A 72,089-nucleotide genomic window follows, 5' to 3' on the forward strand; every position below is an offset into this window, starting at 1 on the left:
CCTCTCCAGCCTGCAAAGCACCCCAGGTGCTGCTACTGGGGTGGGGTCTGTTCGTCCTCCCAGTGTGCATCCAAACCATTAAAACACTGGTGGTGAGGGCAAGAAGCATGCTCCCTGTGAAGACAGCAAATCCATGATATTTATATCTGTACCGCTAAAGGAAAAGCCAGGAGTAGGCTTATCCACTGAAATGCAAAAAAGTTTGTAATACAGAAATTGGAATGTAAAACTTTAACAAGAACAGTAATGAACAGGAGGATGGAGGGTGGCTCACAGGGAAACACAGAAAGCAACCTCAGCCTGTCTGCTGCACCATTTACCAAGGACTTCACAATTTCTCCAATCTATCATTTAAGCAAGTAAGGTGAAAAGTTAAGAAATACTTCATTTTTCCAAGTCAACAATATTTGTATTTCATGTTATGAATAGCCACCCAGTGGCTGAAGGCCCATGTTTAGTTTTCTTCTGAATCAGCCACGGCGTATGTTTTAATTTCTGTAGTTTCAAAGTACTCACAACAACCTATGAAGCTCAGAAAATCCTAGGAAGCCTCACCTGAAGAAATGCTCCTTTGTTGGCTTTTGCTGGTTGACTTTCAAATACCATCATGTTTTTCATAATCAATCTCTCATTACACAAGTATTTTTTAACCTCAGCACAGGCAGTTCCAAGATTTATCTTAAGGACAGACATATTACAATTCTACTTTTTATTTATTCAAATGACACTAGGTCTTTAATAATAAACCACGCTAATGACCTCTGAAGAAAAATAGTGGTTTCAGAAATTACAGTAAGCATAAAGAATTTTTAACAAGGCCTCATTTATGAAAAAAGCATATTTAAAGTTATTCAGACAGCAAAATATTATTTCTGTCACATAAAAGGCATCTTGAAATAACATATTTTTGGAAGATGCAAACATGGTGACATTTCACATGTTAAAAACTGGCATGCAACCTTAGATGAGGAATCAGCTTAATTTAGGAGCACTCGTGTCATTTATTACCTCAAAATAATGCTGTTTTAAAACTAATAGCACCAGTTCACATCTGCAGAAACAGGTATAGTATTAGTCGAGACTAGGCGGCAGAAGAGAAGTTCAGACACCTCCCAAGCATTCATGCATTCAGTGTTGGCAACCTTTAGATCAGTATGAGCAAACTCTCAGCCTTGTCTGAGGTATTTTTGTTTTGTATTTTATTGTTGCAAATCTTACAGACATCAGCGCTCTGTTAAATAAAGGAATGTAGCACAGTAAATACATCACAACAAAATAGCTGGCCAGAAAACCCCCACCCTGCCCCACCCAAAACAAAAAAGCCCACTCCTCTCCCTCCTGCCCTCCCCCCCCAAATCAAACCACTGCAGAAGTCAGAGACCTGTGGCAAAAAACATCAGAGGAATTACATTCAGTAGATGTGCAGTATCAACATTCCAGGCTCACATATATTTTTATATATATTTATATTTATATAGAGAGATCATTAAATGTTTACAAAGAACAATATTGTTACAAATACAATACTATACTTTTCCCAACGCTTTACAATAATTTCTATTCACCCTCTTTACAGAACAATAGTACAACTTCATAGTCTAGGTACTGCGCTAAATATGTACAAGAGATCTCAACCACACTGCTGTCTTCAGAAACACATTTCATTTAGAAAACAAGGAAAGCAAGCAAACTTGGAAATCCCCACTGATTTTCAAATTCAAACAAGATTCAAAACAAATGTGTGAAATTTGCCAATAAAAAAAAAGGGGGGGGGGGGGAATGTTTCATCCTTAATGTAAACACTGAAGAGTTAGACTGTATGAAGCAGCAAGGATGAAAAAGAATTTGGGTCTATCACTGAAGAAGGAATGTAAACCAGCAGTTTGTTCCTTTGAATCTCTTAAAAATTCACATATGTAATCTAACAAACTGCTGCAACAGTCTAGAGAATGGTCAGCTTTCCCTTCTGAGCTCCTTTTTCTTGAAACTCTTGCCCTTTACAAAGTAAAATGGGATTGTTAACAAGACTTTTATCAGAAGTGTGCACACACTATGGACCTCCCAGTTCAGAAATCTTATGCACACACTTTAATTGGAAAACCCAAGATGTTTTGCTAGACTGATCCTGCAAGCATTCACTTGCTTAATGTTAAGCACTGATTTACCATGAACTATTCAAGCACTCAAGTGCCAATAATTTCACAGAATCTTGGCTACAAGATTTTCAAAGAATCAGTTGTTTCATCTCTAAATACATTTGCATGTTCAGGTCTTCACCATTTCCCAGTGAAGTGAGTTAAAGACCCCACCACATGAGCTGAACAGAACCACAGAAAGAAGTGAAGCTGAGGGTGTAAACATAGCAGGAACCAGAACCAGAAGCATGGTAACTGTGTCTTCAAGAGTTCACTAAGTTTCCTCAGGCAACTTATGGGAAGGCTGCGCTGTATATAATCTTCTAAATTGTACATGGTTATATATCATATTTACATATATTACTATATATATGGAAAGTTCTGGAAAAAAGTTCAAATGATCATAAACCAGATGTCTACAGTTAAACAATAGACTCACAATTCATTCACTATCTAGTTGCATCAGTCAGGTAGCAGAGGTAAATACTAACCTGGAATACTAACACTGCCCTCTTGTGCAATCTGCTATTCTGGAGATTGGGATTAAATTATATAACAACAAGAACTGCAGTAAAATCAAGTCATCATACATTAATCTCAACACTAAAACATATACACTTACTACAATAGTTTATGCACCACTTCATTATCCCCTTAAATATTTACTGCCCACTGAAATACAAGGTTTATTCTCTACCTCTGATCAGCCCACGGATATCCATGATTTCTGAAAGCCAAAAATGGAACTCTGGCGAGAGTGCTCAATGGCTCTCAGCAGTGTCTGCACCCAGACTGTGTATGCGTGTACACACACACATCCACTTCCATGAATCTCCGTGGTAATATCTAGGTATCATTAACGGACTGCAAACAATGCTAAAGTTGCACAGTCTGCTTCACAATAACTGAGAACCAAGTGACTCGTGAGCATATTTGTAAAGCAGAAGTGGTGTGTGGCTGTGTGCGGTCTGCTCCTGTTTTCATCTCACTGAGCCTTTCTATCACAGTTAAAACACAGCCGAAACTGTTTCTTTAAAGGAAATCAACATATTAGTCTGGACTAAATGCATGGTTCGATTTCAGCATAAACACCAGTATACAGTCCTGGTAAAAAAGTAACTACAGAGAATGGAAAATTTTTCTCTCACTAGGAAGAAAAGCCACTGCTGCTTTCCCCCCCAACCCTTCTAAATAAAAAAACAAAAATCAACCCATCCCCTTTTCCCCTTTTGTCTCTAGCATGCAAGTTAGAGGCCAATCAAATCCTAGATTTCGTATATCTCTACAGTTTATCATCTTCATACAAGTGCATATAGTACACACATATCTCCTTTAAGTGCCATACATATGGAAAAAATCACAAGTTAAATTATATAACAAAATAAATAAGTTTATTCCCACCTCATCCCTTCCACTGTTATCTATATCATGAATTAAAGAGAAAGTCAATAAAATTAGACAGGTCTTTGGACAAAAATACATGTTAAAACTGGCTCAGAGAACAAAATTACTTATAATAGTCTGCAGATCTCTTATATTCAAACTTCATAAATAGCAAGCACAATCTTAAAAATGTCTATATACACCGGCACACGTCTGTGTGCACGAAATTCGGAATTAAGAGCCTAGAAAAAGTGTAGCTATTCAGGATATCCCCTCACTATTTCTCCTGTAGATATTTAAAGATCCTCCCACCCCCCTCCTTTAACCTCTAAAATAGGCAAGGGACTATAAAAGACATGTTGCATTTAAAAACAAAGCAGAAGAAAGCAAAGAGTTAGAAACTAGAGCAGGGGAGGCAACTGTAAAAAATGCCTCCCAAATTACTTTGTGGAAGTAATGCAAGTGTAACATGTTTCAGCAAGTCACAGGGTACCTTTTGGGGTCCTACTATCATGAAGAACTAATGACAGAGGGGAATTAAAAGGTGCGTATTTGGACAGTCCATTTTACAACAGCAGCATTTACTGAGTCTTCATAAGCAGGTAATTCTTCCTGAGGGCAAAACTATCCTTTTGGTATTCTATTTTCCCTACAGACATAAACCTTTAATACTGAGCTCAGCGCCTGTGGGAAAATAGGGCAAGAAAAGCAAAGTCACATGCAGGATATCCAAGAGAACATTTTGCACCCTATACTTTTATCTGTTTGGTAAAGACATCTTCCATTCAGCAGCATTAAATTTAGTCAAGTTTACTATAATTTGTCAAATTATAGTTACAAAAATAAAACTGATTATGTAGCATGAAGCAGAGTTAATCTTCTTTGTGAATCCTGCTGTGAACAATGCTGCTGTTATTTTCCTGTTTTGCATGGGGAACTGCATGAAGTTTCACTTGTAAGAAGATGCAACCAAAATAGTCCCATAGATATATTTTGCCCCTTCCCAAAATACAGGAAAATGGTGGGGAGAAGAGGAAAAAGGGAGGGAGAAGAGAGACACTGTGTTTGTGTCGGGGGGGGGGGTGGGGGGGTGGGGGAGAGAAATGTCTCTGCAGACACAGAAATGCAGCACTAGAAAGACAAGCACTAATGAGGAAAAACATCCTCCATGCACATTGTGATGGTGAGGTGTCGGCTTTAGATGTAAACTGGTTGCTCTTGCGCAGTCAACAGTCTGTACATGGCAGCTGGCATAGTCTTCATATGAATCTAGAGGAAATACAACAAGTTAATCAATGTTCCTAACATGCACGCTACAACACAGGATTAGTGGAGAAAGTAGCTAAGGTCATACAGGACAGAAGGGAAAGGTAAAACTTGAGCGTCTTCATGCCCTTGTTGAAGTACTGCTTTATTATTATGGAACAGTATGTTTAGTATCAATGAACCATCTAAAATTGTGAACACTTCCTATTTTCCGATTAGTGTTCTTCTAAAACATAGGACAACTTCGGATAAATAATAAAAGAAATGGTGTGTTGGCTTGCTCTCACTTTGACTTTCCAGATTTGAATAGCAACAGACTAATAGAGGTAGAATCACAGAATTATCAAACAGTTTGAGCTGGAAGGGATCTATGAAGATCATCTAGTCTAACCCTCCTGTTGCGGGCAGAGACATCTTTCACTAGATCAAGTTGCTCAAAGCCCCGTCCAACCTGACTTTGAACAAGTCCAGGGATGGGACATCCACAACTTCTCTGGCAATCCTGTTCCAGTGTCTCACCACTCTCATCATAAAAAAATTTCTTACTTATGCACAATCTAAATCTACCCTCTTTCAGTTTAATACCATTGTCCCTTGTCCTGTCACTGCAGGCCCTGGTAAAAAGTCTCTTTCCATCTTTCTTAAGAACCCCCTTTATATATTGGAAAGCTGCAATAAGGTCTCCCCAGCGCTGTCTCTTCTTCAGGCTGAACAACCCCAACTCTCTCAGCCTTTCTTTGTAGGAGAAGTGTTCCAGCCCTCTGATCATTTTTGTGGCCCTCCTCTGGACCTGCTCCTATAGGTCCACATCCTTCTTATGTTAAGAACTCCAGAGCTGCAGTACTCCAGGTGGGGTCTCACCAGAGTGGAGTAGAGGGGAAGAATCTCCTCCCTCAACCTGCTGCCACACTTCTTTTGATGCAGCCCAGGATACAGTTAGCTTGCTGTGCTGCAAGCACATGTTGCTGGCTCCTGTCCAGCTTTTCATCCATCAGTACACCCAAGTCCTTCTCCACAGGGCTGCTCTCAATGCATTCATCCCCCAGCCTGTACTGATACTGGGGATTGCCCAGACCCAGGTGCAGGATCCTGCACTTGGCCTTGTTGATCACATGGGTCACATGGGCTCTCCTTTCAAGCCTGTCAAGGTCCCTCTAGTGGCATCCCTTTTGTCAAGCTTATCAACTACACCACTGAGCTTGGTGTCATCTGCAAACTTGCTGAAGGTGCACTCAATCTCACTATCTATGTTATTGATGAAGATATTAAAATGTACTGGTCCCAATATGGTCCCTTGAGGGACACAACTTGTTACTGGTTTCATTTGTTACTGGTAATGGCGATGAACTATGTCATACTGCCTAGACACATTGCCTCCTCTTACCTCACCAACAGCGTTTGAGAGAATGTGAACAATTTTCTCATGGGGTGTTGCTACAACACTCTGTCCATTGATTTCAATGATCCGATGGCCCACACGCACACCTCCTCGCTCTGCTATGCCTCCTCTCATAAGGCTACAGATCTGTAAGAGAAAGGACAAATTTATCAGGGCCTGGCTAAGGAACAGAGGCCTTACATTACTCATTTTTGCCTATAAGCTGTAAATCAGCATTTAAACACAGAGGCTTGCAACAAATTCTAAAATGTAATCCATCACTGAATCAAAGTTAAATTTGTTAGTGACAAATAACTTCTGGATATTCTCTTCCAAGAGCAGAACAAACTGTCAGCAAAGGCTGTTTATGTTGTACATCTCATGTCCTGCTGCTTGGAAATTTAAGAGCGAAAGAAGGACCACAGTTTAACAATGTCCAGGATGCAGATGCCTTACAACAGAACAGGTTAAGAACAGTCTTTTACTTTTGAGATCATGCAATGGCTTGGTTAGAGACATGAATGACACAGACTGAAAACAGCCTCTGCTACACATTTTTGTTTCTCTGACCTAAAACAGCTTTTCAGTTCCTCTGGCTGACTCTGAAGTTGTCAAGTAAGTAAAGTCAAAGAAAAAAAAAATTACTCTGATTAACTCAAGCTTTTTTATCTTAGACTTAACACACGTACAAAGTCCTGCTTGCTGTAAGGGAGAAAATGGCAGCTTCCCCCTTCCCACATTGAAACTTAGCAAAAAATGGATAAAAAGTTTGAGGTCCATTAAAACTTAATCAGAGAGTGTGGAAGCTACTTACAATCCCATTCTGCACACTGAAGCCCAGCTGATATCTGAGGTCCGGTCTCCTGATCAAGACTGTGGTTACCGGAGGACACCTAACTATGTTCAGTTTAACTCGGGCCTGGTTTTTCAAACCCTGCAAAAAGAAATCACCATGAAAAATGCTGGCAAAGATAAGAGTGAATCATTTAACATAAGCACTGGGGGGAAGAGGGGGGAAGTGTTAAAATCTTGACGTGGGAACAGCCCTGAATGAGCAGCTCTTTGCATTGTAACAGAACCTGATCACCGAATGCCACACACGGATGCCACATATCAGAATATTTAGTGAAACAAGTGATAAAATACCAATTTTTTTCTTGCCAAGAAGCTGACACAGTTGTTTAAAGAAAACCAGCTTCCTGCCGGCAATTTCTTCATTTGATAGCACAAATCATGTATAAAAAGAATATTAAACAGGTCTGTGCAGCTCACCAAAAAAGCCAATGACTGTGGATGGGAAACAAAATTTTAAATAAGTAGCTAAGGTAGCTACAAATACATAGCTTCCCTAATAAGATATATTCAATTCTGTCAAGCAAACGGCAGGTCCTGCTCATATCATGCTTGTATAAGCAGTGCTCCTAATTTCCGTTCCTCCTACCTTCTAAACAAGTTATATCACATTTATCATTAATTCCTCGCTACCACAAGAAATTGAAGGAGGAAAATTTATTTTTACTGTCAGGGTGGTAAAACACTGGAGCAGATTACCCACAGAGGTTATACAGTGTCCAACGCTGGACTTATTTAAACCCCAGTGGGCACAGTGCTAAGCAACCTGCTCTACTTTGAACCAAGTTGGTGTAGACCAGCTCCAGCGGTGACTGCCAGCCTCAGAGACTCTGTGATTGTATGTCTTCATTAAAACTCAAATGTAAAAATGTAGCTAACTGCAATCTGACCCCTTGTACAACTTCAAGTATTCAGACCTCTTGGAGTTTAAGATATTTTTCTGAAATGCTTCATTCACACAAAGGATTAGCCATAAACAAATACATAAATAAAATCCACATAAAGAAAAGCTCTATAAAGAACACAGCAACTTCCATCTTACTTACTACAACACCTACCATTTCCATACCTACTTCTGAATTTTTTTATATGCAAAATTGAAATATGGGTCCCACCGCAACTGACAGGTGTCTGACGCTGACTTCAAAAGGTTAATTCTGAAAATACTTCCTACTATAGCTAAGGTAATACACTGAAGTCTCTACATCCAGTTTACTGCTGCTGATTCCATTGAGCTAAACTCTAGATTCAGCAGAGACTTGAATAACTAGACTGGCATCCTGCCAAGGTGAACTGCCTTAGAGTCTGTTTTCTTGTCGTGTTCCTTAAAGTGGATGCAATCACCACACGGGAAACAGGTGCCCTCACTTCCACCCAGTGCTGAGCTCAGCTTGGCTCAGTATTGAAAGTGGCTCTAGGAGAATGGGTGTGTGAGCACAAAATGACAAAGCACATGGCTGCGCGAACTGCCTCTACTCCAGTCTCAGCAGAAAGAAGGTCCGAACGCCATTTCTTCCATGGCTATGGGACACCTCCACTCCGGTGAGGAGTTAGCAGCACACCACACACACTCAAGGACTATTCATCTTCTATAGGCAGGTCAACAACACACGTAGTAGAAGACAACACCACATGTAGTAGAAGACAGGGACTAATCAACTGTGGGTATGATGTTTACTCAAAAGTCTGAGGGGCTTCTGCCTCAGCCTTCTAAAATCCAGGAGGGTAGGAGTCATGAATAGTACTGGAGATGGTCATTTCTATGAGGAATTTAGGTGTGTAACTTCAGCCATCTGAATTCACTCATGTTACATGCCCTCAATAGACTTGACATCATTGCACTTTTACTTCCCTGAAAAATGTGCAAGTTATTTATATGTATCCCTTGAAAAGAAAGTGATGTGGTCCCCAACAAATAATTTTCTAATTTTACAGAAAGCACATGTATTTCAAAAGTGTCTAATTTCCAGTATTATGCAGACTGGTAATATATGCCGATCAGAAACAAAACAATTGCATCATTTGACCAACTTATTTGCTTATCTAGTCCCTGAGTGTGCTTCTGATAGCCGCCAGCACCAGATGCTTGTGAAAAGGATACGTACAGCATAATACAATTAGGGAATAACCACCAAATATGGAAAGCTTCTCCTGAGCTCTGTCAGTTTGCAACTGGTTTATGGTCAATTAGCAGCAGAGATCACATCTATAATACTGAAATTATCTTATTTGAAGTGCTTGCAAGATATTCTTCTTATCTACATAATATTACCATCTCTTCATAGGAGTCCTTAAAGCATGCTAAAGAAATCTGAAATCCTGCGATATTTCTGCCACCTTTAAATACGTGCTTAGATCATTCAGTGGTATATATACTTGCTACCAGAAGTGCCATATGAACAGCTCCAGATGTATTGTTTATGAATACCTGCAAACATGCAGACTGTCTTCTCTTTAGAAAGACAAAATAAATGACTAGCAGTTCCTATGGCTACAGCAGTAAGTACCAGTGACGAAGAGAAAGGTCTGCAGAAGCTGGAAACAGCAAAGCTGGTTGTTTCTGTTTTGAGAAAGTACAGATGAGCATAATGAAACTCCGCCGGAAAAGGCTGAGAATTAGAGAAGCGTAACTCATCACAGTTTAGAAATGAAACTGATGTGGGATAGGAAACAAGTATGGCTACATGAAAAGCCTAAATTTCCAGAGAGTTTTGTTCCACTGAAGCTAGCACAAAGATATTTAATATGATTTTCTTCTCCTTCCTTCACAAATGTAAGACTGTTTTTGCCATGTTTTTAGTACGCTACACTTCCAGGCTATCATTTCTATTCACTGAATCTAAAGTGGCGGGTTCAGTGACTTAGGCATCTATTACTCATCAGATCGCAGCATTACCATTTTTGCAAACCAGAATGGGAAGCCTTTACAGCAAACATCTTATTTCAAGTATTAAGAAACTAACCCATGGGCAAAAAATAAAAATTTACTTAATAATTTTTTTTTTTACTTTGTAAGTTTACTTTGTAAATGCAAAATTTACTTTGTGATTTAAAAAAGTACAAAATACCAAAAAAAAATATTACATAATACACCTTGTTACCAGAAAGTTGCCTAAATAAATAAGTTAAGTTTAATAGTCATATTCCTAGAAATCCGAGAAGGATTTCTGTATAGTACACTACCAGCATTACATTATGTGTCTACACGGTATGATCTGCAGGAGCTCTGTGGGGCTATTTTGATAAATAAGAAAAGTCCATATAGCTTCACCTCAGACATTCCCTAATGATGCATCTTTCTAGCTCTTGAAACTCTGATATTTAAATACCTATTCCCTTGTATGCTACAGCTACCCCAAACACTGTACAGTTTCACTTGACCCACATGCTTTTTGCGGTCACATACTTTTCTGACAACTAGAAGAAAGGTCTTCTAATTAAAATACCACATTTAGCCAACTGAAGAGAAGCATCACACTTCCAAATAACTCGGGCAAAGTTTCTACAGAGGATAAGCATGTATTAAATTCAAAGTTTTAAAGTTTTAAAAATAGTTATCAACAACAACAAATAAACAAAAAAGCATCAGCTCTGTTTCAGCCAGATACTAGGAGGCATTTAAACAGTTGATATAGCCTAGGACAATATAGCCACCTGTGCCTCTTTTTGTGACATAAAATTTTAAGTGTCTTCAGATGCATATCTGGTAATATCTTCCTTCTCAACAAAACATTCTCTCGTGGAGTGGAGTTCTGTAGAGTCCTTGTCCATACAAGTAAATGGCACAGCTCACTTTCTAGGAGTCAGAAAATTTGTGTAGCATAATTCCCACTGAAGTTTAAAGATCATGAAATGGAAAGTGCTATACAAACACTTGGCAAGAATTTACTTAAGATTTCTATACTTTCTTCTCTCCTATTATGTAATCCTTTTAAAATGTATAACTTCCAGAAACGTTCTCCATACCTTTATAATGCTCTGACATGTTGAGAGTGGTAAACCAACCAAACTGGTCCCATTGATCGACATGATCTGATCCCCTATGTTCAGCTTTCCAGACTTCTCTGCTGGTCCGCCGTGCATCATGTTGGCTATGATAACTGTAGGCAAAATAGATCCCCATCCAGACTCCACAATCACTACACCTAGGATTTCTCCCTTTTGTTTTTCAATGTAAACCTGTATCATAAGAAAAAGTGTTTCAAACAAAAGCTGCTTCACACTTTTGGAACAGACAAACACCCCCCCACCCAAACATTCATATAACCAACAAACACATACCCTTCCTTATTTGCAACCTGCGTTTCTAATTCAACAGCAAAACAAAACAGGGTACACGTTTTACTACATTTCATTTGTATTGAAACATGAAATAATCAACACTACATAATATAGATTTTGCTTAGTGCGAAACACCCCTCATGACTTATTTCTGCATGTAAGCAGAGGAAACTGGAGTGGAAGAAACCCTGGTGCGATGTGCTTTGGTGGCCAAAGCTAAACAGGAAGCGATTGCAAGAGTTTATGACTGTGGACTGGAAAACCACTACCTGTGTGTTGCAGTGGTGCACTGGTTCATCTTTATTAACCAAGCGGCAAAGCCTTTCAGCAAATATGATCCTTTAAAATCAGCCACCTTCACAAACACCTGTGCCTCTACAAATTTTATATTTTTTGCTGTAACCTGTTAAATTATACATACAATTGACAATGTATGCACATACGATGTCAAACCTGTCTTTAAATTGGTAAAAAGAACACAAAGAGATGGTACATTATGTCAGTGCTGATAAATTTTGGGTTCACTGTCTGCCTTTGAAACAGAACTGATGACAGGGTGTCCTGCTTGGGAGGGTATATTCTAGGCTCACTGAGGTCATTTATAGGAAATATTAACGCTTTTCTGATTTCTGCCAGCATGGGCCTGCAACTGGTACAGAGCAGCTTAATGCTGTTACGGGGGAAAAAAAAAAAAAGAGAGACATACATCTTTGCAGTTTTCAGATTTGGAGAAGTGAATCAGGTCATCGTTGTACATGTCCTGGGTATTGAGCAAGTCACTATATTCCTTCTGGCTAAGGTCTTCTGGGTTGATTCCGTTTGCCCTCAGAAATTCCTGGTAGGCCACGCTAAATGCTTGACCTATGGACTGTGCAATCAGCTGTGCCTGTAGCAATTTGCAGAGAAGAAGAAGGAAAAAGTGAAACATTCTCATGGTCTTGTCCAGTAACACTTTCTCTGTTACAATCACACTGTAAAATGGATCATCTAGTCAAGTTGACCAATCTACAAGTCAAGTTACTGGAATCCAGTTTAAAAAAAAATATTTGTACATTAAAAATGAATTTAAAAGACCCACAAAATGTCAACATCTGGGCCATGAATCCAGCTAGGTAAGCAGGTATAAATGAGAAATATAAATAAAGCCATCCTTTCACAGGTAAGAACTGCCAATATAAATGTAAAGGTATACCACTGCAGTGACTGTAGCTTGCACCTACAATTCTTCCCACATGTGCAGCTACCAGGTGGCTCTCCCTTCTAGTAGAGGCAATGCCATTCTCTGACAAGCCAGCAGTGAAAATGAAAATGTCTGCTAGAAAACACACAACCACATTCAAGAGGATATTTCCTCCTTTTCTTACCCTTCTTAAAACCATCACGTCCATATCGGCTGTTCCTACCTCAGTCTCAGATGAAACAGGAAAAGGGCAGCAACTAGTGACTGGATCATAGAATGGTTTAGGTTGGAAAGGACCTTGAAGATCATCGAGTTCCAACCCCCCTGCCACAGACAGGGACACCTCCCACTAGACCAGGTTACACAAGACCACATCCAGCCTGGCCTTGAACACCTCCAGGGATGGGGCCTCAACAACCTCTCTGGGCAACCTGTTCCAGTGCCTCACCACCCTCAAAGTGAAAAATTTCTTCCTAATGTTTAATCTGAACCTGCCCTCTTCCAGTTTAAAGCCATTCCCCCTCGTCCTATCGCTACATGCCCTTGTAAAAAGTCCTTCCCCAGCTCTCCTGTAGGCCCCCTTTAGGTACCGGAAGGCCGCAATAAAATCTCCCTGGAGCCTTCTCTTCTCCAGGCTGAACAGCCCCAACTCTTTCAGCCTCTCCTCTCCTCTCCTGGATCTTCAATGGATCCAGCCATTGAAGTGACTGGAAATGGTCACGCACATCTCCTTCTCCACCCTGCTACCCCTTTCAACTTCTCTCCTCTATATTTCTTGTTTCCTTCCCTCCAACTCCTATGACTCTGCCAGTTCCCTGCCCCTTTCCTTCTCAGCCTGTCCTTTGTGTACACCCTCTTCCACATGCAGCTTCCTGTAGCCTTCTCTGCGCCTAAAGCCACCAAATACACCACTTGCTACACTGCAATGCTCCCACCATGAGCTGTTCCACAGCTGCAGCAGTGTGAGAGAAATCGGGCACGAGCCAGACACAGGGAAAGCCCTGTGTCATGCAAGGTGGGGGATGCAGCTGCAAACAGCAGACCAGAGGGGTGCCTCCCTTTGAGGGAATGATCATGGTTAGTATGAGACAGGTAACAGAAGAGCAGCACAGCACGCTGCACAGTACTTGCTGTGCATAACCAGAGCGATATGTGCAGTAAGCACTGTGCAACGCGCGGTAAGCACTGTGCAGTGCACAGGAGTTGGCCACGATGTGTATTGAGACAGTCCCTTGGAGCACAATGCTGTCTGTGGCAAAGGGAGGGAGGAGATGAGGAGAACTCCACAGCTGACAACATTGGCCCTGGGGAGTGCTAGTGATGAATGAATACTGCTGAGGCGTATTTTTATACAGCCTAGGAGATACATTTAAAGTCCAGTTTAGTCCCTAATATAAAGGAAACATTCCCAACCCTGAAGTAAAAAGTTGATCATATCTTAAAGTAGCTCAAGCTTTAAGCACTAAACCTTTTAATGAGAATTGCATGATTGCTGCTGCTGAAAAGGCCAACGTCTACACTGGCAGCATTTTGCCAATGCTCAGATCAACCCAGTTTTGACAGCAAGAAAAAGACAGAAAGAAAATGGGAAAACTACACCTCCATAGCTCAGAACCGAGGTGAGGAGACACGTGCAGACTTTACATTCATACACATGTATCTTCTCTCCAAGAAGAGATCAACCCCCATTTAGACACACAGCATTTGGACACATCACTAGGGTTCGGCTCATTTGAAGATCCAGCTCTAAATACAGTTGAAAATGTGGTGCTGTCCTCCTTAGATAAGGACTCTTCCAAGGAGAAACACATTCTGGCCAACACTTGCTTGAGGGCTTACAGTTTCTGAGTCAGTTACTGGGTAAATTCTACTAAATACCCAGCTGTCCCAGAAGAAGAAAAGGTGTCAATGAGTTTTACAGATGAATTTAGTAATATAAACAGGCTGTACTACTGCACTGGATGTACCGTATCTTTGAAGCTGCCACCTCCTTGCTGCTAACAGGTACTACAAAATTTCCTTTCTAACTCTTTCTTAGTCATTTGGGTATTCAAGATAACTTTTGCAAGCTACTTGTGAACTATACCATGGACTAAGGAGAGCTGATAAAATTTCCTGCAATTTCTCAACATATTTTCACATCACTGAGCAATGCTTTTACCGGATCTACAGGCTTGTACTTTCCAAGCCAATATCTAGTGGCATAGTGAGGCATCTGACACAAATATGGGCTGATTCAAACCAACCACTGAAAGTAATGTCAGTGATCCCCAAAAGGAAGCACAGATTCCAGCTAGCCAAAGTATTAATAGCAGCCTGGGAAACAGATCCAGGAAATCTGGACCATAGTCAGACCACACATGCTGAAGGAAAAGAGGCGCCAGCCTCTGGCATCTGACAGTTAGATTTTTGCTTTTTCAACTGGCCAGTAAGACAGCTGGCAGTGTCCAAACTTGTGACTAGAAATACAGGAACAGCAGCCTCAAAGTGGGCAGCATATCAAGTGATAGTAAGACAAAAAAATATTGGCTATTATCTTTATTTTCCCACCAGTTTCTTGAAAGGCTCTGCAATACCGGCTTACATGTTATTTTGGGGGTAAAAAAAGCCCACAATTCTTTATGTTCTCTGTCAAGATTTTGGTAGAGGATTACTTCTGTCAGTGCTCTTGTCCTTACTTTTTAACCTCAGCAGTGGGTCATATATGTACATTCATCTGCAACCAGATGAATATATCCCCACATGGCTTTAGAACAGCTTCATCATGATGTAAAATCAGCTGCTTATTGAAGAAAACCGTCCCATCTCGAAGTCCTTGCTGATACACTGTAGAGTGGACGGTATTTGAGGATTTTATAAGAAACTGATATTTTCACCTTATGTCTCTTAAGCAATGCTCTGCTATTTGGAGGTCTTAGAACTGAGATTTTTTACTTTTTCCAAATTATGAGGGCTAACTTGATTATAATCCTGGCAACTACATATCTAGCCACTTCAGTCTGTTATGTTTGATTTTACTTTTCAGTTTCTGAGCTTTAAAAGCACATAAAGTCAGCAAGTTATGCACACTGATTGTGAAGACAGGATGTCAAGTCCTACATAACTCAGTAACTTGCATCATAGACTAAAATTTACTCAGCTGCGTCTCTATTCAGCATACTTTGGGATTGCTGGAATTACCAACTTTCTTTGCTGGCTTTTTGATGTGATGTCAGCAACTACTCCCCAGCCTAAATTTCCTCCTCCTCAAAAAAAAGACAAAATCACCTTTCTTGTCTGTATCAGTGATCCTTGATGCAATACTTGGGATTAGAATTTCCCTAGGAAAACAAGCATCTCTGATAGACTTTCACTCTAACATGCAGAATCTGAGCTGGTATTTGTAAGATGTGGCAACTGGACCCTCTTTCATTGTTACTGGAAGCTTAAACATTGAAGGAGCTTTAAATGGGAAGCATTTCTATAAACATCAATTTTGTGAGTAAAATGTCAGGTCCAAACATGCAAATAGAAGGCAAGTTCCTCTGCTTAGATGAAATATCTGGTTGCAATTAATGAACAAGCAGGACCACTTGCTATAGACTTCAAGCCTGCCAAAACGTGCTTACATTTCCATCCCTAGAAAATTACAAGACAGAGTAATTCCTTACATCCTCCGACTCAAAGACATGGCAAATCATTTTGTACTGCCTCTTTCCATCTTGGGAAGGGTGAGATGCTTCCACATTATCCTGGGAGTTAGACCGTGGCATTCGCCTACGAGCCATCAAAACAACTATGTTTCCTATATCTGCAATGTAAGAAATGGTCCTCAGGGGATGATCCATCATGGTTTCCTGGAGAATACAAAAAACAACATGAGCAGCTGTTTCCACAAAGTTCTTATTGCACACGTAGTATTATGAAAACAACAAATGACAATATAAGACCTTTGTGAAGTGAAATCTGTAATATCTGTTATGCATGAAGGGAGACGCCAAAATAGAAAACAAGAGCTTCACTTTCCAAAAGTAAAGCAAAAAGCAAGTTTTGCAAATTAAAGTTGTGTGTTCTGTGGAAAAGCACATAAGGAACTCACTATCAGAACCTGAATATGCTCGGCATGTATATGCAAAGGGCTACGAACTTCAAATTATCACAACCAATCATTTTGGGCTACTCTGGGCACAATCAATACTTGATGCATCACAGCTTGTAGGAAATGAGTTGACTGCAATTAACCGCAAATTCTAATCATTTCTACAGTCAGACACACAAGAGTAACTGCATGTATGACATGGTTCTTGAGCATGGATTTCTTACTAGGAAATCCTGAAGGGAAATACAAAGTGCCAGCACTTTTTGAAGAACAAATTTTGGCAGGTAGGTCAAAGTCTATTTCAGTAGCTTTCTACTACAATACTGACAAAAGCATCTTTGTCTATACCTGTGTGTCTGCATTCAGTACTTTTATTCTCTGTGTAGAAATGAAGAGGTCCACTTCAGTCATGGGTTGCGATTCACCTTCTGGAGCCTGCAAATAAATGGATTAGAGTCAAATGAGCCCACTAGGTAATATACTTACCAATGATGTTAGCTCATGAACAGAGGCGCACTAAGACACAGTCACCAGAACAGCAATGCAAGATAGGGTATTAGACTGCAGAAGCTAAAGATAAACACAAAGATATGGAAACTATATACATATATGTGAAAGTGAATTGGATATTATTTGAAAAATTGTTAACCCCATAAGAGCTTCCCTGATATTTTTCCTGATTCAGTAAAATTATACCTGACTGCAACATAAACTATATGAAGAATTCATGAAAATCAAAATGATTCTCCCGTTTTCTCCACACTATGAATCCCACTTCCAAGTAGGTTTTTCACACAAGCCATAGAAAGGTCTAACATTACCTCTTGCCTGAGGAATTTCTATAGGGGCTAACAGTGACTGCCAAGACCAATGGAAAAACCTGTACCATGGGTGGGTACAGTTTAAGCAATTCATAATGCGGTTCTGGTAAGAAGACCTTCACAGTCAGACAACATACTATTCAAGCACTAACCCACTTTAGAAGTCATATTTTGTTAACAGAAAGCAAACACTTGTAATTTTTTTAAAAATTAGATTTGTTAAAAGATACTTAAAAACTCCATAAACAAAACCTATTACAAAGATGAGTCAATCTCAGCATATTACTGTGTGTATATACATAATTTTTTTCTTTTTTGCATCCAGCAATTTGACACATCTGTGAATTAAACAAAGCACTCTTACAGAAAGATAAAATAAAATAAAAAGATTTAATTTTAATCTATCATTTCACAGAGTTAAAACCTTTGCCATGTCAGCCCTGATTCTTTAGTAAGCATTTTGGGTACTGCCTGTAACCATTTGATAAATCCAATCTTTATTTCTAACATGAAATGGCTAATGACAAGCAACAAAAAAAGGCCAATCAGGCAACTGATTTTTGAGAAATGTCAACTTGTATGGTAGCTCAGAAATAAATCTCAAAAAAAATTTGCTGGATGCAGAAAATAAAAGCATAAAATAAAAAAGAAAGGCAAAGAACCCTCCCAGAAAACAAAAGAACAGGCATAACATCAAGCTGATGGAGTTTGTACTGCACCTTCTTCCTGCTTTTGGCTAATTTCTGGGCCATCTGCTTAGCATGGAACAAACAGAGACAGGAGAAGAGTTAGAAAAGAACTTACAGAGACTCCAAGTCAAGCAGGAATCTGCAGGCTAATGCCAGGGCTCACAGACCATTAGCTGTTCTAAATTAACCCCTGCTCAGATTATTTTCCTCCTTTTCTTTTTGGCTTAAAAAAAAAAAAATTAAAATTCCAACTTTAGCACAATTACTTTTAAAAATGAAAAGAAATTGCACCAAGAGTCAGGAAGAATACAAAAAGATTTAAATTTTTTTCTTCATTTAAAATGTTACTTCCAACAAATATGGGGGGGGTGTTAAGACATAAAAACAGACCTTCCCCTGATTTACAGCATTGTAAACCATAAGGTTACTTCTTTTGAAGCAACACCTGTGTAAAAGGTGAGAGAAGAATCATGACCATTATTATTCCAGCTTTTTTGGATGTAAAGACTTTAGATTCAAGTTTTCTAATGCTCTCAAACTCAAAAACGGTCTTCCCTAAAACTATGCTACTTTTTCCTGAAAAAACAAAATGACAGAAGGTAATTTTCACTTCCATTTTCTTCTCCTTCTGTGCAAATATCTTCCTACCAATGTTAGCATTACATATCTGGACAACAGATTTTCCTGTGACACCTGCACAAAGATACGTCCATACTATCATGTTTTTTCAAGAAGGCAGCGGAGCACGTACTTCAGTTCCACAAACACATGAAAACTGGTCTCTTGTCACCAAGTAGTTTAATTGTTTTTCACCCAGAGATATATCAATTAATTGCAACAAACTGATTCCTTATGTGCTACTACTGTGGCAACAATAATAACACAAATAAGCATCAGTCTTGCTTATTATCTTAATTCAAACCAAGGTGAACTGAACGTACAGACCTGCTTACTGAAGAAATGCAATACTCACCAGGCTGGCAGATATCCTTTTACTTCCAACAGCAACAGCCTCTTAACTAATTAAATTAACAGGTGTCCTTACTGTGGGAAGGAGGCTTACTATTACAGGCTTCATAAAGATTCATGGCTAACTACTTTTATGAAGAAAAAACAGGAGGCCTGAATCACAAGCTGCATCAAACATTTTATGCTGATGCTCACAACTTACATCTGTCAAGTTTCATCTAAACAAATCTGAAAGCAGCTGCTGAACCTTTAGACCATGCTGCTTATTTACAAATAGAAATACTCTCACACCAGCTTTTAATCACCTTTTTCAAACTAAGAAATACTTCATAGCCTGGTGATTGCAAAGTATTGCAAAAGCAATTAGAACTGCCTCATGCTGCAGGCTCTTCATTACATTAATATTAATTTACATTAGTACTCAGAAATAACATACTCATCAACAGCTGCCTGACATACACTGGGCAAGGGGGAGACACTCGTGAGTTAAAGCATTTAAAGTGCTTTCCAAAATCAAGCTCCCCTTCAGACAATTTTCCCACCTTCCCAAACTTTACAGAGCGATGGACTTCACAAAAGAAGAAAAGCACAGGCCAAAAAGAAATAAAAGGGGGAAAAAAATCATTGAGCTTGAGGTTTACAACGCAGAATCAAAGATTCTTCAAAATACACTATCATTCAATTTATTGAAAACTCTGCTCCTGTAATGGAAGCATCTGGTCTTACTGGTATTTTAATTTTTTGAAGAATGACTTTCAAATATTTCATAAAACTAAGGCAATGACATGGAACAACCAATTTTAATAAGAGATTTAACACTGCACAGAAATGTCATAAAAGAAGTTATAGTCCACGAAAAAAGAACAAATTAGTATAATTCTATGCAAGACGCTTTATCAGATAAATCCTCTTTATCAAATTATTTTGATAATTTAGATCAAAGGATTCTTTCTATATTCTTAGAAAAAACAGAAACTACCTAATCTAAACAAAATATTATTATTTTTTAAATATACAGACTCCAGGTTTTTCATTTAAGGTAAATGAAATGTAACTATGCAGCTAGTACACATTCTAGTATACATTTAACATTTCCAAAATTATAAATTGTTAAAAATTAGCAAGCTTCCACTTTTGCTACAGCGATGTCTCAAATATACTCAGCCCATTTAACCTCTACAAAAAATACTGCAACTCAGTGAACACCCAGACGACACTGAGTAAACAAAATGTGCAGAGTATTAAACTATTTCCACATATGGTTTCTATCTTAATCACATTCAGTAATTAAAATAGTTGTTATCTAAAAAATGTTCAAACCTGCCACACAGCTTAAATCTGCTGATGAAAAATCAGAATGAAAGTTAATTGTTAGTTCACATTTGAAATTCACAGATCAGCTGTGAATTGTAACCACAAACACCAACTTTTTTACTGTTACAAGTACTATGGATCCACTCCAAGTAAAATGTGAAAAGATATTTCTTTCTATGGTATCTGAAGAAACGAGACTGCGTTCTGAAAGTGGTGAAATACCTTTTCTATTAGCAAAAGTACCTCCTAGTGGACATATGAAATAACTACGTTTGACAAATGCCTTCAAACCAGTGTATCTGTTTTAACATAGTTGGACTTCACAGAGATGAATGCCTAAGCAAGAACCCCCCCAACTCTTGCACTTTTAACTGAAGAGATACATGTTTAAAGAAGTAGCATGGAGAACTGTTTTCAAAATCTGTTCGTATTTTAAATGAATGAATATGTGGCCTGAAGGATCTGCTAAAAGGAATCATTATAGGGATTATTGTATTCAAAAAGAACAGACTCACACAGAAGCTATGTGTACACACTGGGCCTTAAACAAACCTCTTCCCCCCCTTTTTCATGCTCTTAACTTCAAGTCTGCAGAGTTTAAAAAGCTCGTTCTTAATTCATAACCTTTGTTTTCCTTAACTGCAGAGAAATGTTTCACATGCAACATCTAACACACTCTAAAACCAAAAATGAGTAGGGCACAATTATTACAGTCATTGTACGAGCTATAATATGTTATATATTTGGGCTGAAGGCTATCTTATGCAGTGACGAATCCAGCAACAGGAACTCCATCTGTCATAATGAATTTCTCACTAAAAAGTTTATCTTTAATGGCAATCAGACACAAAACCAGCCAAAACCAATCCTAATAAATCAATGACCCTAAGGCACAGGGAGGTATGTTTACATTGCCTGAGCTTCACCTAGGAGCAGAAAAGCGGTATCTGTCAAAGAACTGTAACAACGGTATTGTGTGCCACACAGTAAGCCAACTATTTTCTGAAATACACGTAGTTTCAGAAAATTCTGCACACAAGCGAGAGTTTTACCAGGTCAACAACAATTCAACTACTTGGGCCTTCACCCTGAGACAAATTTACTACAATCAAGAATACACATGCCTGACAATTTATATGGATGTATACATTATATGAGTGAAACGAGCTAAACAGATTTCTTCTGGTTTGAGGCATTGCAGTGTTGAGGCATAACAGAATCCTCAGAAAGAACGTTATTTTGTTAATGAACTTTTAAGAAACACATTTGGTATCAAAGAAAGATTCTACACTCTTATACCTCATAGACCCGCTTTGAATCAATTCTGTAACAGTTTTCTCTAATACTTCCCTTCAATCTTTGTCTATTGTGTACTCCCACGCAAGCTTCACCTCTGAGGTGCAAACTTCCTGCCCAGCTCCACACACAAGTTCAACTCCTGATACTAGTTTTCTGTGACAGCTGGTGCTAATTTTTCCTTTCAGCCTCCAGTGATGCATCCGTCCTAGATTCAGCCTCCAGTAATGCATCCATCCTAGATCCAGCCTCACTGAAGCCCTTATTTCTCTCCCTTCTCTATCTTACCTGTAGTTTCCTGTGCATTCAAATCAGACAACTTTTCTACCGTGCGGCCAAGCATCAGGGAAGAACACACAGGGACTACCAAACAGATAGGCACAGTCTTACTTGCACCCAGAGCAGGAAAGAAGCAGACTCTGTAAGAGAAATTTTCCACTGTAGCTTTGGGAAGAACCCACCAAGACCTGCCAGGGTTGAGAAAGCTGAGTGAAAAATCTTTTTTAAAAATGTCACTGAATCCACATTCTCCATGAATACAGATAAATCATACTTTTGCAATAGGCTCAGTAGTTGCTTAAGTTTGTGGAAACTTCTACAGAGATGGCAGAAGACGACTTATCTGTAACAGGAAGGCTAAGGCACTGCCTCCTCTAAAATGCTAGAGTGTTAGTGATTGTCAGACACAAGGTTGTAAGAACTTCTGTGTTTGAACATCAGCAAAATTACAATTTCTGGAAGTGTAGTAATGCTTTTAGCTGGAGCTTCTCTGTGAAAGTTTCGCATACGCACTGAACACCTGACATGGAAAACATTGGAAGGAATAATAACAGTAGGAAGCATCAGCCGACCTTAATAGACAGTGCTATTGGCCTTGCTGATAACATGCTGTCTCTCTTCCTCTTTCTTTTATACAACTGCACACAGAGTCTGAGTTGGAATCCAAAATAAACTATGCAAAAGAAGAACACACAAATATTAAACTAAGGAAAACTTTCAGATGAGATCATGTTGGTTAGCTGAATTAGCAGAAGATGAAGCTGTGTGCCTACCACCCAGTCATGTTTGGGTAGCGGGTGTATTGCAGCATCCTCTACAACCCTGCAATACTTCATCCACATACCTTAACTTCAGTTGACAATATCATTGTTGTAACTTACAATACAGCAGCATGCCCATTGCTTGTTGTGGCCCGTACAGAAATCAGTGGACATTTCTGTTTTCCAAACAAACAAAGCAAACATACCAGACTCCAGGACAATTTTTTTTTCCCCATACATCTCTGTACTGTCACAGGCATTTGTTTTTCTCTTTAAATCATCTCATTAGCTGTTATATGGTGGAGAAACTAGTATTCACAGCAGAGTCTAAAATAACTGCAGAGATTACCACAGTACCAGTTTCATCAAGTGCCAAGCCAGAAGCAGCTGCAATAATTACTAGTTATACCCTAAACCTGTTTTCCCTCAACAGCCAGGTAGTAGATAACTTAGACCACCACTCACTTTGGATTGCAGCTTAGGGTACACAGCACAAGTAACATCATAAGGAATTAAAATGATCTGGTAACATTTCCTTATCAGTCTTGTTCCAAAAGCAGCATTAACCGTGATTTATTTTGCAGAAAGAGAGGTGAGGCACTTAACCTTTCTGAAACCACAGACAACCCCACATGAAAAAAGTACTACATATGGAAGAAGTTCACATCCGCAGCCTTAATGCACCCGTATGAGAAGTGGCGGGAATTATTCCTCACCTTGATCCTGCTGACAGCTTCCTGTGCCTGCATCATTCTCACATTCTTGGAGGGAGTTTTATCAGAAAGGAGTTGAGTTGAGCCCAGGTAATTGGCAGCAAAAATTATTCCATCAATTAAGTCTTCAGGATCACAAGGTCCAGGAACTGTAACACAGGAAAGCAATCACTGAACAAAATCATGCTGAACCACGGCAAAACAGCTGCACTCTGACACCTTGAGCCTCCACCTGATGGCTGCAAATCCTCCCCTAAAGTACTTCAGTTTAGCACGATGGTACGGCAACTACTACTTTCAAAGGTACAAAATACCAAGCAAATGCTCTCAACATCTCTCCAGCAAAAACTGTAATTGCTAATCCAGCCTGTCTCTCACAATAGCTCATTCTTTTGTGAGCAGGGATCATTACCCTGGAGCAAGATAATCTCTGTGGGTTTTTACTGTTATAAAGGGACAGACCCAGTTACACAGCTTGCCCCTCACCCTCCAAAACCAGCCCTGCAATTCTAAGACCAACAGTCACAAACACAAAGAGGAAGGGTTTTAATTTAATAACAGCCATCAGCCACTTGCTCTCTTGTGTGTACCTGCAGTCAGTACAACAGGCAGAGGAACCTCCTTGGGAATGCTTTACAGGTACAACACGTTTCCCCTTACCAAGAAGACTGATTCCTCCAATTAAGCAAAGTATTTTTATGCCACGGACCTTTAAAAATCATTCTTATTCTTAACAATGATATTGAGGTAAAGTATGGAGTGAAATACAAATGTTGTTAAATACACAGAGTATGGGCTCTCCTGATGGCAAAACAACTCTTAGTCCCACAGATTCTTAATGATTTGACTCCCATCAACTTCTGTGGAAAGTTATAGAGGGTGGTGAAGTCTTTAGTGCTTAACAATGCAGGTGCTTACAAAGTAGCATTTATGATCTGCAAGTGCTCTGGTGTTCAGCGATTATATCTAAGAGTTGTATATGTAAAAATGTTCCTATTTTAACACCTTGCTACATGCTGAAATTGGTGTGATCCAAAAGGGAGGCTGGTTAACTTAAGCAGCTTCTTGTTTTCTTACAAGTAAGGAAAAACAACTGATGTTCAAGACAGGTGAAAATGCAGATTGTCTTAAAGAATGCTAATGGTAAAAGTGTACAAATTTTATCACCAAAAAAACCTGTTTCTAGGTTTACCTTTTTTTTCCCCTCTAAGAACAAAGCAAAAACCCTACAATATCAGAAGGGGGATTTTATTAGTTCAAAGGGTATCTTGAGACATGAGGTGATGAGGCTTGAAGTTTAACACTACTCAGAATTACAATTTTGTTCTAATTATAACAGAAAAGATTAACAACCAGTCAGAATAAGCATGAGTAACTTTGGCCCCAAATAAATACAAGTCGTTACTACGATTTTGTTGAGAATTTTTGTAAGAATTTGTTCAGATAGTATGTATGTGGAAAACCCCCAAAATGAACAAGTCACTTTCAAGTACATGACCCAAAGAAATGGAATTTTTTCCTTAGGGAAATTTAAGCATCTGGAAGTAATGCATATTTGCACACTCTTCCAGTCCTGAAACCATACAGCATTTTAAGTGTTGCTATTTGTCACTCTACATGACAAGGCCACTTTCACCACTTCACTATAAAGGGTACAACCCCCTTTATAGTACAATTTCTCATCAAAACACAAAAAACATAAATATAGGCTGACAAAGGCGTAGATAAGACTCCCAGAAGGAAGCATATTAAAACCAAAAAAGGTACACGCTCTATTTTCATCAGAGGCAAACACACAGATAGCACTGCTTTTTATAAGACCCCCTACATTTATAACCTCCAAAAATGAAATTATTATCTGAATGGAAGTGTAGCATAGGTGCTAGCAAGCTTTTCTTGGACTGCTAGTACATAAAAATGGAAACTTTGGGTTTTTTTTTAAAATAATTTTGCACTGGACCAAGATCTAAGAAAATTTTAGTTGACAGTTGGTTTTTGGGGTTTGGTTTTTGGTTTGTTTTTTTTTTAAGGAGGGGTGGATTATTTGCAACAGCCCTTGATAGACAGGGCTACCACTGTGAGATGAATTTCAATTCTAAGAGAGATTCTTCATTGCTGCAAAATTCCATAGTTCAGCTAGTTTCAAACCAATATATGAAATTTATATTAGCTGTCATTCTGGCCACAAACTCCAAAAGACTAAATCAATGATCAATTTGTCGTCTGAAGAGAATGATCACACTATCATTTAAACAGTGCACACTGTAAAGCAATCCAAGGAGTTTCAAGACAGTCCAAGTGATGTATCACATCATCTGTATTTCTGGCATTTCATCAAGCATATGGAACAACTGCTGTCAGGAGGAAAAAAAACCCCAAACAAAACGAAACTTCTAATTTTCTGCTTCTGCTATGGTCTCATAACAAAATAACTGGGGTTTACAGCATGCAGTCTTCCTGTGTACGCAGGATGCAGACTCATACAACAGGTAACAGCAGTTGATGTAGCAGGTAAGTTGCTTTTTCATTTCACATGCTCTGAATAAACTCAGCACTAGTACAAGGGCAACCTTAACTCTAAGACGGGAAGCACTATTTAATTAAAGGACAAGCAGCTGTAAAGCAGTGCAGATTTCATCTGGCAGGCCTGCCAATTAATCCAATTAATCCAGTACTGCTAATTAATCCAACTGAGATTGGATTGAGCCTGCCAGTTGAAATCAGTGCTGGAGAGAGCACTACACTCTTCTTGTCTAACCTATTTTCCTTGTCCACAGGCATTCACATGTGTAAATACCATAAAAAAATTAGTAGTGTCTTAATCGATACTGATAAAAAAACAGCAGAACTGAGACAGAAACTATGAATGAAACAAGAAAAAAGTAAAAGCTCCATGTTTCTGAACTACCAAAGGAGCATAGTAGGATTTAGCTCAGGTTTCTCACTGGACACAATTTAATCTAAATCAGTATACCCAACCCTAAGAGCTTTTCTATTCAGCAAATAAAAATAAAATTTTATACATTATAAACATACGTGTGTTTTGGATATGAAAAAACATTCAGAAATTATAGAACTATCTTACCTTCAACATAGGTTGGAAATGAAGCCAAGCTTTTTCTGGACTGTAATTAAGACAAAAAGGATTTCAAACAGAACAGAGCATGCACAAATATGCATTATAAATTTCTCCATGCCAAAAAAAACCCAAAAAGTAAATCAGTCATAGTTATTAGCAGAGGAAGATCACCATTTATTGAGATTTATTATTATATTTATTGTTTTCAAACTCTAAGCACCTACTAGAGTTAAAGTCAACGTATTCTGTTTGTGTGTTTATCTGGCAATATGCTTTGTTTTGTTTTCAATTACTTGTTGGTGTTCAATAGTATATTAACTGTCTACCAATAGGTGCGCTACTTTTACTAATCAAGAAGTATGCAGGAAAATACATCATATTTCAAAGACACCAGATCTTCCAACTACAAATAAATACATGCAGGAATACATAAAATTATGCTATACTGTTACTATTCATGACTGAAACAATCAGCCTAGTCAGCTATTCATCAACAAAATTCTGTCGTTCTTTAACCAAACTCTGTTATTCATTAGGACTGTTCTTAGATGTATCCCTCACATTAATACATCTTGGAAAAAGCTTTCTAAATTTTAACAGGTAAGGTAGGTATTTTGTGCGGTAACTGAGTTCACTAACATCTCACCACCAACCATGTTTACACTGTATCAAGCACAAAAACACATCTGGTAGCTTCAATTTCATAAAAGGTGAACAAATAAAAAAGAAATATCCTGACTTACATCTGTAAATACACAATCTAAAGTAAGACCTTACTTCCAACTGCAATTTTACGTGAAAGTGTGGCTAACACTTAAAACACCCCAAAGCTCCAACTTCCAGTGAGTAAGATTCACCATTTTGTTACAAACAACAACATAAAACACATCGGAAAATTTATCAAAGAAAATTCTGTGTGGCAATATATTGATGGTAACAGGTATATTGAAATATCTGCTGCTATCATATGTGTTGCAGATAATAATTTTGGATAGTCCAAGGACTACAAAACTTCGATGACTCTACAATCAATTGTATTAGCAGTAACTCCTCCAATAACTGTGTAATATATTTTTATCAAAAACCGATCTATATATTTATCAGTGTTTTCCATTGTAACAAATAGAAAATGGATGTAACAAGTAGTATTTTTCAACCAATGATGCTCATCTTGCTATAAAACAACTTGTGAAATAAAACAAAAGGTGTGTGACACAAACAGCAGAGCCTGTGCAGCCTTCAAGTACTTGCTGTTCCTTATGAAAATGACTAAGATGTACTACAAAACCAAGAAAACTCTCCATCAGAGATTGTACAAGCATAAATAAAGATGTCAATAAACAGCGATATCCCGCTGCCAAATCATTTAAGCTGCTGTGAGGACACTAATATGCCTTTTCAGATCTCTGGCTCTTTCATCTCTTCAGATAAATGTTTTTACTGAACCACCTATCCATACAGACTTCAACAATTGTTTGTAATTGCTGCTGGTGTAGTGCTACAAGGGAAATTCAACCACTGGACTCTGACAGGCCCAGAGGACAAATCCCCTACACATGAGACAGCTCATGCATATAAATCCCCTTTCCACAGTACTTTTATTTTTTTAAATGCAGTGAACAAAGTCTGTAATTACAGATTTGGCAACTATTCAGCAATCTGACTAGCTGATGCAACTTCTATTTAGGACAGAGTGGTGTAAACTGTCATCATATATCTTTTATTGCAAAAACTTACACACAAAATTAATTTTTTTCATTTACTACCCATGTTGAAAGACATTCTACTAAGACCACAGGAATAATAAATAGGTAAAGTTACCAATAAAAGGAAACCTAACCCTTTCAATTTTACATATCCATGAATAATGTAGTATCAAGGTCATTAATGTTGCATTACTCCTGTTAATCTCATTGCCACCTAGTATTATAAAATTTTTATTTTAAAAAAAGTTTTTACTAAGACCTGAAAGTCATTCCCCAAAATTATGAGGCTGCTTTATCACTGTTGCTCTTGCATTGGAAGTACTAAAGTGGGCATTATTGCTTGTGAGAGGGAAACAAACAGCCTGACACATCCTACTGTGAAACCTGGTTTACGACCTCTGACACTACGTGTGAGCGCATGCTAAAAACTGAAATGAGTAGCATCTTGTTTGTTTTCTTCCTTTGGGTAAGTTTATCAATATCTAAAAACTGCTAAAAGTTAGGATATATATAAAGTGACAAAATCTCTACTGGAGAAAGCTAAAGGTTTTAACAAGCTAACAATATAGCAGATGAAAATTTAATGGAACCATCTATTGTTGAAGGCATTAGCACATCAGAAATTATGAGTTTCTTAGTCTTTTGAAACCTTTCATTATTTTCTAAATGCAAATACAGACTGGCACAAATACATACATGTTACAAGCTTTTTTTATGCCTTGATCATAACAAAAGAAAAAAAAGAAAGAATGGATTGCTAATTAGCATTTCAATTTTAATCAGTATTTCCAGTTATAGTAGATCAGGTTTTTCATTGTGGAAGGTAACTCATGCACTGCTATCAGTAACAACATGGTATCTTGTTAAGACTACAGTTTCCACATTTTTTTGAAGTTTAAAAAACAAAAACCAAATAAACCAAATATTTGCAGATTTTTTTGCTTAGAGAGCCAGCCATTCTATACTAATCCAAATACTTCTCATGCCATATGATTTTCTCTTCACACTGTGAGAAGTTCTACTCACATTTCTCATTTTGTGTTGGTGGAACTAGTGCAGTGTAAAAAGCTCCCAGGTGAGGCGGGGGGGGGGAGGGCGGGGGGGGGGGGGGGGGGGGGGGAGAAGTGTTTAGCTTTATTTTGAGGAGCCTGGAGTCAGGAACTGAATTCTGACTGTGAATCACTGGCAGGTTAGTTTCTACAATGACAAAATATTATTATTTAAGCAAGCTTTTTCATCTGGTTAAGAAATAGTCTTTTCTTTATGGGATGACTTTCTGCATGAAAAAAAAAAAAAGGGCTTCTTCGAGGTGATGCTGGCTGTTTGGTAAATCAATACCTCCCAGCCTGTTAAATAAATTTAGTGGCAGCTGAACACAAAGACTCAGAAATGCCATGATAAACAGTCTTAAACATATTAGAAATTAAGTCAGACAGACAGGCAAGCATAAGGGAAAGGAGCTACAAATCAGTTTTTCAAGTTTGTTGCAATTTTGGAAGAAGAAAAAGGATTGCACAGGTACAAGGAGTAAAGGAAAATAAAAAGGCATAAGCAGCATGAACAAGACTGTGGCTTTTAAAAAGATTTCACTCTACCTCTTTATTAGTGGAGGCCTCTGCTGTACTGCAGACATCCTGGTGATGTTGCCTACTTGACGATTCAGCACCTCGAGGTGAAGAGGAATCTGGAGATGGAGACTAGACATGGCAAGAAAAGTAAATAATAATCTAAGTCACCAATGTGGAAATTGTTCTTTCATAGTTTCCTCTAACTTGGCAGCAGAAATAAGAGATGAGACGGAAAAAAAAAGAAAAAACAAGGCAGACTTTTAAAATGTTGTAACCCTCGCTTTTTATCATAATGATCACGTATCAGTATCTCAGTGGACTTATTCTGAACAGCTAAATCTGTTAAAAACCCATCTGTATTTATTTGTCAGTAATGTATGAAAGGAAGCTGTTGGAAAAATAAAAAAGCTGTACTCAGTGGCAAGCAACACTTAGCCAAAAAACGTGTCATAAAACTGTATTTTTGCAAGGTGAATGGAGGATATTGATATTAGACTAACTACTTACACTTACTGTCTGCGTCCAACTAAGCTGCAGTTACAGGACTTTCAGTTGCACAAGTACACATCTACTGCATGCAGGCTAATGACTGTGCCTGTGAGCTTACTGAAGGCTGCAGGCAATGTGGACAGAAGTCCTAAACCCTGACATTTTAGGAAAGAAAAGATAAAGTTGCTAAGAAGCAAGCTGTGATGGGAGACAGATGAATTGACCATGATCAGAACACAAGGATTCAGCTAAAGATCACTTAGTTTTCAAACTGGGGACAGTGAAGACAAGACTACAGTTTCCCCATAAGCACACATGTTTTCAGGTATAATTAATCTGAAGTGCTAAACTAATCTAATCTGAGCAGATGTAGGCTGAAGTGGTTGTCCATAAATGTTATTACATCATCTTAGAAAGCAACTTTTATAAATTGTACAGAATAATACTAAGGTATTCAAGGACTTATGAATATACTCAAGGACTACTCAATACCAGTGTAACCAAGGACTATGATTCTTCACCCTAGATACAGTGCAAACTTGGAAAATATTTCACGGTTTGTGCTATGACCTTAGCATTATACATACTCCCTAGACCAGACTTCCTCATTTTCCTCCCTTCACCGTGAACTGTTCAGTGGAGAAACTGTCTTTCCAATCATGTCCTAGTCATTCGTGATCATCAAGAATGTCACACCAGACAAACAAAGGGAGCAGCTTACAAAAGCAGTATCATAGATCTATGTGATCCCTGAGCAAGTGTCTTGGTAAAGGGAAAGAATGCTTTGGGAAAGGATATTCTAATCACAGCCAATTCCTAATGAATGCTGGTAACACTAAAAAGCTGTAGCAAAGTACTGAAGTCCAGAGTAGGGAGGACTGGTATGGAAGTATGACACAGGAACGCAGAGAGTGGAATTAATGAAGGTGACCAAAATGAGAGTACAAAGTTTCAACCCAGCCAGCATCTTTGAAGACAGATCTTAAGGAGATGGCTGCAAAACATATAAGTGTCCATGCCAAAATGTGAATCCTCGTAGGAAGGTTTAGCATTTAGCTGTGCAAGGTGGGTGACCAGCTCAGCAACTCTGGTATTCTACACTCTCCTTTGACACAGGGAGTTTGGCCCCAGCTTTGCCAGCTCAACAGTTCATCACTGATGGCAAAGCAGTCAAATACTATTCTTCTGGTTTCACAAACAATTACATGACATGGCTTTTCTCTAAGCCAATTAGTCACACCAGAAATGGGCTACACTTCCAGTGCTCTGAGCTGGCAGCAGCTCCAACCTAGGAGTGCCCTCCTGTTATGCCTCCCTTCCAACTGAAACACTGTGTTCTATGAAATAGTGTGCAAAAAAAAAAAAAAAAATATCTAAAGTTTTGCAAGCTTAGCTTCACAGATATGGAACAAAACAAGAAAAGAAAATTCCCTTCCCTTCCTCTTTCTCTTTACCGTCATTTCTTTAAGAGGTTTATATTGGCTAATTACTATTAGAAATACAGTTAACTAATAAAGCCTTCCAAAGAGTTAAGAAACAATCTCCCCAGTAAAAGGGCAGTCCCTGCATCTCCCTATATTGTGAATTAAAACTGCAGGGCAAAAAGCAAATGCAACTGTGAAATGGTCCCTGACCAGATGCAGATGTGAAAACGACCCTAGAATGTTGGCATGTGCTTGCGCCGTCAGACTGAAGGACTGCTCATTGCACCTCCAGCATTCGCACAGGGGCTGTGGGAGGGATACAGGCTCCACTGACTTGCTGTGTAACTACTGGAGTTACAGTGCCACAGTGACTCAACTGCACGCAGGGAAACTCCTATTTACTTAAGGAAGCATCCTCATAGTGCTCATGTTCCCAACAGTTACACAGTATTTCTGTATTACGATTAAATGTAAAAGCTGCACAATACTATCAACCTAATAGTGGCATCAGGATAATGTAGGATTGAGCTTTAAAGAGCAAAGAAAGAAACAAAGTAAAGCATGTCATAATATAGCATCAAATGTTTCCACAAAAAAAGTTCTTTAAAATGCCTGAAAGCTCTCATATTCACACACGAAAGTGATAACAATAAATTATTTCATTTAAACCAGCTGGTTGCTGATATTAAGAAATTTTGTACCATTTAAAATGTATTAAGTTACTCCAGTAGCACTACAAACAAATTTACTCAGCTATTTTAATCTATAAAGTATCAGAATTAAGCAACCATCAAAACGATCACACAGCTTTCCATGTGCTCTGTTTGAACGCTCAAATTTTTCTGGGAAAAAAATCCTGAAACCAAAACTACCAAACCCAAATATCAAACAACCTACAAAGTTTGCTACATGAAATAAGATCTGTCCCAAAAACATTTGTACAAAAAAGTTCAGTCTTTGAAGATTAAACACTCAGTACTCTTCTGCATCAAAATGCATTTTTAGAGGTACCACATACAGTGCACAAAGAAAGAATGTGGTCACAGTCTGGAAGTAGCTTTCATTGCAATAATAAAAAATATTTTAATTAATCATAACGGATATTCAATTTGCATAGCCGCTCAAAACACTACAAACTGAATTGTAAAATAAATGCTTAGTGACTGTTTCCTTGACCATTAACAAAACAAGTTTTAGAAGCCTAACAAAAATGCTGTCAGAACATAGTAAGTTCACGTGAAACATGCTTCTATTATATAGAGATGTCCATCAATGGAATTACAAAGTGGTTCCTTATGTGCAGCAATAAAAATGTACTAGTTACTCTACTTCTCTTGAATATCTACTTACGTTTTTCTTACGATACTCAACCTGGTACATCCAAAAATTCTCCATCTCAATTTTGGTGTTGTTTGACTGTAACTAGCATGCAACCCACTCCACCTGAGAAGCTTTCCTTGCTCCTGTGCAGAGGGATTTAGTAACAGAACTTGTAATAGGAGAGGATTGCGTTGTATTGTGTTGCATCTAACCTATCCAGGTCAAACCAACTGGCGACTAATAGCTCATGAAGACAAACACAACTGACACTGAAACACCTTCAAATACAACCACCTGCTCTTGCTTTATAAAAGCAATGTTGTTTTACCTGCTTTTAGCAGCAGTTTATCTGAAAACAATATATCTAGTGGGTCACATCATCACGTACAAGGCTGGGACACGGGATGAAATCAACAAATACTTCAGCAACGCAAGATTGTCTTAAACAAAACACCATTACTTATACAATGCTAATATCCACCTACAGGCTTCCAGGCAGAGTAATGGCAAATGTAATCTTCTTAGTTCTGAGGAGACAACTACATAAAGCAAGGCTTTTAAATTTATTTGATTTCAGTGATAAAAAGTCTTCTCAGAGGTACCCATACATATTAGGCAAAGGTCAAAACACTATGAAATATTCAGGTCCAACATGCAAATATAACCAGATGCATAATTTCACAAGCACAGCCCAGTACAGCACAGCTGTGGCAGTAAATTGCTTAGGTTTTAACACAACTACATTGTGGCAGAGTATCTACTGTGATTTGAACGGTTCAAATTCTATTCACGAAAATGTAGACTGAGACCACCAACCTATGTTCATAGCTTTCAGATGGCATAAAGTACCCATGAAGAATGGTCCTGAAAGCCAAATTTCCTTACAATATAACTAATCATCATTATTGGTCATCATTGTTCAAATTTCCTTTAACTATAGTGATAAAAATGGAGGGTTTGAAGAAATAAAACAGACTCAGAACTACTGTACACAGACATGCATGCTGTGGCACAACCTATGCAATTTAATTTATAACTGTGACGTAAGAATGAAACTTGTTTGTACTGCAGTTGTGGTGTAATTGTAACTGTGGTGTAACTGGCTCTGCCATACCCAGGGCACTTACCCATCAGTTTGCAAGGTGCTCTGGGACCCACCCCTGCCAGTTTGTGCACAGGTGATCACAGAATCATAGAATGGTTTAGGTTGGAAGGGATCTTAAAGATCATTTAGTTCCACCTCCATGGGCAGGGACACCTCCCACTAGATCAGGTTGCTCAATGCCCCATCCAACCTGGCCTTGAACACCTCCAGGGATGGGGCATCCACAACTTCTCCGGGCAATTTGTCCCAGTGCCTCACCACCCTCATAGTGAAAAAATTCTTCCTAATATCTGTTCTACATCTCCCCTCTGCCAGTTTGAAACCATTACCCCTCATCCTGTCACTACCAGCCCTTGTAAAAAGTCCATCTAGAGACTTCTTGTAGGCCCCCTTCAGATACTGGAAGGCCGCTATAAGGTCTCCCCGGAGCCTTCTCTTCTCCAGGCTGAACAACCCCAACTCACTCAGCCTGTCCGCATAGGAGAGGTGCTCCAGCCCTCTGATCCTGTGTGGCCCTCCTCTGGACCCACTCCAACAGATCCATGCCCTTCTTATGTTGAGGGCTCCAGAGCTGGACGCAGTACTTCAGGTGGATACAACAAGTTGATTTGAGACAAGGTAACTGACTGAACTGCTCACTTCAGGACAAAGTATTTGACTAATTGCTATAGGACCTCTCCTCAGTTTCAGGCAGACTCAGAGATTGCTGCAGCAGGCTCTTCCTGTGTATATGACAAGTGAGAGGCCCCATTCATCACTCCAGGGTTGCTAACTGCCATCCTTGGTAGGGACTGTGGCTGACTCAAGAGCTCCCCCATGCAGTTTCCACTGCAAAAATGACCAAAAAGTACACGGTTAAGATACTTGCTGGTAATCAACAGAAACTATTCCTGCAGATAACATCATGTACGACCATCTTATGCCCACAGTTACCATAGGAGGTGTTTTGTACACAGCTTAAGGTAAACTATAGCAACAGATCACATGTGCTAGAGTGGTCATGTGAGATCACAGACCAGATGTACGTAAGACCTGAGAACAAATGCAGTTTGGGGAATCTTAATTTGGGGAATCTCCCCTGATCCAGCTGAAGATGCCCTGCAAGGACAGCCTCCTGCCACTCGCCACCATCTGGACAATGACTGACAACCCCACTTGAGATCTGACTGTTCACACAAAGTATACTATACAAAGGCTCTGAATAAACTAGCTTTTTTAAAACACAATGTCCATGAGTGTCTGCCCAACATCACTGACGTGTATTCTTCAGTAAAATTCACTGAAGATACAAAAATAGAGATTTTGACCTAAGCAATAACTATGTGCCTCTGTCAAAGTCCTTGAGGAAAGACCCCCACCTATTACTGTTATATTACTAAGTCTACACACACACACACTAGTGTGACAAGTACTGCTCTAGTTTTCAACAGCACAGGAAAATCACTTGGAATTGCTTCCACGTTTCAATAACTAAAAAAAAAAATAAAACAAACAGAAATATTCAAGGTGTTATGTATTCAATGCACACTGTAATTTAAAAGCCTGTAACTCACCTGGACAGTGTCTTCAAGCAGATTAATTGATAAATTTAACCTCTCTTCTGTGTGAATGGTGAATCAGCATAAAGATTTCTGCTCTGGATATTAAAACGTTTTTTGTTTGTTTTTTTAAAAATGGGGTTTGGGGCATTTTTCTGCTGTATAATTTTAGGACTGTGGTCTCGCATACATGATGGAAAGATGATCTGTATTCTGTGTGCTCATCAACAGTTTTAAAAAGTCTGCTCAGAGAAAGAAAACAATATCCTAACAATATAAACTCATCTTTATTTAATTTCTTTTCTTTCTCTTTTTTTCCCCTTAGTTCATCTATTACTGAAACCTGCTTAATTATTTAGAACAGACTTCTCTATTGCCTTGTTAATAATACATTGCTCCTGCTGTGGAAAAAGTGAAGCAAATTCATCTCCATGAAAACACTTCAATTATGGAGTTATCAGAATTGAGCAAATCCTGCGACTGAGAACTCAAAGGTTGAAATAAAATATATATAACCAAAAAGAACAGAGAAGCAAAACAATGCAGCTCAATTCTGTTCTACCTGAAAGGCCTGCCTTCGGGTTTGAATTTCTACTTCACAAATCCAAATCACCCATTTATTGGGTTTCACTTTATATTAGGGTTTATTCTAACATTGCACCACCTCAAATGTCTGCAGAGGAACAGAGACTGCGAACACTGATGAGAGGAATTTGCAAAACTGAAGTCTGGCACACAGCAATGAACCATGCCCTGCAGGTCAGCAAAACTTGGCTTTCAGATCTGTAACGCCATGGATAATTGAATGGACCTCACAAAAAGGTTATGGTATTTAGTTCTGAAATGGAGAATTTCTCCCTCCAAATCACTGTTTTCTCCTGCTTATGGCAGAAGTGAAGCAGGCAGCCTGCTTCTCTTCTCTGGATATGAGAGGACAGAAATGCTCTTTAAATCCCAGCCAAAAAAAACCCCTACTTGAGCTTTTGCACCTTTCAGTGCTTTTCTCAGCAGGTCTCTGTTCTTCCACAACTAAGCAAGCCACTATTCTCAAAGCTCTATGACATTTTAAAAATGCCTTTTTAGACCGTCCATACACCAGAATATTTAATTGCATTCTGAGATATCTACTACACAAAGCTATTCCCTTTTCCACTTGAACATGTGTTCATCACAGAGTCCAGATCCCTGCACTGCATATGGCTTCTATTTGGACCTTTAAACACCACTATTGTGCTTGGCTAGGCACTTTTACAGCAGGTTTCTGGTGGAGCACCTGACAAAGAAGAACGACGGGCAAGAGCTACCTAAATGGGATATAGGTCTTCCCTTCAAGTGAGGTAACTGTGTGCATCTAGAAGAACACCTTTTCCTAAAGGCTATCCCCCTCCACCCCTCTCAGACATGTGCGTACCATAAGCTCTATGTTGATCTCCAGCTATGAACATTATTCAGTATGATGTGAACAGATTCTCTCTCGTTTCACACTCAGAAAACACAATCTAACTGCAGTTCCACAGCCATTTCCATCATGGGTCAGTTTCCTGATGTCACATTATTGCAGTTGTGCAGCTCTAACTACTGTAGTATTTGAAAAAGATACCATCAAGAGGCCATACCCAAGTGATGGTCTGCTTTGGTTTAAAAAGTTCTCTGATAAACAGATTTTGGAAATATATGTCAATACCTCATATGTGTGGCCAACTTAAAAAAAATAAATCTTACTGTATTTATTCAAAGGACTTTGAGATAATTTTTCAGCTTTTATCAAATACACAAGTACATCACCTTCCCCACAAACCAGATGTCCAGAATGTCTCTTGTTTAAGTGAAAGCATGCATCACTAAACCAGGGTGCACAAGGCACATGACAGTAAATACTCTCCATTGTTAAATATTAAGCAGGTACTTTGGTACACTATTTATTTATTCACAGAAGTCTGCTACCTGCCTCCTACATCACAGGACTACCAGAGTTTATTACAGTAGAATTGTGCATAGGTTGTGAGCAATTTTCTTGTGTACCTATCAAATGTTTCTTTTGAGGAGAAATACATAGGAATGAGTGAAATTCCTGGTAGATTAAACCTTGAGTAAACCTGGAAAACAGGGTCTTAAAAACAATCGGATGCAGTGATCTGTAGCTTTCTTACAGTCACAATCATTGCATGCCTCTCCTAACATTCCTAACATTTGTTTCCCAAACTATATCCAGCTGCAGGCCAGCTGAACACTTCTGGATTGTTAGCTTCTCTGGACACTTCCAACTGGTATTCTACCAAACATTCTGCTGTGAATGTATCATCCAAATGCTAAGCATAGAGGAGTGACAGTAATTTTCTTGTGAAAAAAGGTAAAAGAGGTTGTCATATTTAATGATTCTCAACTGCAAATCATTCTTCTGACCCCCTGGCTTCATTGCTCTCTCATGGAGACCTCTTAGCTAAATAAAAAGTGACTGCTATTTGTTTCTAAAGAGGTCTTACCAGTTTCAATATCATATGATTAACAACACAAAATGATCACAAATATTTTCAAGTAAGTTTTATCTCTAAAAGCAAAATGGTTTTGTTAAAAAACAATGCAGGGACAATGTTCAAAGCAGACCTGTAACATAACTGAAGGTAATAAAAGCACCCAATTTTCATCACTTCTCTGCAGCTCCTTGATACTTCTGGGGGAAGAAAAGGGTGTCTGCCTGAAAGTAAAACACTTTGTTTATGTAATTCTTTCTTATTTCAAAGCCAGGATTTCAAATCAGACTGAATAACATCTCTGGCATATACTGGTTACACTGAAAAGCTCCTGTCTGAGATCCTGTTTCTTTCTCAAGGGAGAAAAAAGAAAAATCTACATTTAGATGTATGGGCTTCAACTATATTTTTATTATAATTGATCACTCATGGTCACTTAGTCAAGACAACCTAATTTTGCCCAATTTACTGCTAAGTAATTCTAGGAACGCTTTGTTAAAGAAAGCGGACATTTCAGACTGTTCAGGTTGTTCATGAGTTGGCATCTGAACTAAAGAACCCAGTAAAACAAACACATACCTCACCTTCAGTGAAAAACAGAATTCCTACCCTGTCCCAAGTCCCTTCTTCTACAACATGTATTCCCCTCAATCTGCTACAGATCTTCTAAACTATTTGCTTAATTTGCTCCCTCTTTCCAAGAACATAGACTGTCTGCACCATCTACAGCCATCATTTATCTTTGCACTGAGCAATACTGTCATTATACATCACTGTTTTGACTACAGCCAGCACTGAAAATCTCAGCCAGATTCTTATCTGACAGGCAATGAAAAATATCAACTGAGAAATTAACTTCTGGTGCAAAACGGAAACCCCTATGTACTGCAACACCTAATGTAGATACAGAGACCAACGGAAACACCTGCTTTGTTTACCATATGAACGTATCTGTCTGAATCCTACCAGCATACCTTAGAAAAGTTAAATTCTGCAAGGTGCAGCAAGATTTTAGAGAGCAGCTGGAGCACCATCAGGAAGGACTCGGTGCTCTCAGGATCCCCAACCTAATGTCAGTGAGACCATCATGGTACTGGGTGTTATAATCAGACAATCAGGAAGCACCAGGAAGTTCTTTGATCCTCCCAGACAAAGATGGCACTTACAAACACAGACATATTAAACATACCATATATATGGTGAAGAAAACATACAGCAAAAGAGTAATGTGATCTATTTGGAAAAGGGGAGAGAAATAATTACAGCTTTTGGAAATCTTTCTTTAAAGAAGTTAAAAATAATTGTTCTCCTGTATAATCTGGGAAGATTGCTTTAGCCCTTCACGACTGCTAATCAACTCTGTAATAGACATAATTTTAAAAATATTTGTCGATGTAATTTTTGCAATACAGGTTTTTCTAAAAAAAGTTTCAATGAAATTACGAAGAAACAAAAAAACAACACAAACATAGTCATCACTGTGTGTATCCAACAGTTTTCAAAGGAAAATAAAATCTGGAAGAAACACGTCTCAATCAGCTTGCATGTTTTTTCAGCAACTCAAACACCATGCTCCAAAAATCTTTTCCCATTTGTAGAATATTAGGGTCCATCATTTTGAAGGCAGATAAAAAACATCAAGAAGCCTGTCATAGATCTACACAGCATGTGATCTTTTTTACACCATCTGAATTCCCTTCGCAGAGGCTGAGGTATTTTGGATAGTTCTGATGCATTCCTAGAAGGTTACAGTAATTCAGTGTAAAACACCAAACAACACACAAAATGTTCTATCTTTCAGTGTTCTTCCAAAAAACCAAAGGTCACAAAAAACATTCCACAGCAATAAAGAGGATGGAGCAGATGTTTGCAGTGCAGTTATCCTTGAAGTAATAGCATGGGTCCATATGATAGACTATTTTTGGCCAGCAAATTCAGCCTACCAGCTCTTTTCACATCAGGCATAAATGCAATGCAGTTAACAGTTGTTTATTTTATTAGACATGCAGAAAACCCATAAAATTTCAAGTAAAGATTACCACACAGGCAGCTGGAACCACAGACTGTGAACTGATTCTGATTCAAGTTAAGACTCATGCCAAAAGTACAGAATTTCAGAAATGCTGATGCTGTAAATCTGAACAATGGCCTTCAACACTTAGGTTGCTGGAGAGTGAATACACTGTACAGTGATAATGTAATATAGTGAGGTTCATAACACATTTCTAGAGCCTGCAAGTGGACAAAAAAATTGCAAATTTTCTGCAATATGAATCTGACCTATGATACCACCATAAAGAATATTAACAGATATCTGATGGAACTGTTAGAATTGTTATGTGACAGAAAATGAAATTTAGAAACCTAGAATTAACAGAAACACATAAGGATAGATAACAGACAACAGTGTTCAGTAGTCATTCTAAAATATCCCATGGCTGTGAAAAACATAACAGCATTTGTTTCAGAAAAAAAAAAAAACCAACATGTAAAGAGCTTCATGTGACAAATTCTTGTATCACATAACTGGGGTCAGCAAATGCTTACATCTTACGTGTCCCTTAGAGTACAAACTTAAAATAGACAAAGCACTACATAGCTTACTCAAGGATGAGTAACAGAACAAGACCAAAATGCACCCTCCTTCACTGCCATGTATGTCACAATTAACGGAACAAGACATACATAACCTGAGAGCTGAAAGCTTTGTATACTCACATCTCCATCTAGTGGCCTCTGGTCGTCAGAGTCCCTGGTTGGACTGATGTCCTGCCTCATCACCCAGATAGGCTCCTTAGGTTCATCAGGGGTATAAGGAGAACGGATGGTCCTTGTCTTCACTTCCTCAATAGCCTCTTTAATATCCTTGATGGCCAGTGAAATTGCATCTCTCTTTTCCTTGCTGTACCTCTGTACAGATTCTCCTGAGCCGGATGTAACTCGAGAAGCAGCTGGGAGCTGGCCATTGCTTTCATGCCCACTACCGGCAAGAGCATGTCCGTGCTCCAAACTCTGCTCCGCCTCTGGCATGTCTTCAGCTGCCTTGTCTAAGCTCTGGGAGCTCATGCTCTGCTTCACCTCTGCTACAATCTGATCAATGTCCTCCTCTTGTTCATAACTATCCATTCTCGGGTAGGGCGCAAACTCTGCCTCCTTCTCGGGGCTGTCTGACTCTCCATCAGACCGTTCATCATAATGGTGAAGGCGGGCACCAAGTGCCTCCTTGCGGTAATTGTCAGCTTCCTCCCTTTCCCGCTCATACTGTTGGATCCCCTCCCTAACATCGAGGTCTGGTGTATCTCCTATCTCCTCATACACATGCTCCTGCAGTCCATAGTCAGCGTAAGGCTCAGCATACTGTTCATCCTCTCCTCGGTGGAAAAGCCGATGTGTGTAGACATAACCCGAGTAGGCTGCATTCATGGCTTCTTCATGTTCAATGGAATGGAAATGTAAGTGATTGGGCAATGTTCGATTACGAATGGCCTCGCCATGCTCAGCCTCAGCATTCTCCGTGTACTCCTCAGACTCAGGCCTGTACTGCACCGCATATGCACTCTCATCCTCATTTTCCTGAACCCTCTCTGTGTCATAACTGTCCTCCACTGTGGCTATCACATCTCCTTCTGCAGTATCTGTGTGATTGTGGAAACCACTCTCAGTGCTGGCTGACCGAGCTAGCATCCCTTCCTCTTCCTGCCCAGACAGGCCTCCTCCTTGGCTGCTGTTTGTATGCCTTGGGTAGCGAGCTGCATACTGTCGTTCCTCTTCCACCTCTGGGTGCTCCAAGTCAGCCTCCACTGACTCGTTCACTGCTCCAGTTGCTGGCTCTTCACTTACCTCCCCCTCAGGCGGTCCAACCAAATGGTTCATGGCAAGTTCTGATGGGTAGATCACTTATTCTATTGACATTTTGTCTATCACAGCTGGAAAGAAATAAAAGAAAAACCTCTGACGTTACTCTTAAAAAAAGTAGAGTTAATAAACAGAAGCAAAAGGCACCCTTCCTTCCCCAGCAGATAAACATGTGGCTTCATCAGCTCCAAAGTCAGACAACAACCAGCACAACAATATGACTTTCCATGCAAATGACCTCCAACAGCAGCAACCACCAATGACCCACTTGGGGACTGCAATTTTCACTTCTATGGAGAAATTCTTTGTGGAAGAATCATTTCCAAGCAACTCCTTGGAGATGCTTCTATAGACTGCTGTGGCATTTCGATGAAGTTGGCAGGCGCATTTATAAAAGCTAACTTTTGCCAGGGGCTCAACCATGGTAGAGACATGATAGAAATATTCCACCTTTGCTCCATCACTCTCCCTACAGCTCACTAACTCAGTGCAAAGGAAGGATGCTGTAATGTAAAATGACAGATTTAGTCTCATCACAGGAGTCTGCAACTGGTCAGATACGTGACAGCTATGCATACTACACTTCTTCAGTATGGTATCTTCAGCTGAGCTAGTCACCCTATGCACTTTAAAAAAATCATTAGAAATAAAAATACCCTCTCAGAATATCTGAAGCACCTGTTCCTTCTCCCTAGAGAAGGACATGACACCCGGATACAACCTAGTTACCTTTGTGGAATATATCTATAATCACTTAAGAGGGCTTCTGCACCAAACGTACTTCTTAAAACATGGAGAATACATTACTAATATTCATAGTCATGACCACTTTGAGACTAGTGAGGCATCTTAGCCTTTCTGACTTTGAGTAACAATCTCAAAATAATTACTGGAGAGGTCTGCCAATAATAATAAATACGCAGGCCATAGAAACAGCAAAACCCCATAAGAATACAGGTTAGCTCCTACAAGTTTCATAGAGCAAACAGACCTGTCTAGCTCAGAAGGTTTCATATTTATGTAACAGCTTCAGCTATTTTGAACCTTGCCCTGTTTTTAAAATGTGGTGTCATAAAAAGGACATTTTCTGTCCTTTTAGGTCCCTAAGTCAAACCACACATCCTTAAACAAAATATAGCTCTAGCCTGTGACTTACCAGTAAGTACTAAGGGAAAAGGTACCTGTTGGAAGACTTCTAACTTGAAGGATCTATAAAAGCATGTGTCAATTACCAATTGAAAAAAAAAAACAAAAACAAAACAAAAAACGTGAATGTAAAATAGAACTTGAACCAGACCTACTGAACTGAGGCACGGAGGCTCAGGCAACACTTTGCTGACTAAATGAGCTCTGTGCAAAGCAGTTGTGGGAATAATCTCCTGTGAAGAGAAAGCCACAGTAATTCCAGTTGCCTCTATTAGAAAAGTTGACAGGCAGGCAAGGCTAGGTGGTAATTACTTGCGCTATACTTCCACAGGAAATCTAGTGGGTGCAGCTCCCAGCTCAGCCAACACTCCTCCTTGTCTTTTTCACACCTAACGTTTTAGCCTTTAAAACTTACGAGTCCTTAAAAAAAAATGGAAACAAAATACATCTTGGCCCTTGTTCCATACAGATCTTTTAATTCACATTAATTGAACAGATAAAGATGTTCTACCCAAACTAATCCTTTTCAAAATAATTATGAAAAAAATCAGTTTGTTTTTTCCAGCTAAAGAAGGTTTGTTAGTAAGAAGCTTTCAGTGACTCGATAAGGTCTTCTGTAGCTAAGGCTTCAAAGAAACCAGGAAATAATGGGCAGAATACAGGTGGGTATGCAGGTCTGTGACAGAACTAACAAAGCAAATGCTCTCCTCCCCACAGAATATGACACATTATTTAAGTAAACAAGAACAACAACATTGGAGAGCTTTCCATTTTAAGCCCACAAAAAGGAGGGTGAATATGCCAAGGAATAACATCCCCTTGAAAAGTCCACCTCAAGCAGGATTTTCTGCTTTCACCAAAGTCAGTTATAAAATTTCCATTGCTTTGCACATAGACAGAATTAGGCTAAAATAGAGGACTGTTTAAAAATTTTGCCTTATATCTGTTGCATTCCAAGTAGCCCCTGACTTGCACCTAAGTGTCATTGGTCACCTACGGAAAAAGGGCAGTACTCGCTGAAAGACATGAAGTTACACATAAACACAGGGTTACACACTGTCACGGTTTAAGCCCAGCTGGCAACCAGGACCACGCAGCTGTTCACTCACTCTGCCCCACACCCAGAGGGATAGGGGAGGAGAATCAGGAAAAAAGGAAACCTCATGGGTTGAGATAAAGACAGTTTAATAGAACAGTAATTTAAGAGAAGATAGTAATAACAATAATGATAAAAGAATATATAAAATCAGCAATGCAATGCAATTGTTCACCACTCGAAGATCCATGGCTCAGCCCGTTCCAAGCATCAATTGCAGACGCCTGCTCCCCAGCCAGCCACCATTTGGACAGCTTGTCCTGCCTGTGCTCCCTCTCAGCTTCTATGAAAAGCTGAAGAATTCCTTGACTTAATATAAGCATTACCTAGCAACAACTAAACCAATATCCAATATGTGTTATCACATTATTCTCATACTAAAAGCAAAACACAGCAGCTACTCAGAAGAAAACTAACTCTATCCCAGCTGAAACGAGGGCACCAACTTTCTGAAATCTTTATCACATGTATTCTGCTACACCTTGAACTGAATTGTGTTAAGTTAGAAAAGAAGGCAAAATTCAACTGTATGAAGACTTAACTTTACCTCTAGTCAAACAAGGTATCAAATGCCACAATATTTATGACAATGAAAGTTCTGATAATATCTGATCCTGCTTTAGAAGTCTTAATACAGGCTCACAGCATAATAGCACACTATGAACAAACACCATTGCTGACATGTCTAGTTGTGAGAAACAAATACAGAGATTACAAACCATACAAAAATATTGCTATAAAGCACCTGAAAGCCTCAACATTTTCCTTTTGCAAATTGAAAAATTCCAAAGTTCCACTTGTGAAATTGCCCACATCTGAAGAATGATCTCAGATTATATTGATATCCTGAAATTTTCAAGGTTATGTTTTTTGAGAGGATGAGGAGGAAATTTTAAGATTGAAAGCTGTTTACTGAAAAGGGTCCTCTTCTGTTTGTCCTTCCTCCAATAATTTCAATTTAATTTCACTTTTTAATTTTGCAAACAATAAAACATTATTTTCAAATGTATTCTGAAATTTTAAAAAAAGAGAGAAATTTTGTCAGAAAAGAAGATAAGTTTACTTATAAAACTGTAGATCTGAATAAATGCCTTTAGGTCACCTAAGCCCTAATAAACTTCAATGAAAATTAAGCTTCTAAGTCAAGTACATTTATTTAACTGTTTAACAATCAGTCTTTAGGACAGTAATTTAAAGAACCACCTATTAAGGTTGGGGGTTAGAAGCACTAAATCCCTTTTCATACATGGTAGCTAATAAAAACCACATTTTTTTATTCTTAGTAGTATTTCCCTCAAGCAGATACAAGGTCTGCCTGATTTTTCTCACCAGCCCTTCAAAAAGCACTTTATTTCCAGCAAGCAAACAAAAATCAATAACCTAGATAAACTGCCAGTCAGAAAAGAATATAAGCAAGAGAGGTCATCTGACCTTGGAAATAAAGACACAGCACCCATCTGAAAGATATTATACTCTCACATTAATTACCCAGAACAGCATCTGTGCCCCAGTAATCAAACATATATGACAAAGTGCTCTGTAAGCACTCTTAGCTTTGCACTCAGGACTTGATGGATGAATCTGTCTCCAAACCAGAGAAATCAGAGGCTGATTACTACTGCAACTAGCTCTTGGCTGAAGGTTAAACTACCTTCCCGCCTGTAAAGAAGAAAAATTAAACATCTCCACGTATTTCTCAAATGACATAAAGAAGAAAACTTGAAGTTTAAGGATTTTTCTCAGCTACTTTATATTAAAAGAAGTATTTAAAACAGCACAAAAGGGCATACTATCATCTTGGAGCAAGACCACAACATCCATGCCCAGTGCTACTCAGGAAAAGACATGGAATAAGAAAAGGTGAGAATGTGAGTGTTCAGGCTCCAACCTGGTTTGTTATTTGTTTCCCAAGACCAGATATATAATTATTTGCTTTTCTGTGCATGCAGACAGAAATGAAGCTGTTTTATTTTTACTGTTCCAAATATGTTTTTTAGAGTTTACTTTACAAAAGCACTATCATTGTTTTTCCACAGCCTAATCCTGACTTTTTGGAATAAAAGATCACACTCTTGATAGGTCTGTGTACTATCGCTGCTGTCTCACAATAAAGCTGTGTGCTATGTGGAACCAAGACTACACCTACATGCACACATACACACTGCTTTTTGTCATATACAGGATAACTCTGAAAGGGACCGCAGGAGGTCTCCACTCCAAACCCTGCCCAAAGCACAGCCAGCTGCTGTGGGCCTTACCCAGCTGGGGCTTGATAACCTCCAAAGCTGGAGACAGCACAACCTGCCTGGGCCCCAGCTCCACTGCTGGGCAGTCCTTGTGAGGAAAACTTTTCTACCTTATAGTCAGTTTGAATTGCCCCTGTTTCAACATGTGCCAGCTGTCTCTAACCCACCCTCCACGCACTACTGTGAAGAGCCTGGCTGCATCTCCTCCATCCCCTGGGCTGTTGTTGGGAGCCCCCAAAGCCATCGCTTCTCCCAGCTAAACCAGACCCAATCCCGCAGCCTCTCCTCATAGGGCAAGGGCTCCAGCCCCACCATCTCGGTGGCCTCCCCTTACCCCCCACCAGTTTGTCAGTGTCATTCCTGGGTTGAGCATTCAAGCTGGAGGTGGCATCTGGCAGGTGCTGAGCAGAAAGGACAGTCCCTGCCTTCTCCTGGCTCTCAGGGCCGTGTCCTCCTCACACCGCCCCAGCCACCACTGGTCCTCTTTTGCTGCCCAGGCTGTGCCCCAGAGCTGCTCCTTGGCCCCACCAGCCCCAGCCTGTGTTATTGCCAAGGGTATTTACATACATACTTTTTTTTTAATTGATCTTTTCATTTATAAGAAGCATAACTGTTTCCTCTTATTTTGCAGAACTTTTGCAAGGGGTAAGTTAGTATGCCAGTTGAGCACCTAAGCAAAAATAGTTGTGTCTTGCCCAAAAAACATTGGACGTATTTACCCATGTCTTCCATGAAAAACAAGTCACACTAGAAGAAGAGAGACCCCTGACTGAATTTGCAAAGGCAAGCTACCCAGTGCAAGCTGTCGTGGCACATTCTCTGAGGAATTTCACAAAGCACTGATGTTTTTCCAGACTCCAGCAGTACACCAGTGTTTCACTTGTACAAATACAGTTATCTCGACAAGACATACGTTAGAGAGAATTCCCCACCTCTCGATGACTCTCTTTTTTCTGAACTGTAACCTGCTTGGGAAACCTGGTTGCTCCTGCTGTCATGTGTTAAGTAAGCTTATCCAAAAGAGCTTTAAACAAAAAAAGCTGTGAAAGGTATGTTTCTTGTCAGTCAGCGAAGGCAGCATCTGGAAAGTGACATTAACACCCCATCACCTGTACGCACACACACATTGGTTCATACCAATGAGGCTGAATGACCGTGAACACTCATAATATGGTATTTGTAAAGCAGAAGAGCTGCATGCACAATATTGCTCTGCACACACAATTTTCTGCATGTGCTCACAGAATCCTTGTATCTCTAATACTTTAAACAAGTTAAACAAATTAAGTTTCAACACTGTAATTTTCCTTTAATGTTTTCTGCAAAGTCTTTTACTCCAATTTTGTTCATAATAACCATGGAAGCTTCCATTTCCCAGGTCTGCTTCTGAACTTAGCAGGATCGAAGTTTAAAACACACGCTAGTCCCTGTTCAACAGAAAAGCCTTTTGTTTTCTAGTAGAGTATGTAAATTTCAAAAAGGGGTGGCTTCTACCTGCATCAGTTTTTTCTGACAACAACTAGCCTAAAACAGTACAGAGATTCTCAACAAAAAGTAAGAAAATACTGTTATTAAAATAAAAGAGAGATGTACACTGGCCCATGCTTACAACATCAGCTTGGCCATGGCACCTAAAAGAAGTCCTGTGTCTAACAAGAGAACTACAACTATCTGAAAAACAAGAACTGTGGCACAAGATTCAGTGGCCTGCCTTTCAGGTTTCCCCACAACTGAAAGCATGCAAGAAGTCAAATTTTGAGGAAAAAAAATGTAAACCCATGAATTTATGGCCAAGGAACCACTGAGCTACTAGAACAGGACCGTCACAGGATTGAAGTCTGCAGCAGAAAAATAAAAAAACCCTACAAGTTCTTGGGAAGACATAATTACATCTATTGTTTAGATATGAGTAGTTATAAACTTGTCCATATCCAACACAATGAAAACAGTATGCTATCAACACCAGTGATCCACATGGAACAATAACAAATGCAGTACACTAGCCACACTGGAATGGAAATGAATCAGATTAAGTCCCAGTATGCACCTGAGGAACTCAAAGGCAAATCATACATCAGCTTTCAGTTTCCCACTGTTTCTATATCTTCTTTGGCTCTCACCAGGGTATAAAATTCTGTGGTGGAAAGGGTGAACATGTGTCAGCAGCAGACTTCCCAAACCACATCATCTCAGGCTAACCCTATCATTACAGGGAATTAATTTGAATTTCTGCTTCCAATTTAAAAATTGTTTACATCATCCTCCAAATATCTCTTGTAATTGAACTGACATCATAACTAATGTCATCACTCCCTGGATAATGGACAACAGACTACTAGGACCATACTGCATTTTGTTCAACAGCATTTTTGACTCTACATTTTTTAATTCTATGTACCTACTTTTGTTTTTAAAGTCTTTGTTTTGATAACACAACTTCACCCTTGCTGCAAGTCTTCAAAAGCACATTCCCATTTCATTTACTGCAGCACAGAAACTGGTGAAACTAGAGAAGACCAGTTTAAAAAAATGACAATTTATCTGATAAATATCTTTACAACTTTTCATAAGATTTGAAAAGTACTTTAGGAATAAAAAGATAAACTATTATATTTACAAATTTAACAGCTTATTGAAAACAGAAATTATTTACTGCCAATTCAAATCATCTCCACCTGTTTTTAACATGGGTTTAAAACAATAAGAAACAGCATTTTGCAAGTCTTCAATTCATGAAAAATTCTTTTAGAAAACTAGTAATTAGCTTTAGGCATCCTAATTATTAAACTGAACATCTGAAAAAAAAAAAAAAAAACAACCTGTTTCCAGTTCCATTGAACATGAGCAGACTCAGCTGATGACCAATATGCAGTTAACAATGAAGCCAACATAACAGACACAAGATAAAAAAAAGAAACACAACAAAATAGCTCCTTCATTTTCTGCCCATGGGGCTACTTTCTCCAGGCCCATGCCTGCCCCCATGAAAAAAAAAGGGGAGCTGACAGAAATCTGCACCTGACATAAAAGAACCCCAAACTTTTGTTAATAGTAAACAGGTCTAGAATTACCAGAGTTAATGAGTTCTCAAAAAACATTAACTTTTCTACCCTTCCAATTCCCACCTTATCAAAACTAAAATTTAAACTTGAGCAAGAAACGCCACTCAGTAATCTTCAACGCAGACAGGCCAGATCTTCTAAGTGCCTAAAGATGAGTGAGAAGAGAGACAGAGGTCTCTTGAGGACAGGGCTGGTAATGCTCCAGGGTACTGAAGAAAAAGCGTGCTCTGATCAGAAAAGGAACAGACCCTTCCCATCACCTCCTGAAGAAACAGTGAAATCCCACTAACAAAGAGATTTTACTTAAAGGTATAGTCACAGCTGAAAATCTACAGAGTTATCAAAAAAAACCCAACCCAAAAAAAGAGAAAATCTTAGTGTTTTCAAGCTGCAACATTCCTGGAATTAAATCCTACTTCAATAGATTTGAGCTTGCATCTATATAACTTTAATTCTCAGGAAAAAAAATCACAAGAACCAAAAACTATGGAATGAAACAAGAGATGCAAAGGAGGAGGAAGTAGGAATGCACAGATGTAGACTACAGGAGATTAAAATTAATTTTTATTCTCCCCCTCCACCCCCCAGTAGAAGAGAAACCCGTCCATGTATTTTCTGTTACCATTTTAGCCCACATAATGAGCCCAATATCATCTGCAACCATCAAGTTCTAATAACACCTGGAGATCCTTTTACTTCTTATATTTCAAGGACAAGCTGCTGATTCAGTCCATATTAGAAAAAACAAAACAAAACAAAACAAAAACAAAAACCAAAAAACACCAAAACCCAAAGCTGTACAGACCAGCTCACAAGTTTCCAAAAGCTTGAAGCAAAACTGATTTGCTACTTTCATTTTCTCACAGATTTGCAACTGTGCTACAGTGCTATACTGTAAAGACAGCCCCATGTTCCGCTCTAAAACCACACAGAAGGATGTCATACATTTATTTCCCAAGCATAGTCCTGAGTGGTTAGAGAAAAAATTCTCAAGCGCATCTTCCACTGTTAGGATCTTTCGGAAACGCTGTGGCCACTCGTCAGCACCAGAGCAGATGCACCACTAGGCACCACACACCAGACCTTCAGCTGCAAGAGGCCTGTCTGGACAGACCAGTGCGTTCCAGCATTTGACTGGCCTCACCCAGCCCCATTTGCCTGTTCCAGGCTCCCCAACAGTAAAGTTTTTTCTTGCCCAAAACATTAACAATTTCTGCACCTTCAGTAACGTAGGAAGCAAGAGATACCCAGTGCTCCTCCCCAGAGCTGATGAGAGAAGGGTTAGTTATTCAAAAAGGGAGGACATCAACATCACTCTCTTCCTCGCTGAGGAAGATCTTCACCGAGACCTACTTTTCAGTACAAGCACATTTCTGTTAGTGGAACTAGCTGCTCCAAGGCAACTTACACATGAAATCTGTCCCCCAGACATAATTAAATCCTAATGAAGGCTGGCATTTCTCCACGTCTGCAGCTCAGAACAGAGCTTGAAGAGTATTAGTAATTGCACTGTACACAGCTCAGAGTCCTCCGATCTGTCTCTCAAATGCCAGTTTGCTCAGAAAATACAGTCTGAGCAAGGGAGATGGGAGCGACGCCTGTCTACAGCCACAGGGTTCCCACCAGGTTAAGGAAAAAAATAAACCCGTTGGTGCTAATCTGGTGTTAACCAGATGACACACTGCTGCCAGATCATGAGAATCACAACCAGATGTGTTCTGTCAAAACTACAAAGCTTGCCAGTCTCCACCCACTAAGAAAACAAACTTACCAGAACACAATTACACAGGAGAGAGTTCAGAAGAAAACAGAGAAAATTGAGGGAAGTCAACAAAACACACTCTTCACATCCCTGTTGCCCAGAGAGGTTGTTGAGGCCCCACCCCTGGAGGTGTTTAAGGTCAGGCTGGACGTGGCCTTGGGCAACCTGGTCTAGTGGGAGGTGTCCCTGCCTATGGCAGAGGGGTGGAACTCGATGATCTTCAAGGTCCCTTCCAACCTAGACCATTCTATGAGTCTATGATCTACAGCTAGAACCTCCACGCAAACCAGTTAAATAATACCATACAAATAATGGGAAAAACGGATATAGTGTGACAGCATTTAAAGATGCAGTCATAAGTGAAACAGAACATAAATGAAAGATTTTCAAAACACATGTAGGGTGGCAGTTGTCTTCTTTTTTTAATTATTTGTTCCCCCTCATGCAGTGCTTTTTCTCCCTTCCAAACAGAACTGACTTAAATAAAAACTTCAGATGGCTCACATTTCTGTAGAAGTAGGTAACTTTGTCTTCTCTTTTTATATAGCAACACTTAGATTTTAGTAGAAGAGAATATTCCATTTAAAATATTTTTATTATGCATTCTTAACCTTATAAATTTTTTTTATATTATTAACACATCCAAGTAGTGGAATTGTAGCAGAGAAAAGCAGCAACTAAGAGCAGTTGTAAGGTAAAATACATTTCACGTTGATAAACTTACAGGAAGAATAGTACAATCCTGAAATGTTTCAATACATGAAATAATTAAAATATTTAGGTATTCCTCTATTAACATTTTTCTTGCTTTTGCTTTCAGACACTCTGAGAGCCAATGGCTCCTTTCACTTAGCCTCAGAAGTTATTATTATGGCAATATATTTCAAACACACTCATGACCCTTTCTCTCCAGGAAATAGAAGCCCTAATTATTTTGCTTTACTACGTTTTATAAAGAGAAAATAAGATGCCTCACAAACGTTCCATGAAACCTAGATAAGCGGGATTCTATAATGCTAGGGAACGGTATATTTAAAGTTATTCTGCTTTATCTTTTTATTCCTTTTCAAGGAAGGATCATCCCTCCTGCAATAGAATGCCTTTCTCTTCTGACATCCAAGCTTAAGTGTGGTATTTAAGGCTCTATTCTCTAGCGGTATTATCTCAAATTAAAAGCTATGGTGGTCTGGTCCCTGCTATCCATCAGGCAAAGGAACGGTTCGGACCTCTCTTCAAATATCTGACCTTGGCATAAGTGACCTTGGCATAAGCAACCATATAGACATACCAATTTCCCTTTCCTTCGCCATACTACAGCATTTTTAACTTTAAGAAATTAAAATTTAAGAAATTTAAAGTCAGAACAAAAGTGCTGAGGACATGGAAAGGACATGGAAACATGCCTTAAAATGATGGTAGGAAGCCACTGAATTAAGTTCAAATACAGAAGCAGATTAAAAAAGCAATGAAAATAATAAAGAATTTTATATTTCTCACAGCTCTGTAGGTTGCTACATTGCCACTTTACTACAGAATTCGACACTGTGTTTCAAAATCAGTCAGGCAGATGGCTACTGTTGGTATTAAGTCACACGGACTTTTCTGGACAAGTAAAGCTTTTAGCTCTATAAAAGTTATAAAAACATGTGGTGATCAGTAAATCCGACCTCCTAAAAAGCACAAACCATTATGACCCCCAAGTTCTTGCTTGCTTGAACTGCAGGATAAACCATTCAGAAAGACCTGCAACTTTCAAAGTTCATCAACCCACAACATCCATTCCATTATCCCACACAGGATTGATATTAAGCCGCCACACTACAATTTTCCAGTCACTCACTTTACCTTTTAAAATATTAGCACAACATAAACTTCCTTACAGTCTTTTGGGACTCCAGTATTGTTATAATAGCTATTGAAAACTAAAGAGTCCAAAAGGCTCTTCTGCCACACCCTTCTAAAGATGTTAAATCAGTTACCTGAATAGAACAATTTTTACATATAAAAGCCGTTGGTCAACAGTAGGAATTTAGCGTGGCCAAATTTCAAGATTTTGGAACAGGCCAGTTTCTGCAGAGAGTTAGTCATGCAGATCCTGAGCTCAAATATACAACATCCAAGCTCTGGAACTACAAGTGAGCCACTACAAGCCAAAGTAATGTTTAAAAGATGTGATTAAGCAGGCACACGATTAAAAAAATCACAGTCAGTCCCAGGAAAACGCTGATTGCTCTTTCAGGCCTATGACCAGGGTTTTGGCTTTTCTGAAAGTCTCTGAACTTCTGACTCTCATCAGAGAAAGGAGAGGAAGGGGAGGGGAAGAGCACAAAAAAAAAAAAATCTGCAGCTTGCAAGAGTGAATAGATTGTCATCTACACTTGTCAGAGCCAGTTTCTCAGAGTGGGTCTACATTCGCGTTTTAGTGTGAATCTGAAGTACACTCTTGAAGGGCAACTTCTGACGGTCCTGACACACTGCACTTCAGTGCACACTGCAGAGCAGGCTTGGAGATCATATAATGGATTTCTTTCAAATAACAATCAATTGGCAGAGAGAGATTCAGGAGTGCACCTAATTTGTTCAATCTCCTGTTGAGCATTCAGGCACAGGACTAGACCAGAGCTAACGTGATACGAGACTCCTCAAAAGCATGTAAGGCTGTACATTGGTACCTTGGTATCAAATGCTCTGTCCTACAGATCTACTCAGGCTGTAGCTGAGTCAGGGACAGCCTTAGAACAGTTCCACAAAATGTTTGCTTGATAATATCAATCATAATTTCTAACTTAAGTTCATTCTTCCAATTACACGGGAATATTTTCTCTCAGATGCTTTTTTACTAGTGGCACATAGAAAATAAAGAAAGGGAAAGACAAAAACATTATGGACACAGATGAAATATTTGAGAAACCGGTATATTCTGGTACCTCCTTGCATACTCAGATGGTTCTTACAAACTCACAGAGTCAGAAAAATGTCGATTGGAAGTGACCACTGGAGATCACCCAGACCAACAAGCACCTCAAAGTGGAACTAATGCCAATACCAGACCATGCTGGTCACAGCTTTGGCTGGCCAAACCCTGAAACCCTCTGTAGGTGGGTTATTCTACCATCTCTCTGGGCAACCTGTTCTGGATTTGCACTAGCCTTACAGGGAAGATTTATTCCATTATGACCAATCTAGATATGCATTACTATGATAACTTGGTGCAGTTGAAACATCAGAATTGACCTTACCAACAACTTCCTCATGTAATGTGCCTGTTTATAAGAGCAAATATGAACTTGGGAAAAAACATCCAGAGGGCCAGAAGACAGAAGAACATAAGGCAAAAAGGGAGGGTGGAGTGGCACAGAAAAGAAAGGCAATACGACACACAGGGTATATTAGCAAGGCAAGAACTGCTTCATAATAGTGCCTTCTGCAATCACCTTTCATACAAAGAGTTGCAAGTAATCTAGCTGAAGATGTGGCATTCAGTTTTAAAACCTTGCCAGTGTATATTTTTTGATTGTTTAATTTAAATTCTTCCTTATGCTTCACATTACTGTTTGGACTCCTCAGTCTTGCAAAAATAAGTAAGGCACGAGAGTCAGTGACACTTGCTTATTATTAAATCCATGACCATGTTTTGCTCTCATTTTCTTTGCATATGTCCTGGTATTTCTCGCCTTTAAAAAAATACATTAAGAAACTACATAAGCTATAAAGAAAAATAACAAGTCTTGAGAAAAAAAAAAAGATGGAAAATTGATATCTAATTTCTTTAAAAAGCATTTAGAAAATCCATTTTTTACTTCTGAATACATTGTGAATTTCATTCTCTGGGATCATTAGACATTAGCTAAGATTTACCTGGTGGCACTGAAAAATTTCAAAGAATCTCATTAACCTAATTTAGTTAAAACCAGATGTCTGAATGACTGTTACTTTAGACTGGAATTGTTAAGTGAAACTACAGCTCCAGTATCTTTGAAGGCATGCAATGTTTTCTAACCAAAAGACTGTAACTTTCATGTAACTACTTTTGAAGATGCTATTAATAGATTCTTCTTTTATGTACCAGAGTGTGGTGGGTTGACCCTGGCTGGACTCTAGGTGCTCACCAAAGCTGCTCTGTCACTCCCCTCTTCAGCTGGGCAGGGGAGAGAAAAGAGAACAAAAGGCTCGTGGGTTGAGATAAGGACAGGGAGATCACTCAGCAATTACCATCACAGGCAAACCAGACTCAACTTCGGGAAAATTAATTTATCACCAATCAAATCAGAGTAGGGTAATACGAAATAAAACCAAATCTTAAACCAACTTCCCCACACCCCCCGTTCTTCCCAGGCTCAGCTTCACTCCCAATTTCTTTATAAGTATCTAAAGGGTGGGTTGAAGGACGATGGAACCAGACTCTTTTCAGTGGTTCCCAGAGACAGGACGAGGGGCAATGGGCACAAGTTGGAACATGGGAACATTCAAACACAAGAAAAAACTTCTTTATGGTTAGGGTGACAGAGCACTGGAACAGGCTGCCCAGGGAGGTTGTGGAATCCCCTTCTTTGGAGATTTTCAAGACCCGCCTGGATGCAGTCCTGAGTAACGTGCTCTAGGCAATGCTGCTTTAGCAGGGGAGTTGGACGAGATGATCTCTAGAGGTCCCTTCCAACTCTGAAGATTCTGTGATTCCCAGATTCCGTGATTCTCTACCTCCTCCTCCCAAGTGGCACAGAGGGATGGGGAACAGGGGTTGTGGTCAGTTCATCTCACATTGTCTCTGCCACTCCTTCCTCCTCACGCTCTTCCCCTGCTCCAGCATGGGGTCGCTCCCACAGGAGACAGTTCTTCACCAACTTCTCCAACGTGGGTCCTTCCCATAGGCTGCAGTTCTTCATTAACTGCTCCAGCGTGTGTCCCTTCCATGGGTTGCAGTCCTTCAGGAACAGACTGTTCCAGCGTGGGTCCCCCACAGGGTCATGAGTCCTGCCGGCCAACCTGCTCCCGCATGGGCTCCTCTCTCCAAGGGTCCACAGGTCTGCTCCAGCACAGGCTCTCTACAGGATCACAACCTCCTTCAGGCATGCACCTACTCCAGCATGGGGTCCTCCATGGGCTGCAGGTGGATATGTGCTCCACCATGGATCTCCATGGGCTTCAGGGTGACGGCCTGCCTCATCATCTCTGCTCCAGTGCCTGGAGCACCTCCTGCCCCTCATTCACTGACCTTGGTGTCTGCACAGTTGTTCCTCTCACATATTCTCATTCCTCTCTTCTGGCTATTGTTGTGCAGCAAGTTATTTACCCCTTCTTAAATATGTTATCCCAGAGGTGCTACCACCATCGCTGAGGGGCTCAGCTTTGGCCAGCAGCGGGTTCATCCTGGAGCTGGCTGGCATTGGCTCCATCAGACACAGGGTAAGCTGCTAGCAGCTTCTCACAAAAGCAACCCCTGCAGTCCTCCTGCTACCAAAACTTTGCCACACAAACACACAGGGTACAAGAATACAGTGTACCAGATGTACCAATGTAACACTTCAGTTATGGTCAAGAACGCATTTTTCACTACTTGAAGAACAAAACAACTTTCTGACTTAATTCTGTTATGCTGTCATTCATTCATGAGTTGAAATTACGCCACTCAAAACTCCTTCTGAAAACACTTTCTTCTTTTACATGTTATTCTGGCTTAACAATCACTGATGGACATCAATGGATTTTGAAAAACACTTCATGTTCAAAAATGTTTTCCTGTGAGTTTCAACTTTTGCATCTCTTGTTCTTACTGTGGCACATCTTGTGTGAAGATAAAATCTCGCTTCAGGTCCTACCAAAATAATCTAACAGGCTATCAAAAAACCAGGCTGCACCTTTCCAAAAGAAAAGCATACCCCACTAGATGCTTAAAAGCAAAAGACTGTGCCACCCAAGTTATCCCAAGTATCTTTGTAAGAAGACCAAACATTTCAGAAAAAAAAAACAATCAAACACAAAAAGCACAAGTAGAAAAGACTTGGTCATGAAGCAGATTAGGGCTAACAACAGTGTTTTCTTTCAGTATTACTTAAGATTTGACAGAGATGCACACCTTTTTTAATAGCACATACTTTTTTAACGCCATGTTCAAATCCTTTTTCTCTTCTGTGTGTGATTTTGAGCTAAGAAACACACAGAGAGAGCTGCTTTAAACTAAGCAGATCTCACTTTTTGTCAACCAAGATGACAGTAGTGCATCATCCGGCAATATGAACGCGGTAACACTGTCCACAGGTCAAGTCCCCAGGTTATATGATCCTTGTGACAACATGGGGGGTTGGACTAGATGATTTTAAAAGCCCCTTCCAACCCAAACCACTCTATGATTGTACAAAAAATGAGCTAAACTAAGCTCAGTGCTGAAGATACAGCTTCTTTATCTCCATCCCTGACAAAAGCCCTCTTTTTAAGCCTGCAGATTGGCTTCTCCATCCACTGGAAACGTATTTTTATAGCTAGCTGCATCACAAGAGGGATTGTTAAATGTGTTTGCCTCTTTCAGGAAAAAAATGGAGCAATGTATGACTGTATTCAGACTAGGAACAGTCAACACAAGATTTGCCTAGAATTTCTGCTGATATGTAGGAATGACCCTTGCAAATACAGACATTCCTGATGTAATGTTTGTAGAATTATATTTATCAAAAGGAAAACTAAATTCCAAAACTTATATGGCCTATTCCCTTCTAAGTCTTATTTTCAGAATCACCTCCAGCAAAAAGAAAATAAGATGTTCCATATAAAACTAAATTTTTTACTCTTTGACTTACTACCATTCAGCTATTGTAAAGCTCAGTATGAAATCTGATTCAAATTTCTACATACCAACCACTTCACACACTGTAATAGATTATCAGCCCCAAAGCAGAGAGAAGCAGCGGGTCCAATCTACATTAATCAAAGCATGCATGTGCAAATCTCAGATCACACTGGAAGGGAAGCGTACAAACCAATAGATAACAAGTGCAAACAGGCGTTTGGAAGGCACTGGCCAAACCATTTGACATCAGAAGGTTATTTTAATCCAATGAGACAGGAATTCCAACACATACAGGAAAAGCTGCAGGACACTATGGATCACAGAGTGGGACTGGATCAAATGACGTCATGTCCTGACGCCTTGAAAACAGTTCCACCAAAGTGGAACAGCCAGTTCAGATTTTCCTGCAAACTTTCCAACCGGGGATTTCACAGAGAAAAGATGCAAGAGAGGGACAAACTCCAACACCACAAAACCTCTCACACGGAAAGGAATCTCACAATGCCCTGCCATGCTGTTCTTTGGGCATGTCTTTACAAACCCAGCATATTTAGATGGGTTTGTTTAGCCACAAACATAAGAAATACTACAGAAGCAGACACACCCCCACCAAGCTCTAAGCAGCAGGCCAGCATTCAAAACCTTCCTCTTAAAAGCAGGTTACAAAAAACCCATAGGGTAAAAATAGCTTTTCCTTGCATAGCTCAAACTAGACTGGTTTTTGCACCCCTGGGTATGATGCCAGAGTATATAAAACAAATACCAAGTATTTAAATCACACAGACTGGAAGCAAGCAGTAAACATTCTGCATCAGTTATATTGGTGTGCAAAGTCATCAAGGAGAACACAAATTAGCACATATTAGGCTGATTATTTTCTCAAGGGGACAGTGTGTAACCATAAATGGAAACACTGAAAGCTAGGTAAGGTCAGCAATAGAAAACTGTGCAGATAAACCATAACCTCAATTCTTTTGTCAAGTATAGAAATGGACCTAAATAACAGCAAAGCAAGATTCCCAACTCTATATATGATTGCAAGTGCATCAGAACAAACATAAGCATTGTATTACACATGTGCAAGCAAGATATATCTTATGCAAGTAGCAAAGTTGAGAGAAAATACAAAATAGGTAAACCCAACCTAACAGCAAAAACCTAACACACAAAAAAAAAAATCATTGTAGTGACAGAAAAACTGCTACATTATAAAAAAGAACACAGAAAATCCCTTTCCTCCCTGAAGATTCAAAGGAAAAACAATTAATTCTTTGTACTACGATATTTAATTACACATGGTTTGGATATAACTATAAGAATCATAGTTCAGGTAACCGAACATGTTGAGAACCCAAAATAGAGTTATTTTTCAGCTTACAGGAGAAACAGAATGAAGACAAACATTTTAGAGGGATCATCCAGGGAACCTGAATATTACAAAAAATGAAAAAAATAAATAAAATCAGCAAACCCACCAGTCCAGCTCAAGGCACAACAAAGCAGAGTCAACTGCAGTCAACAAGCTCATGACATCCATACCTACTGCAAAGAACTAGACTACCAGAAAACATTAAAGGAAAATGAGCAAGAGGGCATTGGTTGGGACCATGCAGAGAACAGCAGCACTTGAGTGGCTACAGAACACAGCACCTGAAGGCCACTGAGCAGTGACAGGATGGTGGCTCCCTTGACTCTCAGCCATGGCAAACGCAGCTAAACCCCATCCCCACACGCAGGTCCCAGTGAGGCCGTCATTGCTGGTATCAGGGTCTGTAGCATCTCTGCCTGGGGTTTTCTTCACCTCAGATGCATTCCTGCGTTTTAGAAAATGCAGCTGTGGCTCAAAACCTTTGCCGCCTGCTTTGCCCAGAGGAATCTGAACTCGCCAAAATAACAGTATTAAAGAAATGTGGAAACAAACTATTTCTGTTCCCCCTATCCCCAGCCTCCCAAATAATTCTTTCAGTCATATGCCAGGCAATTCTTCCTATACATGTACACGTATGGGGAAAGATGGGTCCCTTCAGCAAGAGCTCAGCTGGGCAGAGGGGAGCAACAGACCACGTCTGGACCAACACCTGCAGCTCCAGCTGGTAGGGGCATCGCCAGCCACAAACTTAAGCACTTCTGGGGACGGTATCAAAGAACCATCTGCAAGCACGTTAGCTTCCCTGTATTTCCCACTAAGGTGGATTTTTGGTTGTATTTTTTTCAATACATCCCACTTTCTACCCTTTTTGCCCCAAGGCTGCATTCCTCCTGTCACCGCACAGAAGTCCTCTGCCTAGAGTCCCAGGCAGCCAAGCTGCTCCCCACTGGCAAACTCCAAAACCACCCGCCCCACATCCCCCGAGTGAACCCAGGGCCACCCACAGCTCTTCAGCCACGCACCGCCATAGCTTCTTCTGGGCTCTGGCCTTCCAGTGCAAACACTTGCCAAATCTGAGCCATAACGTAAGAAGAAGAAACCACCCCACTTTCTCCGCCTGAGGTAACCACCACAGTTGCTCTGTACTGGCGGTGGAGTGCCCAGGGCTTGGCAGTGGGGTCTGCGGGGCAGCCACCGCGTGGCATGGCCGGTTCCAGATGGTTCCAACCGACCCACCACAAGTCACGGCAGAGCCCCTCAACCAAGATGGAGGCGCCTCAGGGAAAGTGTGTTTAAGAAAGGGTAAAAAACACTGCAGAGCAGAAAGGAGTAAGGAAAAATGTGTGAGAGACAGCCCTGTGGACACCAAGGTCAGTGGAGAAGGAGAGGAGAAGGTGCTTCAGGTGTTGGAGCAGATGTTCCCTTGCAGCCCGTGGAGAGGAGCCCAGGCTGGAGCAGGTTTTCTGGCAGGAGCTGCAGCCTGTGGGAGACCCACCTGGATCAGTCTGGGTATGGAGATCCATACACCATGGGAGGGACCCACGCTGGAGCAGCTCATGAAGGATTGCAGCCCATGGGGAGAACCCACACTGGAGCAGGGGAAGAGCGTGAGGAGGAAGGAGCGGCGAGGAGCTGTTATGGACTGATGACAATCCCCATTCCCTGTGACCCTGTGCCACTCAGGGCAGCGGAGGTAGGAGAGTCAGAAACGAAGGAGTGAAGTTGGGCCCGGGAAGAAGCGAGGGGGGAGGGCAGCGAAAGTGCTTTGTCTTTGTTTCTCACTATGCAACTCTATTCTAATGGCAATAAATTAATTTTCCCCAAGTCAAGTCTGTTTTGCCCATGACAGTGACTGGCAACTGGTATCTTTATCTCAACTTACAAGCTTCTCCATGTTTCCTCCCTGCCATTCTGTTGAGAAGGGGGAGTGAGAGAGAAGCTGGGGGGGGGGGGGGGGGGAAGTGTTGGCAGCCAGCCAAGGTCAACCCACCACATGCTCACCAACAGAAAAAAGAATTACATTCAACTCTCTTTAATTCAACACAGATATGGGGAGAACCAACTTCACATGCATTAAGTAAGGAGGCTCTTCTCTGCAGTGTGTTCTCAAGACCACACCTTTGCAACCCTTTGTTCAATGCAGAAGAAAACATCTAGGTTAGAGACTGCTCACAGATACACGATTTAAAATTATGGGAAAGGGTGGCAGGGTGGGGAAAATACTCAAAATTTTTTTTTTTTCTTTCTAAGTTCTTTCAGTACTAGGAAACACAGGTAGTATTTGTGAAAATGGTACAAAAATATCAACAGAATTGAGATTTGAGAGGTGTGTTGTTTTTTTTCAATACTCTAACTATCTTGACACTGAAAAGTCCTTTTTACAGATTGGACCGTAGAAATAAATTAAAACCCCCTCTGAAATTGCCTCACCTAGCTTATTATATAACAGCAACATCAGTGATTTATATCCTCAAAATTCTTATCTACACTCTTGTCTTAGAGCACTACATCTTGTCTTAAGTAAAGTCTAAATGGAGTACAGTGTGCTTATAGTTTTATATACTTTCAGCGCTGATGACAGTTTCTGTCAAAAGACTCTCAAAGTGTGACACCTTCCTACCCAATGTAGGACTATGAACAAGGTAAAGCCATTATGCCTTCTTACTATAATATATTCAAAAGCAGCATAGATGAGCAGCCTCAAACTCCTGTGGTTCTTTCAAGTTTCATGACCATTCTCTCCTCTAGGTAATTTTATCATAGGTGGGACTACTTTCATGCAGAATTGCTTTGCATTTTTTCAATATAAAGTTTCTCTAGATTTTTTTGACATAGCAAAACTCAAATACCCTGATCTTTAGTAGTCCCCAAATCTTTCAGGGCTGCCCTACAGTACTGGTGACCTTCAGCTGCCTCGGATGGCAACATAAGGTGTTACCTTAATAGAACTGCAAAACGAAGTCCAAAGGTCATAAAGAACTTTCAGAATTCAAAATTAAATAATAATTTTAAGCCCAGAGTTATCTTTTCCTTCTGTAAGAACTGCAGCATTTTATATCAGTGTTACAGTTTAACCCCAAGTGGCAAGCAGAACCACGCAGCTGTCCACTCACTCACTTGAGATAAAGACAGTTTAATAGAACAGCATGGAAGATAAGATAATAATAATAATAATAATAATAATAATAATAATAATAATAATAATAATAATAATAATAATAATAATAGAATACACAAAATCAGTGATGCAATGCAATTGCCACCACCCAAAGATCTGTTGCCCTGCCCATTCTGAGCATCAATTGTGGATTCCTGCCTGGCGGCCAGCCACCATTTATATACTGAACATGACGCCTACGGTATGGAATATTCCTTTGGCCAGCTTGTCCTGCCTATGCTCCTTCTCAGCTTCTGAGAAGCTTAGAGAGTCCTTGACTTAATATAAGCATTACCTAGCAACAATTAAAACAATATTTGTTATCAACATTACTCTCATGCTAAATCCAAAACACAGCAGCTACTTGGAAGAAAATTAACTTTATCCCAGCTGAAACCAAGACAATCAGTTAAGTAAACTGGTAAACTGCAGTTATCATACACTCGGCTAAAAACCAGATATCAACAGCATCATAGACACTAATCTCATATTGATAGGGTTTTTTAAAAATAGACTGCATTACTAAGAATACCAAAGATGTTATTTTTGTCCCAGGAAGTTAATACTAAAAAAACTAACAGCTTACACTCAAGCTAGTGTTAACATACTGACTGCTGAGTAAAAGTTTCTTTATACCCTCTGGAGCTAGCATAGGATTCCACAGAAGTCCAAAATCCTAACTTTAGTTCAGTTTTACTGATTATATAAATTATATATCAGAATATATTATATATTACTATATATAAAAATTATCTAAATTATATATCAGATTATATAAAACGCCGAGCTGATGTCCAAATCTGATGAACTCTTCAACAATGCCTCAAATAAACTACATAATGTATTACATCTGACTTCTGTTGTAACAATAATTTTTTTAAAAAAACAATTTGCAGTTTGTAAACGTCAACATATTTATTAAGAATTATTTTCATATAGGTTGTTATGTTTTTAGTGTCTTTTCATTAACAGTGTAATGAATCACTGGTGCCACTTGCAAATCATTGATATATTCACGCAACCGGAGCGACTAACAATCTCCTTGACTAAAACCAACATACTTGTCCTTATTCCAATACATGGTACCTGCTGCACTGAAGTTGTTGGTATACTAAATTTTCAGAAATAAATGCTATCCAGTTTGCATGAGGAAATCATCTTCTCCTTCAAATCCATTCCTAAACAGTTCTATTTTTCTGCATTTATTTAAAGAACAGGTAATTATTTTGTTACTACACATTATTTCAGCAAGACAAAAAAAACAAACAATAAAAACAAACAAACAAAGCACTTCCAAAATGCTTCAGTTGGTAAAATATGGTTTCTAGGACACCTCAGAGTAACACGTAGCAACTCTTGCACCAACTAGATCGACAGATCCCCGTATGTGATTCCATCTGCAAACACCTTATTGCAGAAATGTCTCAGGTCTCTGCGATTCAAGCAGGTGGACAAGAAAAGAAACAGCAGTGACAACCCAATTAATCTGCAGACCACAGACTGAGAACATAAAGGTAACAAAATTTCCTCTGCAGTCATGCTCTGAAATACAGCTGAAGACCACAGACATAGCCAGAACTACCCATGTGAACACTATTGCCTAAGGCTCATCTTTAAAAGCAATTTAGGAAGCTTAAATGCTGCAAGACTTGAAGAGAGTACAGGCTTCCAAACAAACTATAGTACTCTGTTCCATAATATTAAAAGACTATTTGCTTCGAAGACTTTAATTACTTTTTACTCTCGCCTTTGGGGCCCCTCCTGCCCTATGCCACCCGGTCACCTGGTACTAATGACATTGCCAGATATGGCTGCAACAGATCAGAAATATTTAGTTCCCAGGAGACTGCTGAAGTAGTCAGAGACGCAGGTGGCTCCCTCGTCAATCCCCCAGTCAGGTGTAAAGACCCAAGTAGGGGCAGATGCATAATTGGAAACGAACACATGGCTGCACAAACAGCATCAGCAGAAGGGTTTTAATTTTCTCAACTGAGAGAGCCTGTTTGGCAAATGAAGGATGGCCCAAAAATGCAGAGATGGAGGAGCTGTTCAGAATGCTAGCTCAGCAACAGCAAAAAGGCACTACACTAGTTTTTGAGAGAACTAATGGGAAAAGCCTTTACAGGTTAAGACAACAGTAACTTTCTCTTAGAACTAGACTCCAGGCAGCAGTCAGAAGTTGCAATAGGGTCATGGAAAAAACAAAGGCAGAATGTCAAAAGACAGTTCCCTAAACACCAATATGTCCACACAAATGCCAAAAATATCAAACCATCTGAGAAGTTCTGCAGTATGTCCTACTCAGCACGATTAAAGTCCGTGGCACAACTAAAACCAACTGTAATAGCAACATACAAGATGACAGCTTTTTCATGAAGGACAACCATGGCAAGGAGAAAATAGTAACAAGGTTCTATATTGTACTTCAGGAATAGTGCCTTTATTATGAAATGCAAGAAAAGATAAAAGAATGGAGTGAAGCTAAGATGAAAAGCAGGGAAGAAAACAACCAAGGCAATATTATAGGTGAAACAGATTATCAAATTTTGAGACAAATACAGACATTTTTTCTTAAATAGTTATCTCAACTACCTGAAAGGCAGCCTATGATGGTAAAATACAAGAATTCATTAACTCAGGCACTTGGTGAGAAAGAGATGCAACACAGTTACTAGAAGTTTGCAAGGATCTTTGTTGCTTAAGAAAGTTGAGAAGGTTACCGGGAAAGGACATTTTACTCTTGACTAAATATGGAGGAATTAGTGTTGAAAATCGAGATGTGAAAGATAATTGTGTCATAACCACAAAACAATGAAGTTTAGCATTGTAAGAACAGCAGGACTCTGAGTGTGACAGGATGAGGATAATGGACTTGGGAGAGGCAGCAGAGAAGAACAAATAATTACAAGATGCTTAGAATACAAGGCCCCTGAGAAAAGACTGAAGGAAATGAGTTTGTTTAGTCCCCTGGGGAAAAAAAAAAAAAAACAAACCAGCCTAAAAAGGCAACCAAAAATACTGAGATCAGATTTGAGGGAACAAATAAAAAACAAAACCAAAACAAAAAAAGCAAACAAACAAAACAAATACACAACTGTAACTTCTGTAACTTTAAATGATAATGAAGTTTTAAAATGGATTACTTTGGAGGCTGTGGAATCTCTTGTCTCCTCACCTGGAGACCTAATAAGAGACTAGAAAAATATCTAATAAAGGATGATTTAAGTGATTCAACATACCTATACACAGAGGAACGAATTAGATCCATGTCTGCAGAAACCTTTAAGCCCTGCACTTCCACACTAGTGATATGCAGATTTCACAGTGGTAAGCTTTTCTTGCTTATTAAAACATTTATAGGCTTTTTTAAGGCAAGAAAATCAAGAGATTCAGCTCTACATCTTTCACCAAGGTACTAATTTATTTCCAAGTAAATTAAACAGAAAGAGTTCAGTAAGAACTGCATTGTATGTAAAGGAAATTGTCAGAAGTTAAACTGGAGCACAAAGCCCCACGATAGCTAAGGGCCAAGTAAGGCACCATGACAGCCCACAGCAGAAGTGTGAAAAACAAGTTAGGCTCTGCTCTGGCACGTGCTCCAGCGCATACAGTAGGAACCTGATCATGATGCACTGGATCTAGGTAGAGATCTAGGGTGTCCTGGTTTGAGGTAGGCTAAAACAGGGCTAAAACAGAATAATTATACTTAGGAACTGAAAAATGTAAACCAAATCCAAACCCCCCAAGCTGGTAATAATAGGTGAATTTTAGGCTGCCAAGCCACTCACATTGAGGCAATCCTGTTGATAACACTGCATAAGGTTTACATTGCCTGTATAACAGTATGAAATATGAAATCTGGGTATGGATGGAGCAAAACTGGGACCAATGTCAAAAAAGTAATTATGAGAGGGCTGTTTACTCGGGAAGAGTTTCGGCAGAGACAAGGAGGTGCAAGGCTAATGAAAAGTCATCCCAAACTCAAGAAAAAAATGGAGAATAAAATACCAAATAGAGAATAAAATGCCAAATCAAGTGGAGAAAAAAGGAAGGTCAGTCTTCCAATGTAGGTGTGTGGACACCTGCAGATGGTAATAATGCTGGACATGATGGATTCTCCATCACGTTTATGTTCTTAAGATTTGAGGGGGTGGGGGATGAGGGGGGAGGCAGGAAATAGAGTTACACCTCAAGACTTGGAAAGCTGTAATTTAATAGCAATCACATACATGATTCCTTAGAATCTGCATTCTGTATCATTACACAATTGTAAATTGGTATATTTGACTGCATAGAATATAGATTATTCTGTATAGACTCTTCTGCTGCTTTACTATTTCCTCTTAGAATGTTCATTAATCAATAAACATCTTAATAGTTCGCATCAGCTAAGACTCAAGTCCATTCTAAATGAGGGAGTGACAAACCTCAGCAGTAACAGAAATGGACCTACAGAACAATTATTTCTGATGATCTTATAGGATGTACAAATGAGGTTATGTGATAAAAACTCACCCACAAAGCAGCACAGAGACAATGGCACTGGTGAAGCTCAAATAATATATCTACTATGGGCCCAGCTACCCCAAGGCCCATCCCAGGAGCCAACATGTCATCAAAGACCCATCTCCACAAGCCCAGAAGAGAAAAGGGGGACACAATTGCAGGCGGGAACCCAAACTACTGACCCCTAAGGAAGGAACACCCCATCTGGGACCCTCCCAGACCTGACCCAGGAGAGCCTCAGCCCCAATGTCCAGGTGTGAAAAACACCAAGACGAGTCATCAGGAGCAGCCCTCTGGATCACCTTTGGGACTAAGTAGGGCTGCTGTCCAGGGGTGTGGGAAACATTATGGGATGCGGAGGAAGAACATTTGGGGATTCCACAGGAAGTTTAGAGAAGGAACCAAAGACAGGGAAAGGGATGGATTTAGGTGATTTGGTGAGGAGTATAAACGTGGGCAGATGGAGGAGTAAGGGGATAAAAAGGGCTGGTCATGTGTGAATAGTGGACTGGTCAGTACGCTTGTCTGGCCGTGCCCTGTGCCTGACCAGCATAGTGTGTCCTGTTTTCTTGTTAAATGGCTCTCTTAACTTGACCCAGTGGGAGGGGCTCTCTACTTGATGTGCACATGTGTATGGGGGTCTGGGTGCAGCAACTGGAGTCGGCCCACCAGCTGGAGGGCTCCATGTGTCCGTGGCACCAGCACCAGAGCACATTCAAGTGAGTGTGTGATTGCGAGCAAAGATGAAGCCGGACTCGCTGATGAGCAGGGGAAGGGAGCTGGGGAGCCGGGGGCAGAGGGGCCTCTAACAGCCAGCCCTGGGTGGGAGAGATCCCGTCCATCTCCAAGGGTGAGAGCACAGCGGGGCTACAGAGCAGCAGCAGCAGCACCTCAGGCTGCCAGATCTGGCATGATCTATCTGCCTGTAGCAGATTAAGTATTAAACCAAATGTAGACAAAACCGTACCTGCTCTATAAATCTGATATGCAAGCCATGCACTGTACTCCTACCAAGCTAAATCAAAATCAGTTTGACTTATATTATTATGGGTAAAAAATTATCCAATAAAAATAGTATTAACAAATATGGAGCATTTCTACCAATCACCACTAGAAAAGCATTTTTGAGGAAACATTGTAAGAGTCAAATTTTCTCCATTAAGACTAACAAAGAAATAGCTAGCTGCAATGCTTAAGCAATTTCTATGACAAACCTTGTACCACTGCTTCAAGTTTTTAATATTTTCATTATTTTTGTACTGAGACAGAAAGGGATGCTTCAAGAACATAGCTAGCAGTCAGAAATTCTTGATTTTTATCTAATCCCTTCCTGACAGTGGGCAAGTCACATAAAATCTCTCCTCTTGTTTCCCTACCTATAACAAGCAAACAGCATGACACAAAGAACTATCAGGCTACTAGACCGCAGTGAACGTTTGTCGTGGGTTTTTTTTTGCAGAGGGGCCGGTGTTGTTGCAGTGGGGGGGGGGGGCTGCCGGTGGTGCCGGTGTTGCTACAGGCGGCAGCAGTGGCGGTGCCTGTGTCGTGGTTTAGGCCAAATCCACCACTGGGGACCCGAGGGACCCCAGACTGGACCAACAGATGCTCCCCTCTACAAAGAGAGAGGCAGAGGAGGAACAAGAGACTTATGAGTTTAGAAGGAACTAAACTACTTTAATAAAATATTAATAATAAAATAAAAAGAAATAATGAAATATATACAAAACTGTATCAAGCTCCAGAGATGACAATCATGTCACCAGCTGGCACTGGGGCAGTCCCAGGCTGGACTCAGTGACGGACGGGAACTGGATTCTGGATCTGCATTCAGGATCGGGATCACAGGCAGACGAATAGAGTCCTCCTCAAACATCAGCCATTGAAGGAAGAGCCCGTGACCCTTTGATCCCTCAGCTTTTATGTTGAGCGTGAGGCAGATGGGATGGAATAACCCGTTGGTCAGTTTGGGGTCACCTGTCCTGTCAGCTCCTCCCTGCAGGTGGGACCCCACTATGCTTTTCCGCTTCTGACCCTCCAACGGGGCAAATAACAAAGTTGGTTGGCCTTGGGGGTTACAGCAATAAGTATAAGCAGGAGCCTCTCTGCATCCCACGCCTGGGCATCAGCTGTAAACATTGGTCTTATCACTCTGAGAGAGTGAACAGTGTCTGCACAATATGCAGTTAATTTCAGTTGTTAGAAGAGGCCCAGCTAAGAAGCGAAGTTACTGAACAAAATTGGTTCTGTTTTACCTCAAACCAGGACATTGTTAATCAGTGCTTATTTGTAGTGAATTCTGAAAGTGAAAAGGACAATTTGCATCAGTGAGGAGTCCTAAAATGACACAGCACTGGCAACATGAAATACAGACAGGAAGAGAAAGAGAATTTTTTTAAAATACAATTTCTATAAGAATAGGGAACAGTTACACCCTATTTCCTTCATCTATTCTATTTTTGTAGCAGGGACAAAAATAAATCTTATAACAAGGCCAGTCTACTTAAACACTCAGTTTATAAATACAGAAACTATGTAATCCTGAAACAAATCTCTCGAAGATAATCATCTGGGAGAATTCATGAGAAATGTGTACTTGGAACATAAATGCATGCAACAGCAGTAATTAAATCAAACATATCTTAAGCACATTAATTATATGTGATGTGAATTTTTCACTGCAAGTTAAATCAGGCGTACTGCAGCTGACAGATTTAAATATCTATAAATAGGAACTGTCAATTAAACTGTAAAATGTATCATCAAATTCCCTGTGCACCCTGACAGAAATGCAGGAGGTTAGGAATAGGATTATTTTACTTTAAATCAAACTGGAAAGCACTTGAAATCAGGTATGTTTATAAGATAGTGAAGGGGTGTCACAAATGGAGTCAGTTGAGTTACTCTTCATAATGCAAGATCATAAGGTTCTCCAAGTATTAAATAGCTGGTGGCAAGCTGAAGCGGTACAGCTTTTTGTTTGAAATTGATGCTAATTTTTTCAGAAAAAATACAGAATTTCTCAGTTTACATGGTTTAGGACTGCTTGTGTAGTCCTGTTTGCTGTAGCCTCACTGAGGTGAATGGGCATCAGGAAGAGGTCAGATTCCTTGTAAATGTCTCTATGTATTACAGGAAACGCTTCTAACCACAGAGAGCAATTTAGCAGTTTCACAGCACAGCAGTTCCACTCCCACCGCAGGGCAGACCCAGATTCTCTTCAAAAGGCTCACAGGCCAAGACAGACTGATCCCCTTAATCCACGTATGCTGCCTATCTAATCTTGAAACTCCTTTGCAAGGAAAACTGCCAGTGGCTTCAGTGAGAGCTCTAAGTAGTGGCCACAGGCTTTGTGACCTGCTATGAAATATTTAAAATGCCAGTTCTTTTCCCTTTAAAAAATTGCTTGAAAACAAGACATGAAAATGGCAAATCCTTCTTCTGCTAGAATTCAATAATGGCATTTTATTAAGCCCACTCAACTCAGCAGAGTGGGGTGACAAAGGGCTGAAAAACCTTCCAAACGCGTTTTGCATTAACAACGCCACCTTCCAACCCATTAAAAAGAATACACAGTTTTCAAGACATAGGATCTAAAAACCTATAATCTCACAAACACTGGCCTCAAAATAATGGCCCAATTTAACTTTATTGAATTTTATCAGGGATTAATGTCACCCGCTTTAAGCAATTTATTTTCTAATTCCATGGACAGCAGAATAGGCAAGCTTAAGAGAGTTTGTTTCCAGAAAAAAGGATCAGATCTTTCCTTCCGAACAGTAATCACAGATACCAGTCCCAGCTTCTCAGCCAACTACATAATCCCAAGGGATTGAATTTTGGTGGAACAATAATGGGCAGCATACCTGAAACACAGACTGCTATTTCACAAGGCAAACTTGTTCACTGTCCCCAGTGATGGTATATTCCAGGTACAAACAACAGGTTGTCTTCCGCACGTGTGCCTTCTCACCAGACAACCCCAGAGCTGAATGCTCATGAAGATATGGAAAACAACTTATATTTTAACTAATTAGGGTCAAAAGTTGCAGATGCACTAGCAGGCTGAATGAGTGCAGTCTACAGACAAACACACTGTATGGAAAAACTTACAAGGTCAAGTCTATCCATTTCACGTTTCTCAAATGCAGCTGAGTGACAAAATAATCTCAATCTGGAAAACCCCAGGCCCAGTGGCATCAGTCATATGAGTTGACCCCACAGCCCATGCTACAAACAAGCAAATCTCCACGTATGCACGGAAGGATCTGTTCTTGTAGTCCTCCCTTTGATTCAAGAGCCCAACAAGGTATGAACCTTGCACAGCATTTAGCTCTACACAAGGCAAACACAAACACACTGGCAAAAACAAATTCTAATTTTTTTCAGCTAATTTTAAATATGCCTTCACAACATACTTCTCAGAGGTGTCCTGAAAAGAGAGAGAAAAGAGACCGAAAAGGTACTTTAACACCAGGGATTTAGTCTGAAATATTTTTAATGTGAAGCATCTTAAATATAGCATTGTGAAAAATGTTATCAAAGTTTCTTGGTGTCTCCTCCTTGGCTCTGACTTTAGAAATACACTGAGGACTGGTTTTCTGAATGCAAGTATTTTGTACATAAAATATTGAACGGAATGGCAATAAGTTCAGTGTTGAGCAAAACCCCCAAAAGGATCAAAGTTTAAATTTCAGGTAAAGGTTAGTAAGCACAAAGAGGAGCACAAAATTTGAAAAAAAAAATAATGAAAAGTGAAAACCTATAAGGATCTATAAGGCCATGATAATCAAGGTAAAGAGACAATTTAGAGGAATGAAATATCTAATTCCATTGATTTAATCATTTAGACTGCTTGTTTTTGGCATATTTTAAAATACTTCTAATGCCCTCTAGATTAGATCATCTTAAGATTTACTTCTCAAGAACCAGGCATCAGTTTTAAATGCTGTAACCACATTTTCGTGGGCCAAGAGGGCAATAAATACACACCTTCATTTATTAGCCGAAGGGAAGT

The 72,089-nt window shown here is 39.7% G+C and overlaps 1 protein-coding gene across 2 annotated transcripts; it reads right to left on the minus strand.

Annotated features, from left to right (window-relative positions):
* Positions 1–4,505: 4,505 nt before the first annotated feature.
* On the minus strand, positions 4,506–41,968 carry APBA1 (amyloid beta precursor protein binding family A member 1; the record flags this gene model as incomplete). Of its 2 annotated transcripts, XM_082497609.1 has the most annotated exons (12): positions 4,506–4,787; positions 6,169–6,309; positions 6,977–7,096; positions 10,981–11,193; positions 12,002–12,181; positions 16,126–16,311; positions 16,902–16,988; positions 18,094–18,126; positions 23,399–23,544; positions 26,481–26,520; positions 29,776–29,877; positions 40,814–41,968. In XM_082497609.1, 12 exons carry the CDS (start codon positions 41,966–41,968, stop codon positions 4,716–4,718), a joined length of 2,475 nt encoding a protein of 824 aa, XP_082353735.1. In that variant the 3' UTR covers positions 4,506–4,715. The 2 variants fall into 2 exon arrangements, with proteins under 2 accessions (XP_082353735.1, XP_082353734.1); XM_082497608.1 differs by lacking the exon at positions 18,094–18,126.
* Positions 41,969–72,089: the final 30,121 nt, after the last annotated feature.

Source organism: Vanellus vanellus (assembly GCF_965231255.1).
Source record: "Vanellus vanellus genome assembly, chromosome: Z".
NCBI classification, from domain to species: domain Eukaryota; kingdom Metazoa; phylum Chordata; class Aves; order Charadriiformes; family Charadriidae; genus Vanellus; species Vanellus vanellus.